General features: G+C 38.1%; 1 protein-coding gene across 2 annotated transcripts; it reads right to left on the bottom strand.

The window, feature by feature from the left end:
- Nucleotides 1–12,385: 12,385 nt before the first annotated feature.
- On the bottom strand, nucleotides 12,386–70,119 carry LOC149779401 (calpain-2 catalytic subunit-like). Of its 2 annotated transcripts, none has more exons than XM_089940066.1 (17): nucleotides 69,865–70,119; nucleotides 58,656–59,009; nucleotides 56,620–57,116; nucleotides 55,981–56,112; nucleotides 54,688–54,878; nucleotides 47,035–47,236; nucleotides 46,694–46,759; nucleotides 45,549–45,637; nucleotides 44,014–44,177; nucleotides 43,071–43,172; nucleotides 39,799–39,902; nucleotides 38,697–38,902; nucleotides 37,739–37,815; nucleotides 36,556–36,669; nucleotides 15,632–15,711; nucleotides 14,440–14,663; nucleotides 12,386–13,733 (listed from the first exon to the last, which is right to left on the bottom strand). In XM_089940066.1, the coding sequence occupies exons 2-17, from the start codon at nucleotides 58,984–58,986 to the stop codon at nucleotides 13,712–13,714; spliced, it is 2,601 nt and encodes an 866-aa protein (XP_089796192.1). In that variant the 5' UTR covers nucleotides 58,987–59,009; nucleotides 69,865–70,119; the 3' UTR covers nucleotides 12,386–13,711. The 2 variants fall into 2 exon arrangements, with proteins under 2 accessions (XP_089796192.1, XP_089796193.1); XM_089940067.1 differs by having other exon boundaries at nucleotides 15,632–15,708.
- Nucleotides 70,120–72,089: the final 1,970 nt, after the last annotated feature.

Here is a 72,089-nt window from a genome sequence, read left to right as displayed (position 1 = left end):
TTAAACGTAGACCATACGTGAGCTGCTCCATCATTACGAAATTCTTTTTTGGCGTTCCTGATAATATCAAACAGATCAGTCAGGGCTCGTCTCCGCGAGTCAGGGGTTAGTCTATCAAGATCGAATCTAGAAGCTTTCCAGGGCTTGATTGCAGATAATCTTTCAAGCTCCTCCATATTATATTTAAGATAAACATTTAAATAAGAAATATTATATATATATATATATATATATATATATATATATATATATATATATATATATATATATATATATATATATATATATATATATATATATATATATATATATATATAATGAATAAGTGCAAGTGGCTTAAAGTTGGATCTGTAACTGTTTGTAACAAATCCTGCAGAAAAGAATTCTGCGGGGAACATTCCCAAACCATCCGAAGGGGGAGTTTAGGACCAATACCGTGTCTGCGATGTGGTGTTGGGGTCAGGAGTAAAACACAGTTATGTGCAAGTTTCGTGGGAAAAAGATACCGTGAACTTAAAAGATATTATAACAAAACAAATAACGATGTTGCGCTAAAATGTGAGCGCGATTATATAACGAAGTTTTCAGACAAATTATAAATTAGACAAGAATTTGTCCCACATCCTATTATTAATAATTACGAAGCGAATCGTGAGGTAATAGTCAAAAATTGCAGGTTGAAAAAACCAGTTGGTGCTATTAATAATTCTGGTTATCTAAGATTCAACACTGGGAATAAAAACTATTATAATCACAGGATTGTATTTGATTGTTTCTTTGGGAAGATCGAAGACGGCTTTGTGATTGATCACATTGATGGACAAAAACTTAATAATAAATTATCTAACCTACAATCTATCAAGCAGAGTGAGAATTCTGCACGAGGAGGTACCGGTAAATTTAAGAGCGTTGGAAAGAAAGCTGTCAGATCTTTTAATAGAAGTACCCGTGAAGAGAAAATATTTCAGTCAATGAACGCGGCTGGCAAGTATTTCCGTATTAACTCGCGTTCGGTCCAACATGTTGCAGAAAATATAAACAAATCATCGTTTTCATACAAGTTGGATAGCTGGATTTTATTTCATTATGTAGATGGAGATAACTCTACAGCGACTTTGTAAAAGTCAATGATACAATTATCTCCCCCTTGTCAAGGTGGTTTCATCAGGGAGATTGCACAACACTCCTTGAAATTTATCCAGCGCGGCAGAGCGGTATACAATTATTATTTTTTTTTTACAGCCAATTGTATACACACTGCGTCACAGTCTATAACACTTCCGCGTTTGTCAGTACAGGTAAGTTTTATTTTTCATAAGCAATATGAATTCTGTGTTAAAATTTAGATCCAACTTAAATTCAGAATTTAAAATCCAGTTCAAAATTTAAATTCAGTGTTTAAAATCCAGTTCAGAACTTGTTAACTGTCTGTCAATAGTTACCTATTCGATAATTTTTAAACCCTGTATTATCAGATGAGACCGTGGTACAGTGGTAAAGCGTTTGACTCTCGTACCGACTTTATCAAATGCCAGCGGTTCGAATCTCGTCACGGACACACTATCGACGGTGCCCATTTGGGATTTTATAATAAAATGGGGGCTAAAAGCAGGGCCCTTGTGTACATATCTCCTTCACGTCGAATCGTGGTGGTGTGTTTTTCACCCCTGGGAATTTGATCTTGGGGGGTATGTACACAGAACGCTTTGGAGCCCCAAAAATAAACAGTAGCCTTGGATGCAGAAAGCTCTATGACACATGGGTCTCACAAAAACAAAACATTCAGAAAGAATGTGGCCAAAAGAACCGATCACGAGGATTGCCGAGAAGCCATCAGAAAGGTTCTGTAAGACGGAGATAAAAATAAATCTCCAAGATTTCATCTTGGGACAAAAGTCTGAAAGGACCTCGTGGAGACCCATAGGCCAGTGCAAGACCCATGATTGATAACCCCTCATCATGGTTGCTGTTTACTTTTTTCTTTTAAATATATAATATTTATATATATATGAATTACGAAAATATCAATGATGTGATTGTTGCTATTAAAAATTAGAAGAATTAATATATCCGATGAACTAAATCCTGAAACAATCATGGCTGATTTGAAACACTACATGAAGCTAAATGCGCAGGGCGTTATATTTTACCTGCTCAGTACAGATTTATAAAAAAATCCAGACGAATTTATATAAATAAATATTTATAAATCGCTGGCTACAGTAGAAGAAGCACAAATAAATGAATTTGTTTTGTTGTCTCGTGCAATTAAAAAAATTAGGTTGGAATTAGCCCAAGAATTTGAAACAAGGAAGATAATAAATACTCGTGTAAGAAAACTAAAAAGTTGTATGTCCCTTGACGAGGAAGTAAATACCTAGAATGAAATCAATTACATGTAAATGAAATTGAAAGTAAAAAAAAAATATCACCTTTTTTTACTTCCTTGATTTTATCAAGGTGACAAAGTCAAGGCGACTTGTATCAGTCCGAGTTAGATAATATTTACCTTAGTCGATCGGATTTAATGCAAGAGTGAGCATAATTGAGAATTTGATCTCGGTCGCATACAATTGAAATAATATGCTCGCGTCTGAGACTATCTAACTGTTGGTGTGTTAGTAAGAAATCTTCGTCTCCGTATTCGTCAATAATAAATTTAACGTTAATTTCTTCTTGGGTAAATGCGGCCTTAACTGCTTGCTCGAGCGCTTGTTTGTCATACACGAAAACATTTATGTGGTGATACATATAGATTTTATAAATCTAAGATCTGAATACGCGTATATACTCTAAAATTTGAGGTATACTGCAATGCGCAATCACAATATGATTTTTTTAAAAATACTTCCAGTTGCGTATCAGTCAGTATAAAATCGTCAGTGCCGTATTCGTCAACAATTATTTTTTCCGGGGTAACTTTTCCGGTTTCGACAGCTTCATCAAGAAGTTCTTTGTTATGTATGAAACATTTTACGCGGTGGTACATTATATGATACTCGCTTGATTAATTGTCAGTTAATTTTTCTGCAGATTTCAATAAATATATAATTTTTTGCTTTTTACTAAATTCGCATGATTTTTACTAGTAAACACCCTATCAAAATTAGCAAATCGGACGATTTCTATGATTTTTACTAGTAAACACCCTATCAAAATTGAGAAATTGGTCGATGTGTATAAATAAAATATTTTTACTGAACTGAAAGTCTTTGAAAATCGTTTTACGATTTCACAAGTAAATTAATATGTAGTTTTTCATTTCGCAAATCAAGAAAGCGGCCAGACTGGTCTGTTAGTTTGAAATTTATTCTGGTCAGCCACGGATTATGACATCGTGGATAGACTGGATTGATCGGCTCTTGCACGATTGGAAATCCAGGTGGTTCTTTCGGGGTGAATGAATAAAGAATAAATCCTTGCTGGACTTGATTTGATACTGTCGTGTCTGTGCCGTAGCTACCGTCGATTACATCACACACAAGACTGAACGCGACCACTTCAGTTATGTTTACGATGCCCGGAGATACATGTCGGCCTTCTCCGGTTGGGTTATTGTTATGTTTGAGGATAGTTCGCTCCGGTAGTGTTTATCTGTGCTGTGCGAGTATGTCATCAAAGAACTCATCAATGAGATTATTGACAGATTTTTTTAGCTCCGGAACATTATATCCGGGAAACTTGAAATTCGGCAGCATATCTTTTGTTATTTTATATTTATCTAAGAAACTTTGTTTAGGGCGATGTCTGTCACCGTCGGTGTGATCAATTGTTACCTGAATTACTCGCTGGTTAATATATTTCATGTCGGATACAAGCTGATTTAATATTTCAATGTGTTTAATGATTTCGCTGCGTAGCGATGTATCAAAAAGATGTTCTTGAAAAAGTTGCCGTAGTCGCTCTAGTGTGTGTTTATGTTTTTGATTAATGATTTCAAAATGTTCAATAATATTTTCTGTGGTAATAAAGACCCTTCCTTCTTCGTGACTTTGTTCATCAGTAAACGACCACTGAAAATTATTCCCAGGGAAGAAGTCCAACTGACTACCCAACTTTGCATTTTTTATATCGTGTAGACGATCTTTATACGACAGTCTAATATCGAAATATAATTGTTTATCAGTGACATAATCAGACTTTAACGGCGTTGGTGGTATTGGCGGTGCCGGTGGCGGAGTTTCAGGCCATCCTAACACTGTTCTGATCGAACTATTATATATATCCACGGCGTAGTCTTGGGTGCTTATTTCGATTGCAGAAGACAGCGTTGGCTCGTGAACAGTTATTGTTATCTTAGATTCTTTTCCTGTGATATTTTTTATTCGACGTTGTAATTCCTCATTGATTTCTTCGATTTGATAAGACCCGGTTGGTAACCCAATGACATTCCAGTGTGGTGTACCATCGGGCTTATTTTTATTTGCAAACACAAACGAATTATTCGCTGGCAATCCACCAAACGATTTTGATCTGATATTGGGCAAACTGTGATATACTCGTAATTGTGCTAACGCGATCTCGTTTACTGGAATCGCAGTTGGAAAATTAATACTGAATTCTGGTTCAGTCGAAATTATTGTTTTCATTGAAGTCTTCTCCGGATTTGTATTTGAGACTATATCAAGCAGAGCTTGATGAAGTAATTCCGATATTGTTATTTATCTTTTGTCGCTTCAAATGACCGGTGTAGTCTTCATACATCTTTGCCATTAGCGTAAATTAGGAATCTGATATTACTGTATCGTCGAGACTTGATGATATCAGCGACAATAATTTCGAGTAGGCGCTCGTGGCCGCATTGTTCAACTTTTCATATTCGTGCAATTTTGTTAGCGCGCATGAGGATATTTTTTCGCGATAATATTAGCAACGCCTGCAATTGTCGTTGATGTTGAAACTGTAATTGTGACCGCGATTGCAGTTGTCACTGGTGTTAGCGCTGATAATAGCACTCCCATAGATGCAACTATCGCGGATACTGAATACACTATTGTATCTAGGATAATTACACGCCGCTTGTATTTTTTTACTTTTATTGTGCATTCGTTAATGGTATTTTTTAACTCTGACTGCCATTCGCGTACTTGATCGTACCTATATTGCTGAGCATTTAATGACTCTGTCATTAGAGTTGTCGTTGATGCTGACGCCATTTTATTATTTTACGCAGTAACCAATTAAGGCGTTTCAGCTACAAATTCCAAACACCACCAGTAAGACGTTGCGGTTAATTTCTTGTCGGCGGATTCCAGTGTAAATGTTTCTTCGGTCCCCTTGTTTAATATGATAGTTACAACCCCGGAAAACTTGTCGGTGGAATGTCTCCAGGGATACGTTGTGAAAATTTCAAATTTAGCGGCACTGAACATAGACAGGCTATACACTCCAGTGACTGTTGCTGTATATTTGATAGTATTATTTTGTTTAGACCACGTTGCAAATCCAGATGATACTGTGTATACTATGTTGGTAATATGCCCGGCAGTTACTCCAGATGGGATTTTAATCAAACCGGTTTTGTTAACGATCTCAGGAATCCCACTTACGATATCTTGTTGTGTTTGTTTGATCGTGTCAATGTTGGTCTTGATATCAGAAAGTTTCATATCGATGACGGGAGGAGTTCCAAAGAACTTATCTGTGGTCTCATCGATTTTTCTTAAGTTTCTACGGAGATTTGTAAACGCGTTTACATGGACGTCATACTCGGCCCGCAACGTGGATAATTTACCGTCAACGGTGTCAACATAATTTTTTGTCGCGGCATCTTCCGGGGATGTTGGATCTCTTAAAACCACTATTTTGTTACCGTTCATGCTGAGTTCACCTGTCACTGTGTCGCCGGTCTTTTTTACGCGTTCCCCTGCAGCCTTTTGCGTATCATCTCTTAACGCCGCAATTGATAGCGAATCTCTGATTTTTCTGCTATCAGTGAATACAGGGATGTTACCCGGAGTGGCTCCAATACCCTACAAATTATTTCATGCCATTTGATATCGCAAATTTCTAGTTTTCCGTGTCGGTCCTGAAAAATAACAACCTCATCTGGGTCTATCCCGGTCAGACTTAAAAGATTATCGATTTCATCCTTGGTCGCATATTTTGATAAATCTATATCGGTGCGCTTCACTTTTCTGTTGAGAAGAGATCTTCCGTAAATATCAACCATTATTTGATAGGAAACTGTTTAAATTGACCCGCGGTATACACATTCACGACTTTGTGAGGTGGTTTGGTTGACGCTGATATCGCATCGAGGACATTTAATACTTCACGACCACATATCGGAGAATCGGTCAGTGTTTGTGTTGGTAGCGTTGAGTACCAAACTTTTGTCCCTGTCTTTGACAGGGGGGTGTCTTTTGTATATTTGAGGAATTCAACTGGTGGTGCTAACCCATACGAATCGAAATAGATAATTCCACGTGGATCGATCGCGTAAGCAACCCAGTGAGTTCCTGGACCGTTACTGTTATCAAGATTAATAATTCCGGTTTCTGGATTATTCGGTTGTTGTGGTAACTGATCTCTCATAAAAACGCCTCTGAAATGTTTTATATTTAATTGTTTAACAGCATCGAGTAAATCAAAATTTGACATTGGTGTGATGTCTAAAACCGTTTTGGGTACTGTGAAGGTGGAGTTTCTGGAAGTCTTGACCCGCGTGCTTTTTTTTGTTGTATCCTTTCCCTGTGTCCTTCTTCAGTGCCATTTCAGCAGCTGTTCCAACAGCTCCTAACGCGGCGGCCTTAGCGACAGCTGGGGCAGCAGCAGCTATCAGTGCTGGTATTGCGGCAAGAAGAGGAAATATTCCACCGGTTTTAACCATATCCTTGATAGCTTTTGGAGCAAAACTAAGTTGAACCCCAGTTTTTGCTTGTTTTGCTTTATTGAAATGATTAAGTTGTGTTTTAGTCAGCGATAACTTGTTTGGACCGCCAGTAATTTGATCATTTTTTAGTGTTATCGTTGCCCCACATGTACTCGCGTTTTTCGATTGTAATTTCTTAGCCTGACCAGAAGTCAGAGTGACATTAACGTGACTGTATGACATTTTATTTAATACGAGATTGATCTAATTGTCTACAAGTTTTTGAAAACATTACATGTTTTCTACTGGTGCATCAATGATTTTCATTCGACCACTAGTGCCTTCGAGTAACATCGCTTTGTCACTGAGGATGACCGCGACTGCTCTATAGGGGTCATACACAATTGGCGGACCATCTGCAATTTTAGGTAGGGTGCCGACACGAGCTCGGAAGTGGATATCAACAACAGACTGCTTGGATAAATCAAGATGCTCCAGCGAAAAGTAATAAATCGGGTACAAATTTGTAAAATCAAACAGTGATATTTGCGTTCCAGTATCTATATTTGTGTTACGCGACAAGAATGTCAGCCAACGATGATATGCGCGCGCCACATGATTATTTGTAAACCTTAATGATATATCTTCGGATGGTTCTTGTTGTCCGTTTATTCTCAACGAAACCTCAGTAACGTCAAGTTTGTCAAATATCATATGAGACCATTCCTGTTTACCCACCCGACGATAATCCTGCAGCGCAATAAAAATATGTCGTGGTGCAGAAACCCCTTGTCGTGATGCTATATGCCAAGTAAACACATCTCTGACGGAACTTTGAATGGCGTCTGTGGTTACTGTAAACCACGATAACAATGATTTACCGCCTTGATTCATAACAGAGAGCAATCGCGGTTCTTCTATGACCGATGGAGTTAATACCGGCATCCACAGTGAAAGTTTCGTTATATTTACCATACCAGCATCGACACCAGCTCCTCGCCAGATCGCATCATTGTCATCATTTTTTCTATGAAGCACAGCTGTGTGTTTAGCTCCAAAGATAACCTTTCTAACATCTCTGCAAAATCCGAAGATGTGAGAGTGGAATCGCGCACGAAAAATTTCTTCGTGTTCCTGACAACATTGCTTGACGTGTTGCAAATCCTAAGTTGTGAGTCGCGCTAGCACTTGTAACTACCGGCTCCATATCTGCGTCTTGAGCAGCGTTTGAGGTTTTTTCGGTATTCTCATAGTATACTGAATATGATCGGCGTTGTCGGTAATATCTTTGGCAAACATCATTGATGGCCCAGCTGATCTTATGTAATCGTCAGAATATCTTGCTAGACCAATTATTGTTGTGGCAACATGGACATCATTTTGGATCGATTCGATATTTTTTCCATCAATCATGTATATGGCGCTACTAAACAAGGCCATAATTCCGTTATTGACAAAACCAACTCGTATATTGGGATCGTATACAGTATTATCCGCCTTTACAAGTTCACCTTCTACTTCAATAAACGCCTCACAAGGCAGAAAATATCTACTTGTATCATGAACTTGAAGTTCGATACGCCCTCGTTGTTCCGGTTTAACTGCATCATAGGAATAAAATTGATAATCACGCACTGATTTATCTTTAGGGACCGGCGCGTCTATGTCAAATGATGAGTCGGATATGCGTTTGAACATTTTATACTATTGCGTATTTTTTCAAATGGTGATTATCTTTGTCGCACACGAAGTCCACTTCCTGCTATCAAATTTGCTGTGATATTTCTTTGTGTGTCAGATTCCTGATCTATCAATGCTGCTAGTTTCTGATTTGCAGCCCGATTTATCACCTTACTAACATCCGCGGGCATAATTTCGGTACTTGGTAATTTCACCGGTGAACCTCTTTGAGGTTTGCGCATTAGTCGCGCTAGTCTTTCTTTGATTGCCGAGAGTGCTTTACCAGCAGCACCAACAATTGCACCAGGAGCTTTTTCACCAACAACATTAATAGCTTTCATTGATAACTGTTTTGCAAGAGGACCCACTTTTGGCGCTAATCCCGCAAATAAACGCTGAACCACATCGTCGAGTCCGTCTCCGTAAGTTGCTCTATAAACTGGTAATCGTGAGTTTACTGCTCTGACCTGCACAGGTGTATAGTGTCTGTAGTACATAACCATATTATGTTATTTGTCATTATTTATCTAATTGCTGTAATAATCAACAAGCTCATCGACGAGTTCTTGGTATATGTTAGCATCCATAACACCACCTTGGAATAATCGCCGACAGATATCAGCGGTTTCATTAATTATCTCTGGTGAGTTATTTCCAGCGCGTTTTCTTCCGATGAGAACTTCTAACCGTGACACATCATTGAAGATATTCTCCGGACAGGGACTTCCAAAACCCCCGCCAGTTTTTTCGGCTTCCACATCCTTTCTAAATTCTACATACTCAGGAGTTTTGCTAAATTCTGATCGTGATCAGCCTTTGGAAGCAAGATATAATGCATTAACCCAAGATTTAGGATCTATGACATTAACATATTGAGGTTTTAGATATTCTTTTTTATAACCATGTGCAGCTATTTTGACTAATTCGTTCCGGTCAGTAAAAAGTTCACGAGCTTCTCTAGTGAAAAAATATTTTACAGGGTATGTTTCGATTTGTTCCTTTTGCAGCAGAGGCAGAGTCGGAGCCGAGGCCGGAGTTGAAGGTAAAGCCGGAGCCGGAGATGGATAATCTACGTCTACGTGTGGAACTATTATTGTTGGTTCCTTGGGTTTTCTTCCTCGTCGTTTTTTCTCTTCTTGTTGCAATGGCGGAGGAAGTGAAAGGGAGGGTTCTTCCTGATGTTTTTTCTTTGTTTTTTTTTTCATCCCTCTCTTTCTGTTTTTGTTCTCGTATTATTTTTTGCTGTTTCTGTTTTTCCTCCAGTTGCTGTTGTCGTTGTGTTTTTAAATAGTCTGCTTCCGCCTGCAGATACAGTGGATAATGAACATCTTTATCGTCTATGGTATCAATATTTTTATTTATTCTATACAACCAATTATTCCAAGCCCTACGGATTAAATTTTGCTTAGAATATTCAGGTTTTAAAAGTTCCTCTCTGCGACGATAACTATCGGCAGCAAATTTACCAAATGCGACCATATCAGGATAATATGTATTGTCATATTTTCTAATATCTTCTATAGCCGCTTCAGTAAATCTTCCTCCGAGATCTATATTTCTCGTATAAGGTTTTTTTTCCCCAGAGGTTTGTTTTTTTAATACTTGAATAAGACTTTCTCCTTCCTCTGGCCCCTTAATAGCAGTTAAAACTTTTTCAGTAATTGCAGCGACAGGTTTAAATAACTCTTTTGCTTCAGTTGCGTACTCAGCTTGTGCTTCCTGTTGTGATTGCACATCTTTTTTAAACTTCTCCTTTATAGGGATATATTTCTTAAGTGCTTCTTCTCGCTCTCTAGCTAGTCTAGCTGTGTAAGATTCTGACTGTACCATTATTTGGTATAGTAATTTTTAATTTGCGACAACAGACGCGCGAATGTTTTTTTTTTTTTTCGCACATCGATTTTCGAAAAAGGACGCAGCAAGCAGCAGGGAGGGCAACGACAACAAAGGGCAGCAATGACGGCGACAACTGAGTTTAAATAAAGCGTCATTTCGGCATTTGGAACCTTAGGATTCGCGGTTTCATAAAGGGCTTATTTCGGCATTTGGAACCTTCTAAAAGTTGTAGGATTCGCCCTCCCTGCTGCTTATCTAGTTTGTCCTAAATAACAATGGTAGCTATCTGAACTCAGATATGGCACCCTCAAAGAATACGTTGAAAGTCTCGTCACTAATATTCAACAGATGGACGAATCGACATCGGGTTTTACCAAAAATCTTTTAATCGAATTCAGTTTATCCTCAATGAGAATGTTGCCAATATTATATCCATTATGGTTGCCACAGTGACTGAGTTGAAAATATTGTCTTTCAATAATATCGGAGATGTCTTTAACATTCAGCAACCAAAAATAATTAAGTTATCTTGAATTATTGGAAATTCTTCTCAGCCAATAGAGAATCAGTTCTTTTGCGGGATGTTTGTTTGGGCTATATCCTATTAAATGGACACATTTGCGCACTGTGTCCTGTTATTATTTTCATATATCGTCTATTTGGAGAAAAACACACGCCATGACTGAACATAACATTTTGTCTAATGTATGACATTTTTCCCGTATTTTGTTATTGCACTTTTGTTCTTGTTCTCTTAAAGACTACTGTCACGCTTCCTTCGCATCATCGTAAGTTTAAATTCCTTCCCTTTCATATTCCTATATCGTCAAATGTCAAGAACTACTTGGTAACTTGACCAATCATTACACTGCTCGTTATTTCATTATCAAATAATTAACATTGGTTTACTTGTATTATGCTGTGCATAGTGTATATAAAAAAATAGAGTTTGTACCACGCAACATTGTACACGTTTTCTTAAAAGTAAAACTGAAATTTTAAAGATGATTTTTAAGGTTTGTGATGTATCGAGATTACATAAGTTATCAGCATTACAATGTGAATCACACATATCAATGTGTGCAAAAGTTTCCCATGTACTGAGTACTCAGTGAGAAAGTATGATTTTAAACAAAATATTTTCGGAAAAGAATTTGTTTCTTGAGTGTTTTTGTTCAATATACTCATTGGGCAAAATGGGAAAAAAAGAAAAAGGAATATTTGGTTTCTTATATTTCATTTATACCAAAAAACAGTCATATATAATTACATCTGTAAAAAATGAATTTCCTTAAGTCAACATTGATTTCCTTCTCTAAACAAGAAAATGTAACAGATGCTGAAGTGTTACCCTTAGTAACGTATGTGAACACAATCGTAATCACAGTATCGTACCGATAACAACATACAAAAATCCCACAACAAATTTAATTTGAAATTAAATATCTAATAAGTTAATATCACAGTCAGGGAATACTTAAATTTGTATTGGGGCGCTCTACATATATTATGAACTGTTGAGAGGGTGACAGGTGTAAGGTGAAGCTTTTTTCATTTGCAGTTTGCACAGTGGAGAGAATATTGGCAAACCTCTAAGCTACATTCATGTACTGCGGCTGGAATTTCTTTGTATATTGTACTTGTATAAATTGTACCTGCTCTAATCACACATCTAACCAAAATGACTGCTCCCAATGTGCTCCAAAACTCAGCCTGAATTAGTCTAAGTTACACAATTTTAAGCAGTTATTTAAATAAGTAAAATGAATTGTGCTCGACTAGACAAGTAAAGCTTCTGAAAGTGCACTGAATCAATTTCCAAATACATAAAATGTAAACAAAGTTATCGGCTCTTGTTTTTACAATTTACTTCCAAAATCTATAAAGAGAAAATGACCAAGTAGATCTAGCAGTTTTTTGAAAGGTGCACATCTGAAGTAATGTCAAGTTTTATACTCTATAACCCATATACACCCATCAATCATATAACAAAATGAAGGGAATTACAAGTTTGTTTTAAATAACAAATCTAAAATATACAAGGTCTCTTTTATAAAAAAAAACTAGTATAAACAGTGAGGAAACCTGGGAAAATATTTTTCTTTAAAACTTTAACCTATGCAAAGTACGAAACTGTAGAGCACCATCTGTATACATATTTGGTGATATTAGAGAAGAAGACAGTCCTAAAAACTGTAGGTGTTTATATATCAAAGAATTGTGACAAATTTAGTTTTTTCTGTACGTAGCAAGGCATAAAAATGCTAGTGAAATATGGAATTATTATCCTTATACATCTAGAAGAAATGAGTAAGGCCTAATGAAATTATTTTTACACGATCAATATACATCAAACTTTAACGAAATTAGATCACATTTGTGTTGCGATTAAAATGTCAACTGACAGAGCTTCCGGCAATATGAAGGGTATCAATTACCAATGAAGAACTTGATTCTTGATGCAATAACAGGGTTTCAACTTATTCCTTGTCATGAGATCACAGAACGACATTATAGTTTTGATAAAAAGTCTGCAACTATTTCAACACTTGAAGAAAACTATACCAGTATATAGTAAATTCATAGGAATAATCACATATAATGACGAGAATACAGATATACAGTGCAATCAAACAGTCTCGACACAAATTTTCTTAAGTATTTATAAATGTTTAAACTTTAAAACAAACGACCTACTCACAATGCTGTAACATGAAAATGTAAAGACAGAACTCACTCGCTTGTTTCTTACGTATAAATTTTATTAGATTTACTTGATATTTGACTACAACTATTTATATTTATCATATCCTGGTTTAAGCAAAACAAGATCAAGGTGTCAATACAGTAACGGGTGGCCGAAAGGTTATTGAAGTTAGGAATAAAATTATTTCATGCAGACCCAAGAAAAATAATAATTTCTTTTATCATTCATTAAAACATTCTTTCCTTGAAAATACCAGAATGAATTTTTAAGTATTTTATTTACGTACAAATGTGATTCAAAATATACATTTAAGTAACGAACATTTCTTTTCACTGATCCCTGAAGCTCATCAGGAAGTTTACACATGCAATTTTATATCCATGTTTATAAATATTAGAAATATCAGTTTGTTAACGTTTCGTAGGCAAGATCATGATATTAAATTTATACTTAACCAAAGCGTCACAAGAACGTAAAAATACATTCCACTTAAAGCATCTACCGGTTAGTATACCATTTTCTTCCTGTTATTTATAGGTATGCAGTCCTCAACAACAGTTATCTTCAAAGAATACACGAGAAACTCATTGCTGAAAAGACAGTGTGATTGTGACACATGCACTCGTCCATGGATATCATCAGAAGAAACCAGTAACATGTATGATGTACATTTTTTATTCACCAGTTTGTTTTGGCCTGAAAAAAGAATGAACAGATCAACAATTAACATAGAAGATTTTTCACATTACTTAGACCGTATAATATGTGGTTTAGCACAATCATATATATATATATATATATATATATATATATATATATATATATATATATATATATATATATATATATAAAAATGTTTCCCTCCAAGAAAATGTATGTCTTCTTTGTGACTGGCAAACATAACAGGGTTGCAATGTTTTCAGCCAATACACATATGATGATGAATGCTGCGTAATTTACTTTGAATACAGACTGGGAGGAAGGATAAATATAACAACCAACCTGGACATGAAAGCTGCTGCAAAACTGATGTTGACAAATGGATATGGCTGCAATAATACGCCACATCAAGCACTTGTAAAAACGCAGCCCTAACTTAAATCATTTGATCTAGGCAGTTCACAAATGGCATGCAGTATGACTGATCAGAGAAACACAAGATCACTGATAAGCTTCAATTGAGCATTTTTATATGTCATTTAGGATATAGTGCGAAATACAAATTGGCTAACTAACAATGCGTTTGATACGCTTTCATTTATTTGCGTGATAACGAAACAAGACCTATCAAGCCAATCAAGCTTAAGAAAACCGATGTCCATCCATCCATCCACCTAGTGGTTAACAGTTGGCTTTTTAATGTGAAATGGTGAACTTAGACCAGTCTTTAGGTTATACGTACTCAATATTTAGATGACAGCTTGCACGACAGACAAGAGCATATATATTCTGGTCTGTCGTTTCATCCATATGTATCAGCAGCACGTATCGGCCAGGCGGTAGACGCCAGATGCTGGTGATACTGTCTGCGTTCACAAAGGTTCCCTGGGAGCCTTCAGTATTGGCCGGACAGCTTTCGTAATTACCGTACAGATAATCTTGATTTACTGGAACAACACCCTCCAGCTGAAAAAGTCAAGGAAGGAATACTCTTTTGAAATTTAGAATTCAATATAAGACAAAAATCTGAGTTTTAGGTAAGAACACAAAGGTCTTTCACAAGGTGGCAATGGCGCAGTTTTTATTTCATACTGTTGATGTCCAAATTAATTAATAGTATGTGGTTCACAAGAACCTTATGACTAACGAGATTCAATTACCATAAGGGATATCGTTGATTGATTTATTTTCAGGAGCGTTGATTTTATAACTGCATCAAATATTAGATTTTCATATATAGTTGCATCCAAAGATATGTCTTTTATAATATGCATTTATGTGATATTTTATATTCATGGACTGAAGTAGCCACAAAATATTGGAAGGTGGATATTCCACAAATTAAAGTTAAGCCGCTGTACTGTCTTCCATTAGCTTTTGAAACATAATAAAATCTGAAAGTTTCATAAACCACTGACCCAAACAATATTGCACATCAGTATGGATAAATGACACTTCGTTTTTAATAGCATCTGGACATGACGTACCGTACACATACATCTAGTCTGGACATGACGTACCATACACATACATCTAGTCTGGACATGATGTACCGTACACATGCATCTAGTCTGGACATGACGTACCGTACACATACATCTGGTCTGGACATGAAGTACCGTACACATACATCTAGTCTGGCCATGACGTACCGTATACATACATCTAGTCTGGACATGAAGTACCGTACACATACATCTAGTCTAGCCATGACGTACCGTATACATACATCTAGTCTGGACATGACGTACCGTACACATACATCCAGATACATGATAGTCGTTTCGTTCGCAGATGAGTGTCACCAATGATTCATTATGCTTTGTGTCCAATAAAATGTAGTTGACTGAGTCAAATAAATAAAGAGATAATCTATACAGGCAAGTTGAAAATGAACGTCGTTTGTCATATTAGATTTATTTTCGTTAACTCACCGGATAAACTCTAAATCCTATTGGGTCCCGTTTCGACTTTGGTGCCTGCATCAGTGCAAATGAAACTGTCTCCTCTCCTACTGAAATGATTGGGTAAAGGGATGATATATGTCATTCTTTTACATTACTTGGATTAATTAATTATTGGTTTATACCAGGTCTGTAAAAAGACTAAATTTTGTTTGATATTCCTTTTGCTCTAGGAACATGTAAGACATGTTTTCACGTATCATTGTTTCTTTTCTTTCCTAGTGCACCATATGGCAAGACAAATTACTGCGTTGGCATTCACATGAAATAACCTACTTGTGTCGCTGTGCCGTAGCAATACAAACCGTTTTCTGATGATAAGTGTGAGTCCTTAGCAACAAATTTTCTTACTGGTTCTTTTTTAAATCGTGCTCATGTCACAAATGCCATAACAAAATGTGGATTTTGCCATGAAATGTTTCTACAACTGAAATATTTTCTACTGAGACAATCTCTTTTTCGCAAAAAGGTGTACTCTTATACTGGACTTAAGGTACCGAAAAATAACCGCATGCATTTTCTCTATGTTAATGAGACAATTAAGTTTGTCAAAAATTTAAATCCAATGCAAAATCTTAAGCACATGTGATGAAATGTAATGAAAACTATTAAATGCTCCAGTATTGGTCCTAGAACAAGAGAGTTCATCATTGCGAATTGGGTTCAAATGGTACATACCCCTAGCTGGAACAGTGAATCCATACTGTTTATATGGTACATACCCCTAGCTGGAACAGTGAATCCATACTGTTTATATGGTACATACCCCTAGCTAGAATAGTGAATCCATACTGTGGTTTATGTGGTACATAAGTAGTGAAAGGGGATACCCTACGGACAATGGGAATTAGCATTACAGAACCCCTTGGGACAATCTACGGACAATGGAAATTTAACATGGCGAAAAATCGTGGGACAATCTACGGACAAGGGGAATTTAACATGGCAATAAATCGTGGGACAATCTACGGACAAGGGGAATTTAACATGGGATTTTTTTTTTTAAAAAATTTTTTTAAAAAAAGGGGTAGGCAATTCAAAGACTATCTCTTTTCGAGAAATATGGCTGGCCCTAAAAAGGGCCTTTGGTTTATGTTAATATGCCCTTAACATAGAGGGCATTTGCGACATCTTCTTTTCCTCAAACTTCGTCTTACAGCAGGGCCATACATCAGAGTCCTCTTGAGGCAACCTTGTCTCTCTATATAGACTCTTCTTATCCACAGGCTGCTGTTGGTCCTGTGGACAACGGTCCACTTGGATCGGACATACATGAGCATGTCCGTCCTGAACATCATTGTTGACACAAGGGTTGAAGATTCAACGTCTGTCCACATGTTGAGGCTCCGAGAATAGGTGAATCAATGCAGTGAACGGCGCTTATTTATAGGGACAGGAAGGATTGAAACGGATTGAGTTCATTCACCAATCCGAACACGCGTTACAGAATTCAGTCAGCCCGCATCCAATCCGAAGAGAGCAGTCTGTGACGTCACGTAGTCAATATAGATTCGCTAGCGCTTGTGTGCAGTCAATCTATGCGATAGTGATTCAACATGACGGAAACTCAGAAAACGATCCAGTGGGGTGCACCAGCAGGGGAGACCGCCCAAGGGAACCCGGACTTACTTTCAGAAGAGGTGAATTGGGATTTTGTGGATTTTCTCTCCTCGCAAGAATTTGTTCCGGAACCTTCGTTACCTTCTTCATTACCGCAAGTGGAGAATTTTAGACAGAGACAGAAAGAAGAATTGGAGAAATTTATACAACGACAAAAGGAAGCGGAACAGGCTTTTCTCCTACAGCAACAGCAACAGCAAGAAGAAGAGGTAAGAAAAAAACAACAGCAAGAAGAAGTAGCAGCAAAGAAACAAGAGGGTGAAAATCAAACGGTCACGGTACTGTTGGACATTTTAGCGGAGTTAAGAAGTCTGAAACAAATGTATCAGACTTCTTTATCACGACCGAAGAGAATACGACCTTCCCGAGCCAAACATGTCAACCCTGTGACTAAGCCTACCGTACCACCCTTAGTGATTTCAACCCAATCATTATCATCATTACGCAGTCCAGAAGTAGGCCTTGGCCGTGGCAAAGGCTTAAGGCAGTTAAAATTGATTGCTTAAACTCACCCCTGCACCATAAAGAAAAAAGGCCCTTTTCAGGGCCACCCACATTTCTCGAAAAGAAATACAATTTCAATTTGCCAATAACTCACCCATTTTACCCTTATAGTACGTGTCTGTGTATGAGTGCGTGAGTGTAGCTTCTTATTTTAAAATCAAAACTCAAAGACTCTTACCTTATATCATTCATTTATTCTTTTCTCCATTTTTTTACAATCCAATTCACAATTCACAACACAACACTTTAATAAAAAGTTCATTGACTTCTTCTTTTCTCCTTGTTTAGTCTCTCTGTTTTTTGAATTTCTTCACCGTCACACTCTTTTCCTCTTCTTCTTCCTCCTCGCTTTCTTCCCTTCTTCTTTTTTTCTCCTGTTTCTTTTTCTTCACCTGTCTTCTTTCTTCCTCAGAAGAATCCCTCTCTTCCTCTGAAGAATCCCTCTCTTCTTCTGAAGAATTCCTCTTTTCTTCTGACTCCTCTTGTTTCTTTTTTGGGCAATCTGGAGACCAATGTCCTTTTTCTTTACAATAATAACAGGTATCTTGACTTTTGTCTTTTTTATCCCCTGTTTTTTTTCTTTTTTGACGGTCTGGACACTCTGAAGACCAATGCCCTTTCTTCTGACAGATATAGCAAGTATCTTGACTCTTATCTCTAAAGGAAGGAGAGTAGTCCGTAGGCTGGTCTGAAGAGAATTTTCTAATGACCCCTCGCAAAGCTCTGACGAAACGTTCCATCTGGTTAGTCTCTTCCATCGTTGTGCTCGGCTTGAGAGTGAAATGAATAGTGAAAGGACAAGACACACACCCTTTTATATACGCTGGTCTGCTATGACTATAAAGTAGTTTATGGTGTTTGAACTTGAGTCATTTGACTTTTTGCTTTCAAGATGAAACGATCCCATTCATTCGAGAAGAAAGAAGAAGAAGAAAGTAAGAGGCAGAAACGTGATCTATCGCCTCGTACCAGGGCTGAAATCTTGGCACAAATTCATGCCAGTGATTTTGAAGAGGACATGAGTGAACCAGAATCCGAACCCTCTAAACCAAGTTCACCACCCTTAGTCAACCCTGAAAATTACTATTCCATTCGAGAGACGGAAAAGCGCTCCTCTAGAAAATTTAGAACCACGGCTTACAAATACACGGTGAAGTTTAAAGATTTCAAGGCTGAAGTGCCGTTAGAGAAAGCAGAAGTGTTCATCACCGAGGTGTGGGATTCTTTGCTCACTGCACTCAAGCGACAATGTCAACCCAAAGAAGACGATCGCTTGAGACTTTCCATACAACACGACGGTTTGAAATCCCCTGTTTGGATCGAGTTTAGCACCCCTGCAGAATTGACTGCTTCCAAAGTCATGGACAAGATTCAACACGTACAACAATCTAATGATCAGTTTGACATCACCGATGGTAAAGCCACACTGGACATGACCCACGTCTCTCCTCCTCAAGGGACAGGACGCAAAAAGATGTTATTGGTGGACGACCTTCGCAACACCAAAACGAGTCTCGTCCGAATTAACAACCCTCATGACCAGATGTGTTTAGCCCGTGCCATCGTGGTGGGACGAACCTATGCCAACAAGAACGACACGGTAGAATGGAAAAGAACCTGGGACACTATTCAACGTTCCGACCGAGCCAAACAACGAAACGAAGCAGAACTCCTGTTACAACAAGCCGGACTGCCCAAAGACACACCCTGCGGCATTCCTGAGATGCAAAAATTGCAAGATGTCCTAGCTCCACGATACACCTTGAAAGTGCACCCTCAAGAAATGCGCGGGCCTCTATTGTTTCGAGGCCAAGATTTTAAGGACGGAAAATACATTCATGTTTATCATCACGATGACCATTTCGATACCATTACCAGTATCACCGGATTCCTGGGATACGGTTATTACTGTGAGAAATGTGACTATGGTTATAATAATCCAGAGCAACACAAACATTGTGGATGGAAATGCTCAGGATGTTTGGCCTCTCCACCCTGTCTGAGCGAAGAACCAGTGCCTTGTTCCACTTGTCTGCGCACGTTTGTCAGCCCTACCTGTTACCAACAACATTTGAAGACGCAAGGTTCACAGAAGAAATGCGCTTGTCAACTCCTGAGATTGTGCCCTACGTGTGGACAAGGCATACGTACCAATAATACCAAGGCACACGTATGTTCAGGAAAGAAAAAATGTCACATTTGTCACCACATCGTGGACTTGGAACACGAATGTTACGTGCAAAAATACCAACCCCCACCAGAGAAAGAGGACGGTCACAAGAAGAAAGGCAATTTCATCTTTTTCGATTTCGAATGCATGCAAGAGACTGGCATTCACATTCCTAATTTCTGCGTGGCTCATCGAGCGTGCGAGAAGTGCATTCAAGAACCTATCTTCAGTCATTGCCCTCACTGCAGCAAGATTCCCGGAGGGCGTGAAAAAATCTTTCGGGGACCAAACACGTTAGCCGATTTTGCCCAATGGGTCTTAGACCCCGTCGACAAGACGTGGAGCCAAGAGGACATCGAACGTTACGGAGATTGTCATCGTCATGCCACGGTGATGGCTCACAATTTCTCCGGATACGATGGACAGTTTCTTCTCAGATACTATACGGAACAAGGCACCGAGCGTCCTAAAGTGACTTTGAACGGAGCCAAAATCATTTTCATGCAAGTGGGACAAGTACAGTTTAAAGATTCGATGAGCTATTTGGCCATGCCTTTGAGTCGAATGCCTAAAACGTTTGGAATGACAGAAATGGCTAAAGGGTACTTTCCACACTTTTTCAATACGGAAGCCAATCAACACGCCGTTCTACCCCATTTACCTGAGGCTCACTATTACGACCCCGACAACATGCGTACCGAACAACGAGAAGCTTTCTACGCTTGGTACCAGATTCACGCCTCGGACCCTTTCGACTTTCAGGAAGAAATGCTAAAGTATTGTCGTTCCGACGTGGACATTTTACGGCGTTGCTGTGGAAAATTTCGAGAACTGTTCATGGAACACGGAGGGGTCGATCCTTTGAAAGAAGCTTGCACCATTGCCAAAGCGTGTTCCTTAGTGTATCGACAACGATTCATGCCTGAAAAGACCGTGGCTGTCATCAGTCCTCAAACGACCCACTTTGTCAAACGTCAATACTCGGTCAAAGCCCTACGTTGGTTACATTACTTGTGCGACAAGGAAGACAAGTGGATTCAGCATGCCCGCAACGGAGGGGGCGAAAAGACCATCGGAACGTATTCGGTCGATGGCTGGGACTTAGAAAACCCCAAGATCGTGTACGAGTTTAACGGTTGCTTATTTCACGGATGTCCCGTCTGTTACCCTGACCGTGGCACTAAAAATCAGTTTTTGCAACGAACCATGGAAGACTTGTACCAGGACACTTGTCAGCGACGCCTAAAGTTAGAACAGCAAGGATACCAAGTGGTGGAAATGTGGGAACACGAGTACGATCACCGTATGAAAACCGATCCCGAGTTTAAACGCCTCGTGGAAAGTTACCAGTTCATGGACCCGCTGAACCCGAGGGATAGTTTGTACGGAGGAAGGACCAATGCCACCTGTTTGCTGTACCAAGCCGACGAAGAGATAGGAGAAGAAATCAAATACTTGGACGTGTGTTCGCTGTATCCCTACGTGTGCAAATATTGTCGCTTTCCTGTAGGGCACCCGCAATTGTTAACGGAACACATCGACCTGAAAAACATTCGACAATACGAAGGCTTGATCAAGTGTAAAGTTTTGCCTCCCACGAACCTATACCATCCCGTCTTACCTCACCATTGTCAAGGCAAATTGATGTTTCCCTTGTGCCGTACTTGTGCCGAAACGTGCAACCAAGATCAACCTTGTCAGCACAGCCAGGAAGAACGGGCCTTGACGGGAACCTGGGTCAGCGTAGAATTGTTCAAAGCTTTGGACATGGGATACCAACTGTTAGAAGTGTACGAAATTTGCCACTTTCCCAAGACACAACAGTATTGCAAGGGTGATCCCAGTCAGAAAGGCATTTTCGCAGACTACGTGGATGCCTTTTTGAAACTGAAGCAAGAAGCCAGCGGCTATCCTTCCTGGTGTCACACTCCCGAAGACCAAATACAATTCAAAGAGAAATACTACGAACAAGAAGGCATCACTTTAGACCACATCGAGAAAAACGAAGGCAGGCGATCGTTTGCCAAAGTGATGTTAAATTGCTTGTGGGGTAAAATGGCACAACGACCGTGTTTACCCAAGACGGAATATTTGACAGAACCTTCCCGCTACTTCCAGATGATTCACGACAAAACCAAATACATGAAACACGTGGACGTCGTTCGAGAGAATTTGATCTTGGTCAATTACGAAGAAGATCTGGACTTTGTGCAAGACGACCCTTTTGGAAATGTCATCATTGCGGCTTACGTGACAGCCCATGCTCGCTTAAAATTGTACGAAGCTTTAGAACTGTTAGAAGAACGCGTCCTGTACTTTGACACGGACAGTTGCATTTACATCCATCACCCGATTCAACATCACCCTAACATCGAAGGAGACCGTTTAGGAGCCTGGACAGACGAGCATCCCGACGACAAGATTCTAAGTTTCGTCAGTGGCGGTCCCAAAAATTACGGCTACGAATACCGGGACAAACAAGGAGAAGTGCACACGACGTGCAAAGTGAAAGGACTGACTCTGAATTATCGTACCAGTCGAGTGGTCAACTTTGGGGTATTGAAAGAAGCCTTGCAATCGGGAGAGGATGGAAACTTTAAAGTGACCACTCACCAACCGAACAAGATTGTACGTTTACCCACTCACCACATCGTCAGTCGACCCCTGGAAAAAGTCTATCAAATCGTGTACCAGAAGCGAGTTCGACTTCCCAATCATTTCACCTTACCGTACGGTCACGTCGGTATTGGTCTGTATATAAAAAAGGAACCCTAGGCAAGATCGATAGTTCATTGTGACTACCAAGACCGAGCGAACAAGATGAATACTTTGAAAGAGACATCGTTCCAGTTTGGAGATTGTAAAAAAGCTGTATCTTTCTCTAGTGTGACTAATACTGAATGGATAAGACCCAGACATTGCGACGGAAAATGTCCGGAAGGAAACTGCGATTGTCCATGTGGTTACCATTGTAATTGCGTAACGGAGTTTGCAGACGAGTGCGATTGTGAGCCTTGCGATGGGACCGATGCTGTACCTTGTGACCTGAGCGATGCCGTAAAGCATCATGGGAACTTTAGTACCCCTACCCCTGTCATGGAAAGTGATGCTGTGCGTGTCAAACCTGTGGGATGCGAAAGCGATGCTGCTCGTCCTCTTGGACATTTTACTGGGTTTCGTTTTAAAGGGGAATGTCGACCTTCACGTTTACCTCCCTACGGATGTCATCCAGCCCTGAGCAAACTCCTGCCCATTTCACTCAACCCTCATGGAAACGAACCTGTGAAAAACGATTATTCGTTTCCTGTGCGTTTGTCGGAATACTGCGACTTTGAAAATCGTCTTCAATCGTTCAAAGGAAAATGGCCAAAGTATCTGGGAGGACCGACCCCCGAAGAATTAGCCAGAGCCGGATTTTTCTACTTGGGCGAAGGAGATAAAGTCAAGTGCTTCAGTTGCGGTGTGTCACTTCACCACTGGGAACCGCAAGATTCGGCCTACGTAGAACATGCTCGATGGTCACCGAATTGTCATTACTTACCTTTAGTGGGACCGAGACATTGAAGTAACTTCTTACCATAATAATCTGTTCATGGATACTTTACAAGAGAACATTCGTGCTTTGCCTGTGGAGTTGAGAGAACGCATTTATCGAGAACTGGTCAAAATACAAGTGAAACGTAAAGAACAATTGCATCCGATACGTCACCGGTGTTTGAACCACTGGTACCTGAAGGCTATACAAGGACTGATTCAATTGAAAGTGTTCCATTGGACAGACATTGATCAACGATCCTCTAGTTTTAAAAAGGATTGGTTTGGTATGGACGATTGTAGTTACATCATTGTAAACGTACTGCATCGAATTCCAGAGGAAGAGTTAACGAATTACCAACATCTTGAACACAATGTCAACTTGGTGAAAGAGGAAACTTCTGAACGAATTGTAATGTGTAGATTAGTGACTCAACGATTTAAATTCGACACTGAAGTGAAACCATGTTTGTGCAAAGAGTACATTTCTTGTGTCAGACCAAAGAGGATTTAGTATGACCTATTCATGGATACTTTACAAGAGAACATTCGTGCTTTGCCTGTGGAGTTGAGAGAACGCATTTACCGAGAGCTGGTCAAAATACAAGTGAAACGTAAACTCAAAGTGATTCATCCGTTTTTAAATTATGCTCTGTTCCAAAGTACAAGAAGACTGATTATGAGTGGATATTACATTAGGCACATAGTTAAACGAGGCTATTGGCTACCACCCAACGATTCCAAAAACAGTGTATATACTTATGGATACTTTACAAGAGTACATTTTGGGCTTGCCTGTGGAGTTGAGAGAACGCATTTACCGAGAGCTGGTGAAAATACAAGTGAAACGTAAAGAACAATTGCATCCGTTACGTCACCAGATCTTTAACCACTGGTACCTGAAGGGTATAAGAGAACTGATTCGTCAGAAATTGTTTCAGTGGTCAGACCTTGTTCAATACTTCCAGGCCCCCGATGATTCACGTGTTGATCATTTTGGTTACTTCGAGATTCACCTAGAGCAACCCATTGAGGAAGACGAGGTAAAGGATTACCAACATATTTTACGTGGAATCTACTTAGCGGAAGAGGAAACTTCTAATCGAACTCTGACGTTTCGGTTACAGTATGCAAGATTTACATTCCCAACTGGAGAACGAAGATCACTGGCTAGAAAGTACGTGTATTCTTTTCGAAACAAAGAGACTATAAAAACAGGCTGCTATGCCACGACTTATGTCGTATGTCATCCAACAGATTCCGTGGAAGGAACTCAATGACCATATTCAAACCGTGGATCATTACCATCGATTATTACAAGAACTGTATCCATTCAATTTGGGACGACAAGTGGTGTGTGTCTTAGTGACTTGTTTTCTGGGATTTCGTTTACCAGCCGATTCTTTGTGGACTCTTTACGATCAGTACTTACCACTTCCATGGCCTTAAATGGTCACGAAAAACTCCTTTTGCTCAAAGCCTTGCGTTTTCATCTGGATACTTCTCGACCTCAACAGGAAAAAAAGATTCGTCAACTTTTAGCGACCCAAGACGTGTATGACGATGTGTGTGTAGCTTGTGACTTACACCCTCATTGGACAGATGTTCGTGACTGGAAAAAGGGGGGTTTTGAGGCTTGGACCCAAGAAGTGGCCCAGTATGCACAAGAGTTGTTCAAGGAAAAAAGTTACTTTTCAACCTGTGTTAGTGACGGTGCCAGAAGAACCCGTCACCGAGAACAACCACTCGCTTCAGGACAGGACTGTCATGGACATTCCTGAAAGGTCATTCCGGGAGGACACTTGTGTGACAATACCTCATGTAGAGACTGTAAGAACATTACACACTGTCCCTAGGACATCTTGGTTACCCAAAACATGTTGTACAGACACTTGTTTATATTCCACTTTGATCGCTTTGCTGTGTTTTATATTCCTGTACATCACTATTTGGGTTGTATGTATTTTTGTCTTTCGTGTTCATATTTGAAACATTCAATAAACGTGTTCTGAAAAAAGTATATAAACTCTTGTCTTGTTTGTTTTTCGTGTCACAAGTGACATTTCTCACACCATGGCTACCTCTGCTGTCTCTGCTCCCTCTTCCTCTACTGTCAAAGTCATCGACGAACACTTAGATCGTGCCAGTTGGGAGGCTTTGTATCTTCGCCATCCCTTTAACATGCTCATTGCTGGACCTAGCGGTTCAGGCAAAACCGAATTCGTCAAACGTTTGATCGAACATAAACATCATTTGATCGATCGGCCCCCTCAACGGATCGTGTGGTGTTACAAAGAGTGGCAATCGGCGTACAACCTCTTGCGTGAAAGTCAAGGCGATTCCATCGTGTTTGTGGAAGGCATTCCTAAAGAAGACGATGGCATCGTCTCTGACTCCCGTCTAACCCATTTGGTCATTTTCGACGACATGTTAGGAGAAGACGAAGAAGAAATTAAATTGTGGTTTACGCGCAAAGGGCATCACCGTAATGCCAGTGTCATTTACATCACCCAAAATTTGTTTCAACAAAGTAAAGCCCATCGCACCATCAGTCTCAATGCGCATTACGTGGTCTTGTTAAAAGCCCTCGAGATAAATCGCAAGTGCAAGTCTTAGCCAAACAGTTAGGAACGCCTTGGCTGACTCAGGCGTACGACGATGCCACTCAAACTCCACACGCCTATTTGCTCGTCGATTTGAAACCTACGACCCCCGAGGATTTGCGATTTCGTACCCACTTGTTTCACCACTGGTGCCAAGACGGAGGGCCTGTCCTGTACACGTCTCCGTCCTCGACTTCATTTCACTCCCCATGAAAAAAATCTATAAAAACCTCAGACCCTTTTTCGTCTGTCTCACACAGTGTGAACATGACGTCCCTTCAGTCGCATCTTCCCGTCAAATTGATTCGTGCCTTGTATGGCATCAGTCGAGAAAAAGATCCACAAACACGAGCTCGTGTCTTAGAAGCTAGTCTCAAAGAAGTCTTACGATGGTTCACGGTGACGGCACGTCAATTACTCCAAGGAATCATTCAGATTCCTCATCAAACCCAACGCTTTTTCGATCGAAACAAAGTCGCTTTGGTCCAACTGGCCGATCCCCGCATCGACACTCAAACCAAAAAACAAATCATTTTGAAACCTGGAGGGAGCGGTACTCTAGGAGGGGTCATCATTCGCTCACTCTTAAGATGGGATCCTAATGCCCCCAAAGTTATCCCTAAGACAAAAGTTCAACGAAGCCCCAAGAAGAAAAAGAAAAAGACCAGGTCCCCAAGAAGAACTTCTCCAGTGGCAGGACCCTCCTCTTACCAGACACCACCACCATCACCCCGGAAAAAGAAAAGAAGCCCCCAGAAAAAGAAACAGAGAAAAAGTCCCCAGAAAAAGAAAAGTCCACAGAAGAAGAAAACTAGTCGCAAGAGAGGCACTTCGGCCAGGACGCAACCTTACACTCGCAAGGCACGACCTGCCACAGCGTCTCCGGCAGCCTCACGTTTGTCCACTTCTCCGTTGATGTCACCAGGAACTGAAGAGTACTTGGAGACGTTGATCACACCAAGAACTTCTCCGTTGATGACCCCCAAAAGAACTTCCCCAGTGGCAGGACCTTCCAATTTAGCGGCAGTGGCTGCTGCTCACAAAGTACCTTCTCCCAAAATCAAAGTTCAAGAAAGATCGGGCATGTTACAAAGTTTACTGGATTTGTCCAAGCAAGAACTGGCTCGATTTAGTCCGTTACGTACCCCTGCACGACGTGTCATGCCTGTCCTCAAACTGATAAAACGTAAAGACAATCAGTGGCGACGCGTTCCAGTATAAAAAAGGCCTGTGACCGAGTAGGGTATCAGTGTTTTTAAGTGCTCCTAAAGACTCAAAGATGTCACCCTCCAGAAAACCCCAAGGAAAGAAAAGAAAAGGACTACCACCACGTTTAGCCAAACATGGGGACCTGTTATCTGTCCTGTCCAAAGCTTCTCCACCCCTACGAAAAAAGCTCATTTAATCAGCCTCCAAAGAGGTCATCGATACCGTGTGCGAATGTTGTTTGAACGTCTTAAAAGGTACGATCCCTTTGTCCAAACACCAGAAACAATGCTTAGGCAAACATCGTCACGTTCTTCGCCAAATGGTTCAAAAGAAAATCCCCCTTCGTCAAAAGAAGAAGATGTTGGTCCAACGTGGAGGCATTTTACCTCTCTTGTTAGGCCCCATACTGAAAGGAGTGTTGGGAACCATGTTGGGAGGACTGATGGGAGCAAGATAAAAAGGCCTTCGGAAGTCCCAAGATCTCAGAATTCACCCCTGACAACCCCATGGAAGGACGAAAACTACCTTTAGTGCCTTACAAACGATGGATGGAATACCATCGGTGGCAAGAACAACGCACCCCGCATTTACCTCCCAATCCCAATTTGAGCGAGATGTCCCAGTTACAACACGAATTGCAATCCTTGCTGGATCGCCAAGATTTGTCCGAAACAGAAAAATCGCAAAAGTACGGTCAACTCTTGCAACGATTGCAACTCTTTCACCAGAAAGCTTTAGACGAAACAGCTCTACCCACTCTAAAAGATTTTAAGACCTTGATGAAAAGTCCAGCACCATCACCAGTACCAGTACCAGTACCACCAGTACCCGTGACCAAGACAGAAAAAGGAAAAGAAGAAGAAGAAGAAGAAGGGTTTCAAACTCCACCAGAAAAAGTACGCAAGTTAACAACACCACCTACCTCCAGAGTTGGATGGATTAAAAAGATGATGGCCACCCCTTCTTCCTCACAAGAGAAAAAGAAAGTGAAGACAGAAGTGAAGACAGAAGTGAAACAAGAACCGATATCCCCTGCTCAGACATCCTCCTCTTCGACACCTATTGCTGGCCGCACACGCAAAGCCTTGCAATCCAAGAAAATACCCCAAGAGAAAAAGAGTAGCCTCTTCCAAGAGTGGGTGCCTTATTAAGACACCAATCAACACAAAAAAATGGAAAAAGTCTTAGCTAGCATTTACTACGATCCCTCCCATCCTGCAGGTTACGCAGGAGTTCAAAAATTGTATCGTGCTGCCAAAACGCGACTGAAAAGTCTCCGTTTACCTCAAGTGCAACGATGGTTACAAGAACAAGCTACCTACACTTTACACAAACCCATTCGACGCAAGTTTGCCAGAAGTCGCACCCGAGTGGAAGGCATCGATCATCAATGGCAAGCCGATTTAGCCGATGTCTCTCATTTGGCCAGCTACAATCGTGGTTACAAATATTTGTTTTGTGTCATCGACGTCTTTTCCAAATTTGCCTGGGTCGTACCCTTGACTTCCAAATCCAGCAGCGAGTTAGTGCGAGCCCTGCAACGGGTGTTGAAACAAAGCGGTCGTCGCCCTCTTCGATGGCAAACGGACAAAGGCACCGAATTTCTGAACCAAGCTTTCCAAAAAGAATTAAAGAAACGTGACATTCATTTTTTTACCACCGAGAATCCCGAAACCAAAGCCAGCATCGTGGAACGTTTTCAACGCACTTTGAAAGAACGCATGTGGAAATATTTTACGCATCACCACACTCTGAAGTACATCGACATCTTACCGCACCTGGTGCAAGCGTACAACCAATCTTACCATCGAAGCATCGGACGTGCCCCGCAAGACGTGACTCCCGACAACGAAGTGCTGGTGTTCGAGCGCCTGTTCGGTACGTCCCCGACGAGGGCTGTCCCCAAGAAAAGTGGAGAGTTGACCGTAGGAGATTGGGTGCGCATTGGCAAAACCAAACGCACTTTCGACAAAGGTTACTTACCTAACTGGACGACCGAATTGTTTCGCGTCACTGGACGAGTACATGGCCGTCATCCTGCCGTCTATAAATTGGAAGACATGAACGGAGAAGTACTCAAAGGAACGTTTTATTTGCCCGAGTTACAACGTGTCACCAAAAAAGAAGACGACGTGTACGACATCGAAAGCATTCTCGAACGCAGAACCCGTAAAGTGGGCAAACGACGTGTCAAAGAAGTCAAAGTACGTTGGAAAGGATATCCACCCAGTTTCGATTCTTGGATCGACGCTTCGCAAGTCATCGACTATAAAAAGAAGAAGTGACCATCATGCCCTTTCACACATCAGACGCAGCTACGTCGACCACTCCTTCTTCCCCTAGTTCTTCTGTGCAAGATTTACAAAAACAACCCTTGTGGGTGTGGTGTGGAGAACGTGTGCCTAAAACGCAAATCGTCTTTTTCTGCCAAATCTTCGTGGTGTATTGTGTCATCGGGGCAGCCATTGCCAATTTGAGTTTGCAACAAGGAGACAAACAATTGTGGACCATTTTATTGAGCAGTTGCATCGGTTACCTGCTTCCCAATCCCTCCCTGAAATTCTCCTCGAACGGGAACGTTGTGTCCAGTGCCAGTGCCAGTCACCACTCCAACAACAACAACCAAAACCCCATTTTGGGCGGAGACACGCCTCTGACATCCACTAACCCATCGGACAGCCACAGAACTCTGGAATTATGAGTCACCAAAACCAATTTTACTTAACTTTACCCAGTGACAGTTCCATGGAGGTGTTTCCCAACAACACGTTGTGCTGTTACACGGCCAAATTACCTCAAGCCATCGCGTTAGATCACGAAGCCCATTGGGAAGTGGCTTTAGTAGAAATGATTCACCCGACCCAAGTCCACAATGTCATTGCCCAGCAAAATTGGTTTAAGGTGGAAGTTTATGACGAGCAATTGCAACAGGAGTTGGATAAGAGAACCATATATGACATTAAAGACTATGATGACAAAACTAAAACGTGGACCTACCACTTGTCCATTCTCCCAGGCTATTATTTCAGTGGTCATCATTTGGTCAGCGCCATAGCCTCCAGGTTTAATGGCGTGTTTGGGAAAACTTTTGACATTGTCAAGAACAAAAGTGTCACCATGGAGTACCACAAAGTAGCTCGTCGCTTCTTGATGAAATTTGAGCGAAGTAAAATCTTGGGCATTCAATTTTGTCCTGAATTGTTTGACATGTTGGGCGGTAACATGGAGCTGAGGAAGAAATTAGAACAAAAAACACTACCCGAATTACCCATCATTCACGACAACGCGACTTTTGGCCAGTATTTTAATAGCCCGGTAGAACTGAACCAAGGACTGAATTTGATCTTTGTGTACTCCGATGTAGTGGAGTACAACGTGGTGGGACACACCTCCGTACCGTTACTGCGTGTCATTCATTTCAAAGTGGATTCTGCCACAAACGCTGACGAGGAAGGTGGAAACACTTACCACGTCCACCGCGAATTTGTCCATCCTCACTATTTACCCGTCAGCAAGTCGTATTTGGACACGGTCAACATTACTATAAAAGGAGATTTGGGACAAAATATTCCATTCACCAAAGGAAAAGTCACGGTGAAACTCCATTTTCGAAAACGGTTCTCTCACGACTCGTAAGTCATGTATCCAGTGTACCAAGGGGTGGCTCGACAGCGAGGACACGGTTTAGGAGACATGTTAAAATCGGCCTTTCGTTCGGTGGCCCCAGTGTTGAAACCGATGGTGACACGCGGATTGCACGCCTTGAAAGATGCGGCACTGACACAAGGCAAAGAATTTCTCCAAAATGTCATCATCGACAAACAAAACCCTAAAGAAGCCTTCATGAGGGCAGGTAAAAATGTCTTGCTGCAAACGGGCAAAGACATTTTGGGCCGACGAGACACACCTATAAATGCCCTGCACGCTACCGAGTCAAGCATTCAGCAAGGACAAGGCAGAAAGAGACGACGAAGAAGAAAACACCCTTTTACCAGACTTCAAGCGAGAAAGGCCAAGAAAAGAAGAACCGTTCGAGACTTAGACGTTTTCGATTATTGAAACACAAAACAAAATGATGCACCGAGAGTCTTGCGCCTGTTCCAAGACGGAACTGGATCTGTTTGCCATGCCCCCCACCATGATGACCATGCAAGAATCCCAATGGGTGGAATTTAATCCCATCTCCACACTGACCGATTCCGCTCCCATCGAGTTTGAAATCAAGGGGCAGCCCGAAGATTACATCGATCTGAATAGCAGTTACTTGTACTTGAAAGTCCAAGTTCTAGAAAAAGATGATAGTGGAGTAGATGACGCTGACGAAATAGCTCCCGTCAACAATTTCATGCATTCCTTGTTCAGCTCAGTGGATTTGTACTTGAATAACAAACTAGTCAGCAGCAGCATGGATACATACCCTTACCGTTCCTACTTGGAAAATCTCTTGACGTACGGAATAGATGCCAAGGATAGTCATCTCAATGCCTGCGTGCTGTGGGTAGCTGACGAAGCGAACAAGTTCGACAAAACAGATGGAAGCAATTCCGGCTTTGAGGCAAGAGAAAGCAAAATCTTAGAGAAGAAAAGTTTAGAACTGATGGATCGTTTGCATTTGGACATGTGGTTGCAAGAGAAATATTTGCTGAACGGGGTGAATGTCCGCTTGAGACTGAATCGCAGCAGTGCCGCTTTCCATTTGATAGCTGCTGATCCTACTAAGGCTCCTAAAAGCATAATCCAGGAGGCCAAACTCTACGTACGACGCGTGGAAGTGTTACCCAAAGTGGGTAACGACATCAGTCAAACGTTGAGCAGAACGACCGCCAAGTATCCCATACGACGCGTGGAAGTGAAAACGTTCACCATTCCCGCTAACCTTCAATCCATAACCGAAGATCATCTGTTTCAAGGACAGTTACCCAAGCGTTTAATCCTTGGTATGGTCACGAATTCAGCCTTCAACGGAGCCTTCAAAGAAAATCCTTTCAACTTTCAACACTTTTTAGTGAAGAAAATCGAAGTCAGTCGTGATGGCAAGACCTTGTGTACCCGACCTTTCGAACCTGACTTTAGTGACAAGAACAAAAATTACTTGAGATCGTACTTGTCCCTGTACGAAGCCACCGGTCAGTTAGGAACCAACACCAGTCACGGCATTGAGTATGACGATTATGCAGGAGGCTATGCTTTGTGGGCTTTCGATTTCACTCCAGATCAAGGCAGCGACGAGGGACATTTCCACCCTATAAAATCTGGCCAGATTCGTGTGGAACTTCAGTTTGTAAATCCTCTACCAGCGACAGTGAACGTCATCCTGTATGCAGAATTCGATAATACCATAGAAATCAACAGTTTGAGAGAAGTCATTCTAGATTACTAGAAGTCATGGAAGACTGTTATCCCTCTTTACCTAGTGGAGAAACTTTGGAGATGGAATGTAAGGAGACCGTGGAAGGAGAAGAATCTCAAGACAAAGACGAAGAAGATATCATGATGAAGTCGAGATGGCCAGAACAAGAAGCCCATTTAGTCTGCTGTTTTGCCAAACACTTGGACGACAAAATGACGGAATTGATCAAGAAAAATTGTTATGGATGTCAAAACGATCATCCCAGTCAAATTCAACACGATAAATGCCTGATGTTAAGTCAAGAAGAAAAATTGGACGAGTATCTGGACGAAGCTTGGAGTCTCATCTCGAACAAAGACGTGTTGCACCAGTGGTATAAAGACTTGCGTGAACATTCTTGTCCACCATTAACCACTCAAGAGATCCATCGTATCGAAGCTCTCCTGAATCAGAGTGAGGAAACAGAACGAATAACCGTTTATTCGTCAGACATTTTCAAGCAAAAAGTCAGGATCGAATTGACGACTTATTATTACCTGTGAAGAAGAAAACAAACACAAAACAATGGATACCTGGGAACTTTATTACCTTTTGAACCACAGTTCGTATACGTCTTCTTGGAATCCCGTCGTCTGTGCTAAAGATGAACTCCCTCATCGCAAACCTAAAGACCATCAAGCTTACGTGATCAACACGGACGACAGTCATCTCCCAGGAACCCACTGGGTAGCCGTCTACTTTCCTCAAGAAGGATGTGTGGAATATTTCGATTCGTATGGATTGCCCCCTTTGGAAGACGATATCATCGACTTTATGAGAAGAAATGCTCAAACCACCCGATTCAATAACGTGAAATTACAAGGCACAGATTCCTTGGTGTGTGGACAGTACTGTGTGTATTTTCTGCATCATCGCAGCCTGGGCTATTCCTTAGAACATTTAGTGACTCATTTCGATCCTCGTTCTTCTGCTAGAAACGATGTGAAAGTAGATCGATGGTTTTGTGACCATTATGCTTATCTTTTGTCTCAAGCTAGGAAACGTAGTGTCCATCAATGGCCTAATGATTTCCAACAGTGGAAATCACAATTTCATTCACAACGTTGTCAGCCTTGTTTAAAGTAGATTGTATTTGAAGAAAAAAATGTTTGTGATTTGAAAAAAAATTGTTTGATGTTATAGTGTTGGATTATTGTTAAAAATGTTGTTGTTTAGTGTTAAGTGATTTTTGAATAAAAAATGTTGTGTTTAGAAAAAAATGCCTTTGTCTTTTGTTTAGCTATAAGAATGTTGGATTGATGCTCTTTCATTTCTTACTATCCCTCTCATGAACGTTGCGGCTCGAAAACCGTGTGGGGATGTTTTCCTTCACGTCCGCGCTTTAACTTTAAGAACCGGGTTGTTCCCAGTCTAGCCATCCATTGTCGACTCATCCTCCTAAGAAGATGTGCTCCAAACTAGCTAAGCTCAACGAAGCCTACGTGAATTTGCATAGGGTCAGACACAGTCTGATACCGAAGCCAGAAGAAATAGAGAATGTGAGAATGTTAAAAATCACTGAAGACCTGATAGAAGAGCTCTTCAGAGAAGAAATGAACAAGGAGAAAGAAGAATGGACAGAGAAGTACAGACTTCAGAGACAGCAGCAACAGCAGCAACAACAACAGCAGCAACAACCTGAAGCTGACAGAGGCTTTGTCGATTGTCGTATCGACACCAAAGAATTCTTCTTCTCTTTCCGAAGAAGCAGACCTATTGCCAGAAAGTCTATCCTCAGAGGACATCGCATTCTTAGAAACTAAAAAAAAGAATGCCATAGCAAAACAAAAAACAGCCCTTTTCAGGGCTACCCAATACTCTAGAAAAGAAATGACTATTAATTTGCCAATTTGTGTAGGTAGAGTAGTGTGAAAATAAACACTAACTCTTTATTAAGATATTGTGAGGGTATGTGTTTGTGTGATTGTGTTTGTAAGTGATAAAGTAGGTTGGTGTGGATAGTAGATTAAAATGATGTTTGTTTTTTTTTTGGGCTGCTTGAGGTGTATATTTGGGGTTAGATTGGATTGCTTTGCGTATGTGGATAGTCTATTGAAGTGATTCATAAAAAATTTTATAATAGTGATGGGTAGCATAAAAAAGTGAGCGAGTGTTTCTTTTAGGTCCGCGCGTTGTTGTTGTTTTTTTTTGGTCATGATCTAGGTAAGATGAATTTTATGTTTTTAGGGGGATGTTTTCCTTCACGTCCGCGCTTTCAGTATAAATTGAAACTCGCTGGGCAGTCAAGCTACCCTTGTTGATTGATCAACACAAGAATGAATAGCAGAATAGTGAAACTGTTAGAACTCCAGATGCACCTGGAATATGCCAGGCGCATAGTAAACGAACTATCAGCGGAGGCTATCGTAGAAGAAGCAAGAATAAAGAAGGAAGAAGAGGAGAGAAGACAGAGGGAAGAGGAGGAAAAGAAAAGAGAAGAGATGATGTCGTTTAATATTCCTGAAACAGAGGATTGGGGTGCTGAAGCGAATCATCCTCCCTCTGCGCTCCCCAGAAGAAAGGTGAAAGAAGACTGGGGAAGAAGATGCGTGTGCGGCGCCAGGCCAGGAAGGTGCAACCATTAGATAGGTGCATCTGGAGTTTAAAAAAAACAGCCCTTTTCAGGGCTACCCAATAGTCTAGAAAAGAAATAACTATTAATTTGCCAATGTGAGTAGGTAGAGTAGTGTGAAAATAAACACTAACTCTTTATTAATAGTGGAAGTGTATGTGTTTGTGTGTTTGTAAGAGATAAGGTATGTTTGTGTGAATAGTAGATTATGGGTTTTTTAGCAAATGTGGAGAGTATAGTTAGGGTTATATTATATGAAATGAGAAAGTAGGGGGATGTTTTCCTTCACGTCCGCGCGATGTTTGGTCATCATCTAGGTAAGATCCATTTTATGTTTTAGGGGGATGTTTTCCTTCACGTTCGCGCTTTTCGTATAAGAACCCACAGTATTAGTTGTTCAAACCATTCTGCAAAGAATACAAAGAAGATGGCGTCAAACCAAATGGACAAATTACAAACCTTGCAAGACGTTTTAGACAACTTAGGAATAATGGAACAGATGCTATTAAGACTGGTTGAAGACCATTATTCCTATAGTCCACATCGTGTAAAGATGGAAATTAATAACTTAAGAAAAGCAAAGGACAAGATTAGTTGCATTATGAAAGAGATCAAGGAGGAGAAGGAGGATGAAGAGGAAAGAATAAGAATACGCAAATGGAACGAAAAAATTGAAAAAGAAGAAGAAAATGAAAAGAAGAAGAAAGAAGAGGAGGAAGAGAAGAAGAAAGAAGAGGAGGAGAAGAAAAAAAAGAAAGAGAAGAAGAGTGTAGGAGATAAAATAAGAACTTGGTGGAGGAAAAGAAGAAATTAGAAGAAGAAGAAGAAAACCCAAAGGCCCTTTTCAGGGCCAGCCATATTTCTCGAAAAGAGATAGTCTTTGAATTGCCTACCCCTTTTTTAAATTTTTAAATTTAAAAAAAATCCCATGTTAAATTCCCCTTGTCCCTAAACAAGCCCAAACTCTATTCCCCATGTTAAATTCCCCTTGTCCGTAGAGTGTCCCACGATTTATTGCCATGTTAAATTCCCCTTGTCCGTAGATTGTCCCACGATTTTTCGCCATGTTAAATTTCCATTGTCCGTAGATTGTCCCAAGGGGTTCTGTAATGCTAATTCCCATTGTCCGTAGGGTATCCCCTTTCACTACTTACATACCCCTAGCTGGAAGAGTGAATCCATACTGTTTATATGGTACATACCCCTAGCGGGAATAGTGAATCCATGCTGTGGTTTATATGGTACATACCCCTAGCTGGAATAGTGAATCCATACTGTTTATGTGGTACATACCCCTAGCTGGAATAGTGAATCCATACTGTGGATTGAGATAATGTGTTAGATTTGATATCTGTCCACCGGCATTTATTTTGTGTACCCATTTGCCGAAATAGCACTCGCAGTAACCTGAAAAATGAACAAAATTTGAAAATACAATAATAATGTAATAAATAAAACACAAGTCCATAAAATCGAACTTGTATTCTTTCATCGATTAAGTATTACATTGTTAAAAAACGTTGTCATGGTGAAGATATTAATTAACTAAGCATCTTAGTGCCTATAAATTTTGTAAGGAACATTAGCATAAAAAGTTCATGGTCGAGTGATAACAACATTATACACATAAGATTATTTGTTTCATTGAACCTGTCAATAAATAAATAGTCGATAGAAAAATTATGTTCTTTAAAAGTATCTGCAACTTCACGTGCAACATGCCGGATATTGGCAGATTTATGTATGTGACCTAATATGGATAAATGAGAGTGGCTTTAAAATGTCCGTGTAGGAAACAATTCTGCAACTGAATCAATGCACTCATCGAATACTCTTCAACTGATATCAAAACCGACATGCAAAACGTTTGCGGTTGAAATTCTGCCACAACCTAAATTTTAAGTGATTTCATTATGTTAAGGATGGTCGCGAATTCAAGGAAGATGAGCCATGTTCCAGAAGCCACTTGTTTCCGATTGGTGAGCGAAAGTGCCTGCATTGATGAAGGCTATTAATGAATATACTCGGTGCACAGTGGAAGATATTTCTCTTATGTCAAACATTAAGGCAGCTGCTAGTACCGTTTTTATTAGTCTTTGGTATCAATCGCCCAGGGTTCGAAGCCGCGACCTCCCGCATCCTTAGCGGACGCTCTAACCACTTAAGCCACAGGAGAGGTGCGTTTATGTGGAGTAAACGCGGCATATGTTACGATTTTTATCACAAACACTACACATAATTCTTCCGGTTTCTTGTCTAATGCCTCTGGTCTCAACGACATTTGCATAAAACTGCATGCATTTAATATTTAGGGTCCTATTTGCCAGCATGATGCCAGGACTTATCTTTAGTTGAATTACTGAGCTAGCTTTTTCAGAATACATATACACCAGATATAAATCCTTCCCTGATTCCAGATCATGTTTATCATTATTTTAAAAGTATGCTATATATCTGGTATGTACAACAAACTTACGTATTTCACTGCCCAGATTTCGTTCAGCATCATTCTCAATGTCACAAGCCATGACAATAGTTCGACTTGGCGTATCCCTGTTAGATGAAGAAAATATCCTATGATTTTCGTAGCATATATTTTATGCCATCTACTAAACAAAAGCCAAAGTAAAGAAGGTCCCTATGTTGGTGAATGTTTTAAAGCAGAAATTCAAATTTTACATTTTTTTGCTAAGATTCTCTTGTGCTATAGAAAAACATACTGAAGATATAATTAGTATTTTTTTCTTCAATGTTTATATGGAATTATAAGCAATACAATTTTCATATTCGATGGGATCATCACAATATGTTATTAATACAATACTCTGTTGAAGCCCTATTGTACAAAAGAATCACGATAAAGGGATTCAGAAAGGAAGATCTCACGTACCTATAATAAGGACTTAATACATAGACCAAACAACATGCATGAATTCACTTAATATTCAAGAAGAGCAATTCGAGAACATATTAAGAAATTCCTAAATAACCTAATTTATTACAAATGACTTACTCAAAAAATCTTTTAACTTCCTAAATACTGTTTCAATTAGGAGACAACTGACCATTTCTTTTTTAAAATGTCTTTCAGTATTCAAAGGGATAAAGAATCTCGATGAAATGTTTTTGTAACTTTGTGTTAAGAAAGAGGCAAAAACTGGCTTCTGACGCAATGTTGTTAAGTGCATGTCAAGACAGAATGAAAATATGATACCAATAAAAACATTTTATGTTACGTGACAGTTGAAAACAAAAGGAGCTGAGTTTCACTAATAAACCTTTTCATTAACAAAGTGTGACATAGAAAGATATTTGGGAAATAAATATCTTACAATACTACAAACAAAAAATGCAGTGTTTGAAGCTGATGCTTAAAAAAGTGGTTTAAAATATTCTGAATAAAAAAGAGTTTTCTTCAAAAGACATGTATTTACTTGATATCCGAAAGAGGACATGAAGAGAAGATTCTGATGAGAAACTCCTTCTGTTCTCCGGCATTCATCGTGGACGGAACAGCCATGTATCTGCCGGGTTCCACGCGGAACCGATTGGTCATCTGAATTTCCATTTTATAGATGTTGTTTGCCTCTCCCAGTTCTTCTACTACCAGAATGGAACCATTCTCATTCTCTCCTAAAACCTGAAAAAGTAAACGTTAACTCAAATTGGGGTTTAGCGATACTCATTAGAAAAACATTCTTGCAACTTCATTTAATCTGAAAAACAATATTATCAAGGTTCAAACCTCTTTGTGGCTTTTATTTATATCTGTTTTTAATCAAGTGAATGACTTTATCAATAAAAAGAATAATAAATTATGTCTGTCTCTTATTTGCATGTATATTAGTATCATGCACTTTCTTTAGCAGACCCAAAGAGTTTGTATTTCTACGATTATAAAACGTCTAAAGATTGTTTTTATGGTTTATTGAATGATTGTTAGTTTTGCCTGAACAACAGAATATGCCTTAGATAGATTCGAAATCCGTTCTAATGTGCTTAAGTTACTTTACTGTTTCTCTCCCTGACTTTGTTATGACTTTTATTGCTAGTTTTCAATTTTATTTTTAAGCTGAACTAGGCATCACCAAAGATTAAAATTTGTTGAATTAGATGGAGGAATTTTAATGTTAGGATTGAAATTTTTTTGGCATGAATATTTCAGCTAGAGTCAAAATGCTGAACAAAAGTAAGCAAAAGATAAAATCTATGGTATATCCTGGTTACAAGCAAAAGGCTAGTATTTGCTGGTGCAACTTACACTTATAACAGAGAGTATTCACTCTTTTCGTGCTGACTTAATTAAGTATGTATGCGGCGTCTTGTTTTCTTCACAATGCTAGAGTCATGTTATGCAAACTATGTATAAATAAAACCAGATCCATGACAGCTCTATAAATATTATATATGAATACATTATATTTTCAACAGACCAAATGCATGTAATCTATATCAGTAAGTCACGCCTGATGTCATTATTTGTCTATCTAATGAGGCCATCATAGTAAGGTTGAACAGTATTATTTTTTGTCTTACCCTGTAAAGGTCTATCCTGGTGGAAAACTTTTCATCCACATTCCTGTGCGCGATCTTCTGGATTATTTGAAGAACGACTGGTGCTTTTCCAGTTTCATCTATGCCTAATAGCGGAAGAGATTAGCTTATATATACACATTTCTAGAAATCTCCATCTATAACGTTTAGTGTACTGTATTCACTACAAGTTAATGTAGTTCAGTACATGAACAGAAAAATAAATTGCTTTTGCAACATTCAGTACTGGTGATGATAACGGTTTTTAAAGTTTTAGCAGACTGTTATGCAATAACTCTCAAACTTTTCTTGTATTAATCTTGATAACAAATTTAATTTTGTATGTGTTACTGTAATCTTAATATGTAGCTTCCACTGCTGGAGCAAAATAAATTTTCTAAAATGATATATAAGTGCAGCATGTTTGCAAGAATGGAATCGAAAACCATATAGGTATTTTTTGCCTATTAAATGCATTAATCATTCTTCGCGATATGTTTTTCACAGTACTTTGTACTAATCTTAGATTTTCCAGTTAAATAAGTCAGACATAAAATAACAGGAATATGTAGGTATTATCACTGAAACATACATGGCATAGATTATTGCTGTATATTTTTTCAAGGATTAAAATGTATGGATGCTTATGACACGTTTGCAAAAGGTCTCAATCGATGCTGAACTATGAAAGTTCATTAAATACTTGGACACTGTTAAGGAATAAATTCACAATTCGACAAGTAGATTTAATGGACTCTGCAAAGTCAACAGGCAACAAGTAAATTAGTTCTGTCTAAAAGACTTTAAATCGGTGTTGTTATTCTCGTTAACACACTAAAGTAAAACAGTTCGTATTGTTACTAACACAACCAAGAGAGAGAGAGAGAGAGAGAGAGAGAGAGAGAGAGATGTCTTCAAAGAAATAAGAATTGTGATAAAAAACAACACAAACGTCTAAAATTCATCGCTTTCATATAAAAAATTATAGAGATCCTCAGTTTTCCTCTAATGTTTCAACACACTTTAACACCAATAATCACTCTCTACTTGATTTTTCTTTCATGCCAATAGATATTGTGCATGGTGACATGAATAGACTCATAAAAGAAACTTATTGGATTCATAAGTTAGATACTCTGTGTCCTAATGGACTTAATGCTAATGCACTATATAAAACTGTATAATTTAAATTGATATATTGTATATCCTTTATAACAATATAATTATATGTATGACTGTTTGTCTCTAGTTTATTTTATTATTTTACTAATTCAAAGAAATGAGTCATTCTAACATTACATGAGAAGCCTTCATGGTGCAAAGTTTGCATCATTTAAGTTAAAACGAGCATTATTTGTCCATCCTAAATTGATAAGTTCAGGTTGTTAATATTCTTTCAGCTTTGTTTTTGATAAATATCAATAATGTTATATGGACCAGAAATAATTCCTCATCATCCTCGTTATGCATCTAACAAGGCTTCGACGCAAAATCATGCTTTCCAGAAATATCATCCATTCTCAAATTATAAGGTGGAAAATGTATTACCAATAAAAACTGCAGGCCATATAAAATTTGGGAAATTTTATGGTATTCCTACATAGCCCACCCTCTCCCAATAATTTATTTCAAAATCATAGACATGGTTTCATGAGAAAATTATGGAACCCATGCAGTTTTGGCGATTACTGGATTTGCTTTCTTTCCCCACAAAAGTGGGTTTCATAATATTACGAAGCATTTCTTTTTAACCAGCTACTGCTTAAGGACTAGAACCATACCTTCAATAGAACGTATTGATTAAGGACTAGAACCATACCTTCAATAGAACGTATTGATTTTGACTTTCAAATATTTAAAATTAATTACCAGACTGTCTTGTACATGGCAAATCTTTTGGGGAGATGGATTACATATTTCTTGCAGTTGTTAATTTAGCTTAGACACTTGAAAGGCTAGACACCAATTCAGTTCGTGTAATTGGGTATCTGCTGCAAATGATCAGTACCGAAAACGTAGAAAGAAAACGATGCTGTATTAAGCTGGATTTAAAGACTGTATACTAAAGAAAGGAAGAAGTTCTTATAAATCACTCAGGGTTTATAGATAATAAAATATATGGAAACTTTCAAGATGAGTAAAAAGCAGCGAAGAAATATGCCTATCGAACAATCTGAGGCTATATACCTAAGACATGAAATAAACAATGCGTACAATATTAATAATTTATATTATGGAAAGGGATTTTACACTTTAATATTTTATATATCTGCCAACTCCCATCGTGTAAAAAACTGTTCGATTGGTTCAATTACTTATGTTAACTGACTGGGCAAACTATTTTTCGAGCTAGATGTGAAGTTCAGTCGGACATATTGTAAATCCTGGATTCCGATTTTAGCTTTTCAAGTTTCATTCGTCTTTCCCAAAATAGAAATTACTGCGTTGATCTGCTTTGATTAAACTGTAAACAGCTGTTAATTGATCTGGATTTTAATCCAAATCTAATTTCAGCTATAATGATATTTGAATGGGTGGAAAGATCGATGAGTATGTGATTTAATCATACTGACTAGCAGAAAATAAAATTTGAATTAACTCTAATTCCTTATCTACATGTTAACTCTAATTTCTTATCTACATGTTCTTTGACTGGATACCTTATGAATTCAAATAAACAGCCATTCATTATGCATATATAAAAGAGTTAATAACAAGTTTCGTAAAAAGAGGAAAAAAAATTCATCTCTGAAGAATAGGGCGTTTTGGTACAAAATTAAATTGTAAAAAGAGACTGACAAATAAGCTTGCAAAGAATCGGGAAAGAGCCAGCCCAATCTGAAAGAACTAACAGAAAAATGTTAAGAAAAACAAAGAAATGTAGTAAGCAAACGGACAAAGAGAAGACATATAAAGAACTACACATATATTAAGCAATATAAGAATATAAGCAAAGTAAAGTAAAAATAAAAAGCTAGCTCTGATAAACAATACCGCATAGTCTTGTAGCATACTTGCAAAGATGTACATACATTTCAAACAACAAAATGTTGCCTCTCTAAAAACCTTCGCGTTGCTTTCAACACGTCGACATATATATATATATATATATATATATATATATATATATATATATATATATATATATATATATATATATAGAGAGAGAGAGAGAGAGAGAGAGAGAGAGAGAGAGAGAGAGAGAGGGGTGGTATTTAAAGTAGTTTTTCATGTTTTTAGGCACTTTGGCGATAGAATAATGAAAAACAGCTTACCATCTTCTGGGACGGTAAAAAGATACTTCGGATTTTTAATTTTATTGCGGAATCCAGCGGCTGTTTCTCCGCACCAGTCTCCGTATATGCAAGTACTGTAATCTGCAAAGAATGGCAAATATTGAAATTTAGACGTATTATAGGCAGCTGCAAAAGTGTATCATACATTGGCACTTTCAAGAAAACTCACACGTAATTGACGTATTTACAACAATCTACAATGGATAAAGAAAACAATAAATATACACTTTGAATGCATATGATAAAAATATATCGACTTTAAAAGGACTATCGGACCAGTGTATTATTAGACTTTATGCCTTATGTTATCGGAGATGTCAAAATAATCCTTATAACAACTGTCTAAATACTTCCAACGAAGGATGCATCATAAAATAAAAAGGATAAAGATAACGAAAGATAACTGCTGGCGAGCGAGACTTATTCACCCAGTATATGGTTGGTCTTTTAATACAGTAGCTCTAACTAACTGACCATCTATTAAAATACATTCTCTAATTTTAGTTTTAAATGTTGATTAGTGGAATTTAAAATGACAAAACATTAATATGGTATTATTGTTAATTCTTCTTTCCCAAATGTGCAAACACTTCATCATTTCACATTGCTGAAGTTCCAAATAAACACATTCTGAAACATAATTAGCACATGATGTGAATGTGCCAGTGTCGCAATCTTGTACTAGTGCTTGCAGTGGTTGTTCGAAGCATTTAGACAACTGCTCTAAATAAGGTACAGTCTGCATCTAAAAACAGTTCCAAATACAGTGTCATACGCATCTATAAAAGTTCCAAATACAGTGTCATACGCATATATAAAAGTTCCAAATAATTAGATGTAAGCATTAAAATTACTCAAGGTAGTTATAAAAAACCCAACTTAACAGAACATAAAAATAAACAAATAAAAAGGGAAACCGCACTTAAAATATCTTCAGATCCGTCCTTGTCGAAATCAGGAGTTATGGAACAAATCGTCAGCCCTGAGAAATATTTGATGAAGTCATCAAGTTGCATCCAAAATTCGCCATCATTAATATTGGCGTGCTTCACGCTATTTGGTGCCACTGCGTCCCATTCTGGCGCCCTGAAGACAAAATTTAAAAAAAAATCAAACTCAGGCATTTCAGAATGGTGGCATGAATGAATACACATACATGGCGAGAGGAATGTTTATTAGACTTGTACCAAGCTAAACACCATGCGCCTATGTATCGGCTGGAAAAAATCGTGAAGCTAGGAGAATCCGTCACTGCAGTAAATTTCAATATTATAAACGGCAAAATCTCTCTTCCAAAATTAGACACCTTCCCCAAAACAAATAAATTATGTCATTCATACCACTACGAAACAAGTTTGTTTTTCTCATGAAAGCAGACATCTTCGCAATGTAGACAACTTGTGCGAAGTACAATTGTTATGTATATCTGCATTTTCTGTACCTTCTGGTATATGATTTTTATTTAACTTTAGTAATTTTTATTCATGATCGTAAACTGTATAGAATATTTTTGGTTATAAATTGTATGCGTAATTTGGCTCTTTTGAAAACACAAATTACGTAGAATCTATAAAGAGATGTTTACGTAAGTGTTAACAGTCAGTAATAATAATCGTAATAATAAGACTTAAAATGGCGCCTTGGGCGTATTTTCTCAGTGATTGATGGGCTATGGAAGCTTCAAGAAGAATTCTTTGGATTCCATTCGTTGCGCGAGGTCATGTAAATAGATGTAATTTGTCGTAAATCAATAGTGTATGTTATCACATAGGGTCTATTGCAAACTACATTCGCAATATACAGTGTATACAAGAAAAAATTAAGCATTCAGTTTTATTCAGTGTTCTGGAGTCATTCACGCTTGTTATGTTCCTGGTGAAAGTCTGCAGACGTATTTTATGTTGTACTTAAATATTTTTCGAGAGGAAGAACATTTCTTTGGACTGTTCTGTGGTGATAGAAAGTGCTCATTATTTGGACAATGATGTTATTCTAGAACTGTTATAAATTATTCGAAAGAATTTTGGACAACGCAATCTTGACAACGTCATGATTATTGTAGGACCAGTACATTTCCGGTATTGAAAATTATAAGGGACTTTTAATTCGTTTAGGACTTTCATAAACCTTTATAAGGACTAATTTGGACTCGCTTCATCATACTGTAAGTTCCTCTCGCATTTTTCTTTAATTAATTTAATAATTAAATTGTTTGTTAAGTTTTACAAAACTTGTGGGTTTTGCTTCTTTTCTTTTACTTAAATTTGTGACCATAGAGTCGTAACAACAATGTCAAAATTCGATTTTTTTAACCGTGTGTTTATAATGCAGTCAAATCATCTGTTAAAATGATATATTTTAGCTATGTAATTGTCCTTTTCGCAGTCACTGTAAATTTTGCGTTCGTTGTCTTTATCATCCTATTGCTCATGCGTATGCGTGTCTGTGTGTACTTACCCATCACTCCATCTTCCTTTCCACTCCGTGTGTCCCCATGGGTTTCGTATCCTTACCAGCTGGACTTTTCCATCACCTTTCCGTTTAACCTAAATAAGTCACATATAACTTTAAGTCTCGGTAATTAAAGGTAAATATTTTAAATAGTGTATACGTAAGTCTTACAAATGTAAGAGAACATTTCTGAAATAGAAATCCCCAGCTAACAATAATATTTAAAGCTTTGTTTGACTTTGTTTATTTTATCTATAATTCCTATCTAATGTAAATTCCGTCAGTATGAACTGATGAACTACAATTCTAAAATGTTTACATCGTATTCAAAAGCACAGAGTTCCTTGTCCATAACACTGAGATGAAACAATCTTTTCCAGCCAAAAGGATAAAATAAAACACAAAAAAGCGTAAAATTGAATATGTATGAATCATGTATGGCCCGGTAGATAATACCTTGGTTTATCTGTATGAAAATAATTCTATTTTTTTTACAATGACATCGCAAACATTGCGAAGATGCATATTTCCATGATAATGCAGTTGCAGTATTGATTTTAACAAAAATTAAAGTTTCCTAAACACCTTTATCAGATAATATTTCGGTTCAGTGAAGTGCGTAGCTTGCTGGACTGAAACGCAATTGATTTAAATCAAATAACACAAGTGTTTGCAAGACTGATACACCATTGACTTAAACAAGCAAGACTAGGGTTTGCAAGACTGATACACCATTGACTTAAACAAGCAAGACTAGACTTTGCAAGAATGATATACCATTGACTTAAACAAGCAAGACTAGGGTTTGCAAGACTGATACACCATTGACTTAAACAAGCAAGACTAGACTTTGCAAGACTGATACACCATTGGCTTAAACAAGCAAAACTAGGGTTTGCAAGACTGATACACCATTGAAAGACTAGGGCCAGCCAAGTACATGGTTTTACTTTATTTCGTGGTCTATATAATTATATGATTCACCTGCATAACAGGGCTCGCTGGACAGTATATTTAAACAATACATATAAATGGAGTCTACATTGAAATTTGGATTTTCATTGTTACATTGAATATGTATCTTACATTAAAAACAACATATTTTATTTTACATGTATTTATTCTCGTGGTTACATGTTTAGTACACGAACCTCTTCCGCTCCCGTAAGTGAATAGGCGTGACCTCCAACAAGGCCCTTATGGTTGTCATACTCTTCCTGAAAAAGAAGATTGTGAAAAAAGTTTTGGCTCCAACTATACATAATCTAATCTCTTTGTCTCTGTCTCTGTCTGTCTGTCTGTATGTCTCTCTCTCTCTCTCTCTCTCTCTCTCTCTCTCTCTCTCTCTGTAAAAATGGAGTATTTATAGCAATGACTGACCCTCAGACTATACCATTTTTTATATTTGCGACGAAGCCTCGCGAAAAGTTACATTCTTATTTGCAATGTTACTACTGAGCGGAAATAATCTTTACCTAGAGACATTACTTACTGGGACTTCACATGAAAGAAGCGATCCTGTTCGAAGTGCATTTTGTACCCTTTGGAACATGGCCAGAGCTTTTTTCTTCGATCCCTGACTGTCCGCTTCTAACTCCTTGTCAAAGTCTATGTATTCAGAAACGCCTCCCGTCAAGGCCAAGTAAGCATCTCCGGGTTGTCCGCCATAGATGGCGTTGTAGTTTCCATGGAACCTGAATCAGATGATAGTTATTTATAAAGCAATCGTTTGGGTTATTGACATACATAATTTACCGAGGTATTTATCAGGTCCGGAAATCATAAAACGTTTGAGATTGTGTTAAAGCTAGAAATTTTTTGTCAACAAATTATTAAAGAGCTTAACTTTAGAGGCACAAATCGCATGTTTAATGATTGACTCAAACATATATATCACACTCCCTTTGACAATTTCATTCAAGACCTTTTACGATAATTATAGGTTACTGCATTTGTATGGGAAAATATGAACGAGTTTTGGCAAGGAACATCTGAGTGCAGTATATCCTTCCGACAAAACGAGTTCATATTTTCTCATACAAATGCAGTAACCTTTTTATTATATGCTCATTTTTTTAATTCTACCTAAGGTTTAATTATACAAACAAAATACACTACAAGAAACAACGTAAATGAATGAATGCCGTATTCCAAACTAAATACACAAGCGCAGATTTGACTTTACAAAATGACATCATTATTAATGCGCACATAGCTCCGCCCAGATAAATTTGAACTTAGTCGCGCGGTCGACATAACTTTCGAAAGAAAATGGCGTGTCTAGTTAAAATTGAAATTTGCAGTCATATTGTGAATGAATGCGCATTGCAACTACTTTTCCATTGATCTGGAGTGAATATATTTTGGTATTTTGTTTCGATTCGACGAAAGTTTGTGATTTTGGACTGGATTCATCTGTGCAAATTATACATGAAATACATCGGATTGAAGTGGCGCGGAGAAGCGTGTTTACGTCTGCAAATGTGTTTCTGTTTCTGTCATTGAATCTTTGAAATCATAGCGTGGGAAAAATATGAAGTCTTTCAATTGCAATTTTCAAAAAGACGCTATGGAATTTAATGTTTATTTCATTTTGAGTGCAGTAAGGAGGATGCAATTGCACTTATCATCGAAATTACAGCACACTATCGAAATGTGTAATCCAGATTGAAAACCTATGACATGGCTCATGTAATTCGGATTTGCAGAATTAAGAAAAAACATTTTGAGGAAATTCAGGATGTAAAACTGTAAGTATATTTTATTTTGACATTCTTATCACTAGATAAAGAAGACAGTATATACCTTGTCAGTTGTATGTTATTTGTAAGGACATAATCGTGCGTCTTTTATATAATGTAGCTAGCCTAAATCCATAACATTGTATCAACGTGGAATGTGCCAAAACAGCTGGGTGTTTTTGCAGTCCACGAAACATGTTTTAGTTCATTCAGAAACAAATTTAAATAACCACAACGTAAAGAGCCTCTTATGCGAGTGTAAATGATTTGTTTACAAATCAAAAATGCTGGTGTCTGCGTCATTGTTTGTTTACAATAGAAAGTAGTTCCTTTATTCACGTGAATGCTATATGTGTATTTTCGCTCGCGTTCAGTATCGGGGAATATTGCACGATTCTGACAATGTAAAGTTAACGGGGAAAAAAAAATGAGCATATAATAATAATAAGTACATTCGATGGATGGAGATGTGGGTGTTTATGAATTTGATCATAACGTTATACGGAAATGACATCACACCTCATTTGTATGCAGAGGTCAGCAAAACTGAAAAAGTCACATAGTACAAATGACCTCATTTATCCGATGACAGGGACAACCACAAAGTATTGATAAAAGAAAATAATCGATACTTTGCCGCTGATAGCTGACTGTATCTAACTACATATGTTTGAAAACTCTATTTTGAGCACATTTCTTCACTAATTATAGCTGCTAACATTAGTAATGAAATTTGCAATAAATATGTTGTGAGACGACGCCCAAACGCCATAAAATATTTGGTGTATTTGCACAGACATCATAAAATCCATGTCTGACTTCAGAAGGAACAGACAATATATTTGAAGCAAATTATTGCTATGTTTATTGTTTGATCACACATTTTCTTTTTAGCAATGCTTATCTGGACGATTCGGACAATTCATCACAACCACAACCAGAAAGGGGTCATGATATCTTGGATAAAAATAGTTATTGTTGTCTACGTTGTTTTCATTACTTCGAGCGTACTGGGTACACCAACTTATGTTGTAGTCAAGTTTCTCTTATAAGTGTGAAATGCAGTCCAATATTTTCGGACATACTGTTCTATTTAAAACCACCCAGAATATCTCTCTATCAACTCCGTCTTTTATATCATTACTTACCATTTAATTTTCTGTTGATGGGGGAGATAGTTGCGGTAAAGAAAAATATGCTAGTTGGAAAGAAAACTGCATTCCCCATTAACTGGTCTATCCTTGAGATACCCATGTATAACAAATTAGCGTCTTCTAAACAGATTAAAGAATGTTAAAGTCACTAATCTCTCATTTATCATCATTAAAGGATCAAATCATTAACAGTTAATAGTTTATTTCGTTCAATTCTAGATTCATGATTAATACTTGGACCTATTATTTTTTATTGATCAATGATTTACCTATTCGATCAACCTTCAAGACATTGAAGCAGATATATTCACGGACTTGAAGCATTTGAATGATTGGCATCAGTCTAATCATATGAGAATCGACATGGAGAAATTTTTTAAAAAAATGAATTAATTTGGATTATCCGAGCAACAAAAAGCTTTTAGGACTCTATGTGGATGAAACTTTATCTATTCATAAACAAGATTGTATTATCTAGAATTTCATCCAGCCTTGACCTTTTAGGTAGAATTAAGACCTACATTCTTGTAAGAACAAGTGAATTATTCTATATTTGTTATATCTTACAGCGGATTGACTGTAGTTGTACTGTTTGGAAATGCACGCAACAAAGAAGCGATTAAGTTTCCAAATTGCAAAAGAATGTAGCGTGTTCGATTATAGATGCCAGGTTCAGTGGACCATCAATGCAGTTGTTTAAAGAATTAAAATGGCTCACATTCGAAAACAGAATCATCCACCACAAACTGACTCAACTGACTCCACTTCATATAATGTAAGACCACTTGAAGCAACAATCTCTCAAGAGCAAAATCTGACCGTTTTTAAGGAAAGTCTCCAGTTTTCAGCTGTGTTATTATGCAGTTCGTTACAGGCTCATTTGAAGGTTAGAGCAATATGGGAAGAGTTAAGAATGGATGCAAAAAGTACTTTCTTGAATAGCTATATATTTGAAGGCATTCCAGTTATGTAGATGTATTTCCTGTCTCCTCTGTGTGTGTGTCTATGCCTGTGTGTGTCTGTGTGTGTGTGTATGAGGTAGAGAGAAAGAGTAAGTATGGTGTGTGTGTCTCTGTGTGTGTATGTGTGTGTGTGAGAGAGAGAGAGAGAAATAGACGAAAACAAGTGCAAAAAAGTACTTTCTTGAACAGCTATATATTGGAAGGCAATATTGGAAGGCATTCCAGTTATGTAGATGTGTGTGTGTGTGTGTGTGTGTGTGTGTGTGTGAAAGATAGAGAGAAAGAGTAGGTATGGTGTGTGTGTCTGTGTGTGTTTGTGTGTGAGAGAGAGAGTGAGAGAGAGAATGAGAGAGAGAAAGAGAAATAGAAGCAATCAAATGCATAAAGTAGTTTCTTAACAAGCTATATATTTGAAGTTATTCCAGTTATGTAGATGTATTTCCTGTCTCCTCTGTGTGTGTGTGTGTGTGTGTGTGTGTGTGTGTAAGAGATAGAGAGAAAGAGTAAGATGTGTGTGTGTTTGTGCGTGTGAGAGAGAGAGAGAGAGAAATGGAAGAAATCAAGTGCGAAAAGTACTTTCTTGAACAGCTATATATTTGGAATTATTCCAGTTATGTAGATGTATTTCTTGTCTCCTCTGTGTGTGTGTGTGTGTGTGTGTGTGTAAGAGATAGAGAGAAAGAGTAAGTGTGGTGTGTGTGTGTGTGTGAGAGAGAGAGAGAGAGAGAGAGGGTTTTTTTTCGTCTTCATCAATATACGTCATGAAAGTAGTACATTTGATTTTCTTCTTCTCATGAATCGCTGCCCAAAAATTCATTAATTATAATTTGTTCACGGTATGTATGTATGTATGTAGGTATGTATGTATGTAGGTAGGTAGGTACATACGTATGTATGTATGTATGTATGTGTAAGGATGAAAACTTTTATAGAAAAGTTTCTAAACACAGAAATTAATCTTTAGTATAAATTTGACAGTACATTTTTTAGTAGAGCATTTTATTGGCGTCAGCGCAGAGGTAAACATTAAGTTTGATGTATTGTCATATGTACAGAAATAATAAGTGCATGTTTATGATTAATTTTGTAAGAATGTCTTAGAATATTTCGTTATATAACTGATTTCAGGTTTAGAAGTAACATAAATCATGTATCCTAAAGATTTTATAAACTTCTTCTGAATACGAATTGTGAGAAGTTCGTTTATTGTCTTAAATGATTTGCATAAAGCATAATGGGAACTGATATTTGGCTGGAAATCTGTCTCAATGAATCACTAATTAGCAAACTGACATGGTTAGGACAAGGATGTGAAGTCCATTACTTTGTGTGTACTTAAGTGTGATTTCTCTTCAACTGAGTAATGAGTGTCGGCTGATAGCGGCAATCAACAACTGACTTTTGATGATAGTAATAGGTGGGTCTGAGGAAGGGAGTAGAATTTTCATTTAATACTTCGGTTGTTGTTATTATATGAACGTAAATTGGAACAGACTTTTAACTGAAACTTTGTGCATGAAGGAAATGGCTGAAAATTCTGAATCAATAGGATCGACTACAATGGTTAGGAAGCGGCAGCCACGAATTGTACAAGATCTGGCTGGAAAGGGATATCGCCCATGCTCGAAACGCAAGAGACAAGACACAGGCTTGCCAGGTTCCACAGCTGGTAAGCAAATTTCAAGTGTAAGCAACATTTCTCTTGACCATTAGACTCTTAGCATTGACAATAAATTAGAATCAATTTTTGTTTATTTACAATAATACAAAATGTCGATGAAATATCGACAACAAATTACGGACGCTCGAAAATCGTTGATTAGTGAGCTAAAACTTCTGAAAAATGAGTATCCACAATCAAAATTTACCTTCAGTTTCCGGCGAAGTTAACCTTGGATGGCAAAACAGTAAAATATGTTTTTTTCCAGATTGTCATCATATTATTAAACGCAACAGACTGAGCAACAATAGCATGTTCCGCAGTCCATTGCTAACTATCAAGGTCCAGACAGAGCCTCACAGGTCGTATAGATAAATTCTGAAACAAGTGATTTTAGAGATGATGATGACGATGATGCTGACAGACATCATGGTGTTGTCCCTGGAACAGTTTTAAGCAAAAATATCTAAACCCGATACATCGAAAAAATTTATGATATAGATAAACCACCCCAAGGTAACGCTGTACATATGAACGAAACCCCAGTAAATTCTCTTCCAAATAATATGTAAATAAATGTATGCAATTCTGTGACACTATTTGATATGTAATATCGGACACATTCCGACATCATGGCCGATATGACATTGGGCATGATAAAGACCTTTCAGACCTTTTAGCTAATTTGATATCCATCGACAAAAATCCATAACCCGGTTCACATATGGAATCTGTTCTCGGTTCTATCATGGATCACCACAAGTAAAATTGATCCTCTAACCGACACTTTGCTAAAGTTTCTATCATACAAGACATGTTTCCTGACAGCTTTAGCTTACACGTGCAGGGTAAGCGAGCTACATGCTCTTTCAGTCGACCCGAACTATATTCAGTTCAGATCGGATTGTTCGATAGTCCTCCTGACTCAAGCAGGCTTTGTAGCCAAAACCCGGTTATCGTCCGTCGGTAACCAGTCTTCATTCGTTCTCCCTCTTCCACAGACAAGTCGAGAGCAGCAGCCATGCAAGATCCTGTCCGTGCTCTCAAGCACTAGTTGAGACACACAGACATGTCGTGGCACGCTTAAACGAATATTCCTCCCGGTGAAGACCGAAAAACAAGACAATACCCCTCAAGCCATTGCTTCGTCACAGAAGTGGATTGTACGCTCAGCGTACTCTCTCAAGATCAGAGTCGCCTCGTGAAGATTACAGCTCATGAGATTAGAGCCATGTCTGCGAGCCTCGAGTTCGAAAGTAACGTTTCGATCCGAGATCTTGTAGATGCTGTTGGATGGCATGCAGAGTCAACCTTCTCGAGTTTTTACCTTAGAGTTTTAACGTCGCAGAGGTATATTTGAATCGAGTAGGGCCGGTGGCAGCAGCACAGACGTCCACCAGACCCAATTAGATCAATCAACACAGTCTGTTAGTTTGCTGGATTCACCTGTGAAACTTTTGTAGGTAAGAATATATTAACTTCATCTTCTCAAACATAGATAAGAGTCCCAGGTCAAGGGATCCCAGTCTGTGTTGGTTGCGTCATTAGGATAATGGGTCATCTTTCAGATGGGGAATCCAGCTATTCTTCCCCAGAGGGATACCCGAGGTAGAGGTCGGATGCTCGGCATCCACCTCCTACCACTTATTCTCCTTGAGTAGTGTGATTGGAGGACGTCTTCGAAGGAGAAAGCATCCTTGTTAGTATCTCGCTCAGCTAAAACTGGCGACACCTGGTGGTATCACGGGGAGGTAATGGGCAAGAGTAACAGCCCTTAGTCTATTTAAAATAAGATAAAAGTTCCTCCTTCTAGCTCTTCCGCAAATGTCACATCTGTATTGCACATTCCCCATGCACATCGAATCACCATTTTGTCAGCAGTATTTTCACAACACGTTTGTTTGAAAGGATCATGGTCTGCTTGTCTATTTGAGTCACAAGTCGGATCTATGAACTGAAATGTGAATTTTGAATAAAATTTATGTGTAAAATTTCTAATGTGTTTTTACATTCGCCTGTGATGATAATATGTTAATTTGTAAGTAAGTACATAATGAAAAAAGAACATTACTTCCATACCGATATATTCGTAGTATTCTGAAAAATACTGCTAACTAAGCAAACAATGGAAACTCGTCTAATAGTATTCGCAAACTCTCCCGTTTGCAATTGTCCCTACTGATTTAAACAAAAACCAACCAACCAACCAACCAAACAAACAAAAACAGTTAAGAATACCCAAAAAATGCACAGAACTTATAATATGTGTAACCTAATTGTCGCAGGTGGTCCCAAAAACTGTCAAATTGTTAGCCTTTCGAATCAATGAGAAGTTTCTTTAGTGACATGACCGCCATATCTGCATGGGATAGTCTATATTTTCAAGCAGCATATGGAGTTCAACGTCTTTATTAATCGCAGTAATTCCGCAAATTTAGGAGCTACATCTCTTGAACATATTTATACAAGAGTTCCTCCGTTTTATTTGTTCATTTTTGTTATGAATATTACATTCCAAATATTAGATTCAGACAATACAGTGTTTACTGCAACGGACAATTCGAGAAACTAGAAGAAAACAATGAATAGTCTGTCTGCTTGTTTACTTCTCGAGATTCCATCTAATACCTTGCAAAAGCTTTCTCCACGAGAGATGGCCACATCTCATTAGTATCGTCTCGTGATTTGGCACCCCATGGAGTATCGCCATTAATAACGGGGAGATAATCGTCGATATGCACGTTCTCCCACTCCCCAAATCTCCAAAATCGACAGTGGAATACTCCATCTTCCGGGATCCAACCGTCCGCAGGAACAACCTGTGACATTAAAAAAATATACAAATGCAATCGAACGGATAGAAAACGTTCAAAACACGTAATACTATAATGAATCTATTGGTTAATATGATGGTTTCGTGACCCCAAGTCGACAACAAATGACTTGTCCAAAAGGAAATATCGCCTATTTTGAAATACTTTCCCAAACAGGAATTAAGAGGCGAGGGCTGCTTGATGAAACTGATGAGGATACTATGGCAGGAAAAGGTTACAGATACTAAGCTTCTCACATGAGCAGGCGATCCAAGCACACACCCTCTGCTCATAAAATCACACCTGAAATGGGCAAGCCACGCAACCAGGATGTCAGATGAGTGACTACCACAGAAGATCTTCTATGGCAAGCTACAGAAGAAAAGGCGATCTCTAACTTTCCCCAAGTTATCTTTGAAAATGTCACCATTGACCCCACAGTCTTTGGAAGCGCAGAAGAGAGAGAAGCGTTAATCTCTGAACTGAATTGCGGCACGTCCTCTGTTGTTCAATCAACCCCAAGCAGCATATTCTTTCGAGGGGGACACAGACAATTCCGAAAATAAATTATCATGAGAAACCAATCCAGCTAATAACAGTATGGTCATCTTCGAACTCGAAGAACGAATAACACACACACACACACACACACACACACACTATGTGTGTCTGCTGTGTACTTAATTTCACATGCTATTGAACCTAAATCTGAGAATCTGTTAGCGTATATACTAAATTAAACTATGAAACTTTTAAATCAAGCAACGCTACTTTTTAAACCCTTTTCAGCATTTACAATCAAAACCGAGAAACATTTTGGAATTTATCATAAACTCATAAAGAGGAAAGGATTTTCTCGTTTAGAAAACGCAAGTTAGAAATTGGAAGAAAAAGGATACCTGAAAATGTTTACTGGGAATTAAAGGTTTTAAATTGCCAATCTGTTGACATTAGTAGAAGCAAAATTATAAATATTTATTACCAAAAAGTTAGCGATCAATCCTTCTTTGTGTCAAATAGCAGACACTCATTTTCGGAATATACCCTTTTTCTTTCGAAAAGAACTAATCACTCATTTATGATTTTCATATGAAACTAAATTACATACTTTTTCAAACCGTTCCGGTTTATCAGAGAGAACGGCTACCATAGAAAGAAACCAGCAAGTGCCAGCTGAACCCTGTCCGATATCACATCTTGTAGCACCTTGTGAGATGAGAACTGGAGCACGTGCGAATTCCTGCCAAATTAAAACCAGCGAAGCATGACAGGAGCTAAACAACTATAATATATGATGACATGATTTTCAAAATGTTCCTAGATAATTTAAGTTCATATTATTACCGTTATCAAATAAAAACGAATCAGAAACACACATGATTGTGATAAATAATGAAACTATGGGAATTTTAGGCACGACTTTTGGTGGAAAATGATGACATTAATAATCTTGTCAAATAAAACATGCGACAGTAATATAGAATTTTCTCTACTACTTGTGACATTTATATGTACACAATCAAACTAACCAAAGTAACATAAATGTGAGGCAAATATATGCATGCGACGTCACCACATTAAAATGCCTAATAGAAATGTACAGTGTTAGGTGGATTATATCAGTACGCTAAAGCACGTTTATAAATTTGCGGGTATCGCTACAGATATAATTTATGTAATAACATTTTAACCATAATGTCAATAACATTTTCACTCAGGATAGCATAAATGTAGATGTGAAATATACCATCGGTCGTTTCCATTCGATTCCTTCAGTATTGTCTTTAATTGCGTCATCCAAAGTAAATTCCAGATCTACGAATGGGCCAGCACTCGTATTCGGGTAATGCTCGTATACACGATCAGGTTCTTCTCCATTTTGTCTAAAGTCAACAAAACATTCACGAACTCCCTCGACAGATACCTCGTAACCATCGAAGTTTTCTTTACGGTTGTCCTGACCTGGATGCATAACATGTTTTGGCTCTGGCTCCCTTTCGGGATCCCGTTTTGGTTCGGGTGTGGGCACCAGTTTGTGTTTCTTTTCGGGTTCTGGTCTTGGTGCTGGATCGGGTTGAAGTTCCTGTTCTGGTTCTGGTTCAGGCTCATTCTCCGGTTCCAGTTCTTGTTCTGGTTCCGATTCAGGCTCAGGTTCTGGTTCTTGTTCTGGTTCAGGCTCATTCTCCGGTTCCAGTTCTTGTTCTGGTTCCGATTCAGGCTCAGGTTCTGGTTCTTGTTCCGGTTCTTGTCGAAGAGAGAACGACTCTTATCATAAATGTAAGAAAATGTTTAATTTGTTCTTTACAGTGAATCGAACCCGTATCTCCGCAGTATGAAACTTAGTCTTACTTATAAGCATTCGTGCGTAGCAGACACACACGCTTGGCGATCCAGTAATTAGCTTTCATCTTAAAACAGATTCACTCTGGATTCCTCTAACATAAATCAAGGCATAGAGAAGTTAATATAGACAGTTAGAAACATACACAAGAAAGTGATATTCATGGTTCCTACAGGATGATGGGTAATACTATAAAGTTATATTATATATCGAGTTAGAATATTATCATACAGGTTACATATGGAACACATAGATGAACACACCATTTATCGATCGATCGATCTATCTATCTATCTATCTATCTATCTATCCGGGGAGACAGACAGAGAGATGGATAATTTTATGTTCATATTCACACTTTGCTACCATTGATTTGAGCCGATAAATCAGTCTCTCACCCGTGATAGCACTGGCCTGCCGTTTAAGGACTGATATCAATATTTATTAAAACCTGCAATAATTGGCGGCCAATTTTGTCTGCATACATGGGTGTAAATTACATACACTTACCGGTATTTCTCGTGGCTGTAGAGCTCCTGATGGCCGAGGAGCTTTTTGGTTACATGTACATTATATTTCCGGAGCAAATTCGATGTTTGGCGACTTGTAAATCCACGTGGAATAACACAACCGTCTGTCATGTGGCCATTTTGAATTTCGCTCTAGATATGGCTGTTACCAAATACAGGTAAGTGTCTAAAGTGTACGCAGGTGTATTCTGGAAAGACCTGCATGCAGCATAATTTGCACATTTTAATGTACAGGTGACATCAGACCCAAATATAGTCCATCAGTATCAACACAGATCTGGGTGGTGGGTGTTGATTTATCGGACTTCCAATGATTGTACAAAAAATATATATATATATTTCTAGAAATAAACTACTTTGTAAATAAAGATTTCTTACTTTTTGACTGAAAAGGACCAAAAATATCAGGTGATCAAAACTGTAAGCAAGACCAATCGTTTCATAGCAAGATTATAACGAACTGTGTGGGGCCCCGAGTGGCCGAGTGGTCTAAAGCGCTCTCCACTGCCATCTCACCTCTGTCTGCGTGGGTTCGAGTCTAGGATTCGGCCAATGTGGGTATGTGAGAAAGCTTGCCAGTAGCTTCTCGTGGGTCGGTGGTTCTTCCCGGGGTTTTCCCGGGTTCTTCCTCCACCATTAATACTGGCCGCCATGCATAGCCTATCGTGTGCTGAAAAATGGCGTTAAACCCACAACAACAACAACAACAACAACAACAACTAACGAACTGTGGACTTCTATCAGGTTACTTAGTGCAAACATTTAACTTTCAAAACAACAACACTTCATATACACCTCTTGAGTAATTTGTTAGAGCTGAGGTAACATCGAAAAACAAGCCATGGATCCCCACCCCACCCTCATCTGACAAAAACTGGCTAATAATATTGCATAAGTTTAGTTGGTCTATACCTGGTTCTGGTTTTGGTTCTGGTTTAGGTTCGCGATCTAAATACTCTGGTGGAGGCGGTGTGGGTTCTCTTTGTTCCTGACGTGATATTTCATTCTGATGTCCCTGCTTCAGATGTCCTTCTTTATGGTGATTTTGCTGATTATATCCGGGTTGATGATAGCCCTGTTGGTTATTACCTTGTTCATTGTTACCATATTGGCCATAACCCTGATGATTATAATCAATACTGCTGTGTACATGACTTCCGTAATTGTTTTCGCTCCTCCTGTCTTCGTCCTGCCCGGCATTTGTGCTGTGCGGTTTAGCTTCGGTCGACGTTCCACAACCCATGATTTCTACACAAAATCAAATACCTGAAAGTATACAGGAAAACTACGAAACTATTTTATTGACTAAAAAGTGTAGCACTGTGAAAAGGACTTTCTGAGAGTTCCTTCTTTCGATTGCATTCTGTAATAGTTTGTAAGCAAAACAGACCAAATGTACTGCTTGCAACTTGTCACATACAAGACACTTGTAACTATACGTTACGAGTGAAACGTGTTTTTGTTAGATATCCTACGTAATAGTTAGACACATTCGTAAAGTTTGAGCCATAACTAACTACATAGCCCTTTCCAAACCCCACCCTAATCTCATCTCCATTATAATTTCATCGTGTCCAATGAGTCAGTTTTGTTAAGACTTTTTTTTATATTCCAAAACCAGTGTGTGGATGCCATAATTAAACCAATGATCTACATTTAATTGTGTGTATGAAAAATAAAACCCATCTTCTTCTAAACGAAATGCAATAAATTATGTTTTTATAAAGTTTCAGATCATAGAACATCTTTGTTTACATTTTCAGAGTGTTGATTCAAAACACGGAGTCTTTCCTGGCAAATCCAGCAATAATATACTTGATTTTTCGCATTTATTCTAATGTATCGTTACATCCAGCGATAATATACCTGATATTTAGGATTATTGTAATTTATGGTCAAATTCAGAGATAATAAAGTTGATATTTCGCATTTGTTCTAATTTAACTGCGAATCCTGTTACACTTTATTTTATATTTACCATTTGTCCTAAATCATCTTAGAAATGTCCGGTGATGATGTTCCCAACTGAACTCATTGACTTTTTAACAAAGTGCCTTTTATTTGCATACCTGACCTTAAGACCCTGTGACCTAATGACAGTGTCTGTCCGTCCGTTATAGTACTTCTAGTTCTTTGATCTAAAAATAATGCATATTTGCTATTAAATACTACTGCAGTTACTACAAACAGAAACAGATTTAAAGACCTTCATCTAAAAAACATGTAAATATAATTCCATGTCAATAAGAAATTATTTTTAAAGGATTTATAATGAAAGCGGTAAATATAATTTTGACCATAATTAAATGAAGGTTTATGGCATAAAAGGCTTTCAAGTTTGTACAATTTACGCCGATCGGCTGCCTCGTGTAGCAGCCGTTACTAAACAATACACGTTTTAATAATTTCTCCAAAATTTCTGATCAGAACATGGCCAATTTTCACGGGGGGGGGGACTTGCACAAACGACTTTGAGGTTTGTACAAATGATGTGGAATGTCCTCAGATATGGTCGGTGTTACTAAAAATAGAGGAACATAGACAATTTTATGTCAAACAACCGCTCAATGCAGTTTAACAAACTTTGGCAGAAAGCGTCCTGCCGCAAATGCCTTTCAATATTGGGCAAATGATTCTTGTGTGCCATCATAAATATAACAACATATGTAATAAATGACGTTGTAAGAAATTTCAGCATAAACGTTTCTATTTGCCCAGATTTTTTGGCAAACAGCTTTTGCATTTGGCGGCCAGGTGTGCGATCTCACGCCCACGTGTGCCACTTGTGTAGTGAAAGTTTAGCCTTGCATTTTAAGGATCTGACCCTTGCATTTGTTCTTGGTGCCTCCTTTGGGAATAATTGCTACTTTGCTTTTATCTTTGTCTCATAATGCATATTTACATCAGGTCGGAGAAGAATATCCTTCTGTGAGCTTTTGGCACGGATTTTACCTTTACTATTTGTGTTACTGAGCTTTTGCGCAGCACTAAATAGCCAGGATTGTGCCGATTTTTCTGTTAAACCCTGTACATCTCTCTCTCTCTCTCTCTCTCTCTCTCTCTCTGAGACAGAAATAATCTATTCCAATCATGATCTAAAAGCACCCCTCCCAAGCACTTAACATAGTGGCATTCTATGATTTTGTTGTCTGAATACAGTATGTGAATATGACCCGCCGTTATCAAGCTTATTCGAACCATGTAACTTATACGATTTTGTTCATTGGCCTGTGAAAACTTGTTGGTACAGTGAATGACTTTCTATCTTGTTCATTGGCCTGTGAAAACTTGTTGGTACAGTGAATGACTTTCTATCTTGTTCATTGGCCTGTGAAAACTTGTTGGTACAGTGAATGACTTTCTATCTTGTTCATTGGCCTGTGAAGACTTGTTAGTACAGTGAATGACTTTCTATCTTGTTCATTGGCCTGTGAAGACTTGTTAGTAAAGTGAATGACTTTCTATCTTGTTCATTGGCCTGTGAAGACTTGTTGGTACAGTGAATGACTTTCTATCTTGTTCATTGGCCTGTGAAGACTTGTTAGTACAGTGAATGACTTTAGACATACTACTACCCTGCCTGCCAATAGTGCGATCTATAGAAAGGATTGGATGGATTCTGTACATTTAATATCGTAATGGATAATTGGTATCAGGATACGTGTAAACACTATGTATACATCGATATACCGATAATCGAGTAGTTTGTTTCACAAATGGTTAACTTGAACTGAACAGCACATTTAGTTGGACTTCCAGTTACCAATCAATGTATAGTGCTCTACAAAGACTGCATACCCTACATATATTCTGTATAAATGCACTTGATTCGTATTCTGATCGGGGGCAACAAATCAATTAATTATCTTTCATATGCATATAAATGTGCCCGGTATTGCTCCTTGAAACGCGAACGAAGCATACATATTATTTTTTGTCCGGACTAAATATTCCCTAGTTGAATAATAAAATGTATTAACACTTACATGCCCATTTTAGTTTCTATCTGACCAACAGCCTACCCACCTACGTGTACCTTCCTACCTACCTACCCATTAACCTACATACACGAATGTACTGAATAATGCATTACCAATACCTAATTACGAGCACTGTCCTAGGTACATACTGTCCAACCAATTTAACCTAAAGTAGCATGACATTCAATCACACAAATATTCAAAGAATATACGAACACCCAATCAGTTAAAATGTTCACAAGTGATTCACATTGATATTTGCCGGACTTCGAAGTAAACAATTTTGTGTTCATCGCTTTGTGCGACAGATAGATTGCAAGAAATTAGACTGATTCCAATTCAGTGAATTTAGTAACACACACACACACACACACACAAACACACATCTCATATTTCAGTATTTTCTCTTACGTATGTAGCAGTTCTGGACTGAGTTTGAATTTGATGTTACGAGGACAACATGTTTTCTAATGTCTTTGTGTGATCCTTTTGGGTAAATACGTGTTTCTTCGAAAGCATCGAATCTGAAATGAGTTGTCTTCCATTAAAGCATGGCTGGTTTGCAAATATTGATAATAGTTTAAAAAAGACAAATACCCTAAACAAATATATCATATAATACCCTAACTGAGGAAGTCTGTACGGGGCGTTAATTTAAATAACTTGCGAATGGTTTTAAATAAATCAACATCATAAACAATTTATAGGTTAAAACAATAAACACTAAGTGACGATAAAATCTGATCATAAACAACACAACTATTATCAGTTGGCAGTAAAATATCTTTACAACAGGAAAAGGCCCAATATTTATATTTATTTACTTTCCTACGAAGGAAAATACGCCTCTTTGCAGGTCCGGTAATCAGCCAGGAGAAGTTATATTCCTTATTATTATTATTGTTGTTATTATTATTGAATGCTTCGTCCTTTAAACAGATTTTCTTATTTGTTTACGTATTATAGCTATTTACTGCTCTAGTTTTCATGCAGAAATATTGTAAAGAGATAGAATTCTCGAGGTCGAGATCAGCAATGTGAGTTTTTGCATCACAGCATCCCTCTTTTCCTAGCCCACGTCATGCTAATCTTATGCATTTCCTAGTCATTTTCTCTATTTCATTACTCTCTTGTGTTTTTGGAAATGTCCTCTCTTTTACCCTTTATTACGTATTCCAAGCTTGAAACGCTGTGTAAACCATCAAGGTCCCACGCCTTTTCCAAACTATATATATATATATATATATATATATATATATATATATATATATATATATATATATATATATATATATATATATATATATAAGCGTGCATTTCTAATGAAATTAATGAATTGGGTTGAATATTTTCTATCAGTTTCGAACCTAAGCCGAGCAAAATATTAAAACTTTTCTACGAGTTTCATTAATTTCGTTTGAAATGAGCACACATATAATATAATATTTACCGCATGACGAAAGCTCTGATGTTTTTAGCCCATACCTTTATTCTTGTTTAATAGTAGATGACAGATTTTAAGATGGAGAGATAATGTCTCGGATTGTAAGGACATTTCCATTGGAGTGCCACAGGGATCAATTCTAGGCCATTTCTTTTACATAGGATATATAACTGATTATCTAAAGTGTTCGAGTCATTTTTCAGTGGCTATGTATGCTGATGATACATCACACCATGTTGGCAATAAAGATATTAGCGTTGTTGATGGAAAACTAATTAAAGATGTACCGTGTTTTATCAAATGGATGTATGACAATAAACTATGCTTAAATCTACAGAAAACTCAGTTAGTTCGTATATGTTCATTGTACTTCGAAGTAAATGGTTCATAAACTTACATTGTTAATTGTGCCAAACTTGTAGGTATCCGTATTGATAATACATTATGCTTGTCCAACCACTTTGAAACACTCTTTATGCAATTAATCAAGAAAATATGAATTTTAAAATCATTTAAACGTTTTATGTCATATCCGTTTATCCGAGAAGTTTACAATACAGCTGTTTTATTCCACGCCCTGTCTACTGCTGTACTGTGTGGGGAAAACACCGTAATACCTATAATATGCACAAACCATAAAGCTTACAGAAAAGAGCAGCCTGGGTAATTTCATATGTCAAAAAATGTTTAACATCTTCATCAGCTGCTTCCTACACTTTTAGATGGATACCAAACAAAGAATATATTACTGTTTGAAAAGGTGATCGTATGTTCAAGGTCATAATTAATTTAGCACCAGAGAATCTTTACGTCTTTTTAGTTTGTAAGGTACATTAGCACAAGGCGCTCAATGAATAACAAATGTGATTTATGTGTACCAAACGTTCAGACATGATACTTGAAGAAATCTTTTTCTATACCGGTACAGTATTTGTTCACAGAATAGTTGCAGCAACTAATGCTTCATCATCGCAAGCCACGGGTGATAATCCGCTACGCTCTTTTATCACCCGTTACCGCCTGTGCTGATATTTCCTCATTTTTCGCAAGTACGCATGGGGAAAAAAATGTCTTATCAACAATCTCCTACACATCAATGAAAGAGTTAGTTTCATCGAGCGATAAGTGACTGAACTTGGAAGAGAAACACTGAATGGCTCATCAAACAGCATAAAAGATCATATTGGATCACAATGGGGAGAACAATTTACACGCGTTGGCAGTGCTTAGTTAAGGATTTACGCGTATGCATGAGAAACGAGGAAATCACCGCAGAGGCGGCCACGAGTGATAAACGAGAGTAGCAGATTTTCCACCGTGGCTTGCGACGATGCTAATGTTTCAACCTTTAAGAAATATTATCTCTGCAAATATTGTTAATGACTAGTTGTGAGTGTATGACTGCATACTATTTGAAAGTGGTAGCTTTGATAAGTCTGCGTAACCCAGTATGTTAATATCGCATGATTTGTATTACCTTACACGATATGTATTACCTTACACGATATGTATTACCTTACACGATATGTATTTACTTTCATGCAGTAGATGCTGATATAGTAGATTTTCACTACTTACGCGTCTTTGTGTTTCCATATTTGTTTTAATTGTTTCAATTGTAGACCCAGAATGTAAACAAAGCTGTTAAATAGTTATGTCACGCCGGATAATGAATATTCTTACTCTTATTGCTATTAATATTAATGGTATATTGAAAGGACTCTGAAACACATTCGGATGCCTTGGTCGCTACGACGTTTCCTTGTATCACGGTTTGACTTCAGTTGTGACGTCATAAGGTGTTATTACTCGCGTTAGATTACAGAGGGTCTCATGTGGGTAATGATATTCTATCTTTTGTGAGCCTTGGCGAAACATTAGCTTGTCGGAGATATTTTACCGTGTAGAAATGCTATGGTTGGATAATTTTCTGTCAGTTGGAAGACCTGCATATTTCCATATTCTTTTCTAAACATAGGTGAGTTTATTTACTCCCATAAGTTAAATTTAAACCACGCTTGTCACAACATAGGGTGGACCCCCCCCCCCCCCAGCCCTCTATCCATTGACCGATACCTTAAGCTTTATTTGTAACGAGTCCCTGGGGGGGGGGGTAAATTGGCCATATTCCGGATGAGTTCTCTGCGGAACAACGACCTCTGTATGGCAGCATTTTCACATAAAACATACAAATGTCCAATCCACACACCAGTTTCCAAGAAGGCGTAGAAGTGTTATCATAGGTAAGGCAGCGTCCTCAATTTGCGTACAGTGCGTCCAATGCGTACACTGAGTCCAATGCGAAATAGAGCAGATTCGCTAGCACAAAAATTTGAAAATGTCGACCAACGTGAACTCTGGAAGCAAGTTAAACAAAATATTACGAAACTTCCAATAAACTACCGATCTGCATTGATGGGAACCATGATCAGGATAATATACGCAACATGTGGAAAAATAATTTTGAAGATTTACTCAATAGTGTTATAATTAATCGAATAAAAAGCTTGTGGTCTCAGCCTTGAATACCCCTTCTGCTCGTATTGAGGTAATCACATTATCTGAGATCCAAAGTGCAACAACAATACAAAAAGGTGGCAAATATCCAAGGTCAGATTTTTTATTTGTGGAGCATTTGAAATTTTCAGATACTAGACTTAATGTGCTATTGATGACTTTATTTAATTGTATGTTTGTGAATAACTTTTGTACCAGATGATTTCACAAATGTTACAATTATATCGCTACTAAAAAGCAAAATTGGTAACCTGGCGGACAAAAATAACTACGACTATTATTTAAAAATTATTTGAATGCATTATACTGCGAAGATGTGAAGTCACAATCTCTTATAATCAGTTTAGTTTTAAAAAGCAGCATTCAACAGATTTATGCCTATATACCTTTAAGGAAACTGTCAGCTATTATGTAGAACATGGCAGCCCAGTGTTGGTATGCTTTTTAGATGCTAGTAAGGCATTTGATAGGGTCAATCATTGGACACCCTTTAAAAAGTTGATTGATATTACAATACTTGTCTATATAGTTCATATTTTAGTCAATTGGTATGACAAACAGTTGTTTATATATATATATATATATATATATATATATATATATATATATATATATATATATATATATATACGAGTTAAATCGTAAGCTGGGTCAGTGTTACGTGGGGTTACGTCTGCCACCAAATGTGTTGTATCTTAACAATTTTAGTTTTGCTGATGATATATCATTGATAAGTCCTTCTATCGCAGGTTTAAGGAAATTATTAAAGATATGCGAACAATACACATTTGAGAATGATATCATCTATAATACAAAAAAATCAGTATGCGTGGTCTTTCAGCCAACTTCTTTCAAATTACCATCTCCTCCCCCTGTACATCTTAACGGCAATGCTCTTACATATGTCAACAGTTATACCTATTTGGGTCATATTTTGAAATCCAATCGGTCAGATAATGAAGATATGATGAGACATTACCGATTTTTGCTTATACGAAAATTTAAGAATTGTTCATTGAATATTAAAATTAGATTATTCAATTCTTATTGCTGCACTATGTATTGTGCTCCTCTGTGGACAAACTTTAGTGAATTTATGAAAAGAAAACTAGTTGTTGGCTATAATAAGAGTCTCCGTTTTCTATTAGGTCTTTCAATAAGGAACAGTGCCTCCAACATGTTTGTAAATTATAATGTATTCAGTTATGATGAAGTAATGAGAAAGTATGTTTTCCCAATGATGACAAAACAAAACAAAAACAAAACGGCATATTGGCCATATTATTCCTCTTTATAGAAAAAAAAGTTTCCGTTGATAGTTCTATAATTTGTAAATTGACTTTCCTTAAAATCAATAAACGATTTATCGTTAACCGTTTTGCAATATTTAAGTACAAAGATTAACTGCCCTGCGTTAATGAATGTAAACATCAACGAAAACAATGTAGAGAAAATCAGTGAAAACACTAGCTATCTGTGTGTGTGTGTGTGTGTGTGTGTGTGTGTGTGAGAGAGAGAGAGAGAGAGAGAGAGGGTGGGGGTGGGTTGGGGTGAATTGATATAACCAATCTAAAGACAAAAATAAAACTTTTACAGTGACACAAAACATTCAATCAACCGGTTTCTATACACCAAAGAGAAGCATAGGCAAGGGAAGTCTAATACGATTAAAACGAGTCAAACTCTGAAGTGGAGACTAATATTGTTCGAGGGTTTAGAATGTCATCAAATAAACCAATAAATAAGGGGATGAGAATCAAATGCACGAAAAAAAAGGCAAAAGTAATCAGAAATTATGGGATTGGGGCTAATTAAAGCAAGGGAACAAACAAACAAACCCCTCTGAGACAAAAAATCCTATCATATATCCATCTAAAAAGAATCACACACACACACACACACACACACACGAGAGAGATAAGTAATTAGTTATGTTTCAACTACATAGATGTGGAGACAAGTCACAATTAAATAAATTAGCAAAACGAAAAGAATGAGGAAATTGTCAAACACTGTACTGATCATTTCTTGCCATTAGAAATACCTAACAAATCGATAATAAATAAATATTCGCGTTCGTTTCTGAGCCACAGCATGGTCTGAAGCAACAATTGCCACGCGGCAAGTACTTGCAATATTGGCAAAGTCAAGTTTTATTATTTCTAAATAGAAAATCTAAACAAATAAAAAGACAAACTCTTGTTGACAGTGTTTGCCCCCACCCCACCCCACCCGCGGCGACAATGAGGTTAGAAATTATAATTATAAACTGATGAATGAAATGAATAAGTTCTGAGCATTTTTTATATCCTCGTTACTTTTTACTTTTAAAAGCAGTCGGGGAATAACACACACACACACACACACACACACACGCTCACACAGAGGGAGAGTACTCACCATATATGGGCCAGAGACCAATGCACGAAGAGATAAATAATGATTTAAAAACATAAACCATCAAAAGACACGAACAAAACAGGAATGACTTGATGGAATAACAAATCGGACTGCCAAAAAGAGTCAAGATGAAATCCATCAATGAGAGAGAGAGAGAGAGAGAGAGAGAGAGAGAGAGAGAGAGAGATTACCAGGATACAATCTCGATTTTAAAAAACGTGGCTAGTCTTGTTTTTGGTTTGTTAAAGAAACATGGTTATCAAGTTTTTACTCCTATGCTTTGTTTTTGTTTATTGACCTTGACTTTATCAGGTTTATTGACCTTAACTTCATTCTCAACACACGCTCAGCATTGCTCTGTGAATCACAACAAAGCTTCAGATGACTTTTCCGCCAACTTTTCGATCGAGAAGGAGAACTGCTAAATATTAAACGGGGATTGGGTCATTTGAAATGCATACACTTTAACTCTTATATATATATATATATATATATATATATATATATATATATATATATATATATATATATATATATATATATATATAACTTTTTTAAATAGCAGTTGGAACTCGAGAGAATGTCGCAAATTCATCACAAACCATAAATAAGACTTGTGTAATGTAACGCAAAGATTACACGTTGATAGTGCCTTAATAATCGGATCAAAATGACTTTGCCAGATGTTTTTTTATTCTGAACCTTACGGTATAGATATATATGCTGCAATGCTACTATGGAATGTTTGGGTCTCTCTCTCTCTCTCTCTCTCTCTCAACCTACTATATCTAATTTTATTTTTAATTTTTATTTATGTTGACATAAGTATCGTCATCTACAGAAATGTTTATACTGCCGTACAGGAGCTGCATACACTGACCTCGCAGAAGTTGTAAACAGCATTAGGGCGCGATTTACTTTACCCATGATTCCATGCGAATGATCCCCCCTCCCCACAAAACTACAGAAGGAAATTAAATGTTTTCGGTTCATATAAAATCGTAAAAAAAGAATGACTCTATCCCATGCTAGTTGAGTAAAGAGACTCGTAGATAATCGCAGTGATATTTCCCATATTAGCAGATTTTTGGTACACAAACAGCCGGCTAGATGTACGATGAACAAATTCTTACAAAATGGTAGATATTGAAAATAACATTCGTCAAAGTTTTTATTAAAAAATTAACAAAATCAACAATATACCCGTACCTTAAAGTTTTAAATGATTTCTGCAATTTTGTAATAATAAAAGTGAACAAATTGTTCAGTTTCAAGAACCAGAACGTGTCCATTATTCGGCACCTAAGGTGTTTTTTTTTCTTCTTCTCTTTTTGTGTGCATGCGTAGGAAAAAGCCAAAGATATTCGGACTGCACTGCTTATTTTTTTTATTTTACCTCATGTCGAAGGAACCGACCATTTCAATGGAGGTGGTATTGCATTATTAGCCTGAAAAAATATTCTTACTCTGACTAATTGCAATTATAACAATAAAGAAAGAAACAATAACACATTTTCATCCTATGACAAACAAAATTCCTTAGGTCAACGAACAAAAATATCCCCATGGAAGAAAATTACAGTTTCTTCACCCCACCCACATGCAATTAAATGGTCGGTTCCAAACAACGTCCCAGAGCAGAGTATGAGAACTGAACCTTTTGTAGACAAGCACAATAAATAGCCACTTACATGCTGAGGCACTCAAGCATTGCTACAAAGTATTATTGTTGTTGTTCTATACTAAACACAGATAAGTATTTTATACTACTAACACATACCTGCTACGGCGTCGTATCACTCTATTGGTTAGGATACGTGTGTATATACCAGAATCGTGGAGAATTTAAGTCCTTTCCGGAAACTTTTGTCAAAATCCAGCATTCACTCATGAATCTGATATTCCATGTCATTTAACTTATATTTTGTTGTCGTGATACGATACTTTATTCCCCGAAAGGTGTTCTGGTATCAAGATAGTAGCTAAATCGCAAATCGACCGACTCTGCACTCACATAAGGCACTGGTCGTTATTGATATAGCTATCTGGGTAATAGTGGTTTTCTCCTAGTCGCGCCCAGCAACCTGTCAACAAATACACACGTTCTAGTATATGCTCCAATACATTTCTGGTGTATGATGTTTGTATGGTTAGGATTATTTATAGTATCGAGAATGATCTTATCGTGTGTGTGTGTGTGTGCATCTTTCGAGTTGGCTGATATATTCCCTCTAATAATGAACCAAATACGTTATGTATTATTTAACAAACTAATGAAAGACTCTTAAGCAATTGGGTGTATTCTCTAACAGACAAGCGAATTATCGATTTTAATGTTAATCGAACCAATTAACAAATGCAAGGGAAAGTAACTACGACCAAACTGGGAGTGTTTACCCTTTGTTTTAAATGACGCCCGGGACGACGATGAAGGCTCTAAGACCTCTAGCACCCGAGACAGTCGCCTCTCCCCCCCCCCTCCCGCCGCTTAGTACGTTACAGATGTTAGCTAATTTCGATTTAATGTTGCGCCAAAACTAAGACGTTTCCATTCTGTTTTCTTTTCATTGCTTGCAGTGTGTGTGTTGCATGCATTGATCATACGTCATGGCAATAGTAATACTTATTGTTGATGTTTAGGAGTCGATTATAATATCAAACAAATTTTCCTTTTTATTCGACACAGAAAAGAAATTCAAATGGATAACTGATATGTACATGAGCTCAATTCTAGTGAACTCAATTCAAACCAAAATAGATACCGGTATGCCAAATATGGGTCATGGAAATGTACAACCAAATGGGACAAAGTTGAGCGTGTACTTTCGTACAAAGATGGAGGTGATTGGAGAATCCGAAGGCTTGTGGCGTTCCACCCTCCAGGCTGTCAAACACTGGACTTCGGAAATGCTCAAAATTGTCTTCGGCAATCAGAGATACTGGTCGCGCTTAAGGCCCAGGGAATTCAGATAGAGGGAATTGACGGACTACAAAATGCAGGGTTAAATAAATACATAGTGTATCCAGAAACCACAATCTTGTACGTGCAACATACTTAAGTTAAGGGAATCAAGGTAGAAGTAAGCCAGATAGCACCTATAATCATTGAGGCCGAGGCAAGAGCCATAGATGTATTCGTCTCGGGCCTCCCTCTATAAATAGAAAACAAAGAGATAGTTGATAAAATTGAGATGAAATTAAACACTAAAGTAAAGAACAATAAGATGGCTACAATCTGGGGATTCCGGGATGTTAAATATGGGGTAAGAATAATGACAGCCCCAAAAGATGACGCAAAATATACCAAAGTATTTTTATGTGTGTTGAGATTCTTCCTCAAAAAATGTTACAGTGGTACAGAGGTTGTGAGCACGACATGGTCTGCCCGCGTTGTCGGCAAACTGGGCACAGTCCCAAAGACTGCAAAAACCTACCGGCAGCATCTACAGTACCTACGTACTCAAACAAAGTAGCAAACAATGTAGAAAATCTGAATGTGAATGAACAAGCAGACATATAAACAGATATAGGAAATATGATTGAGAAAAATAAGACAAGACAGTGCACCAAATGACAGACCTGAAACAAATACTGAGGAGATTAAACAAAACAACACTGGACACCACTCACATTACACAAATTCCAAATATTGATGTAACGGCCATTATGGGGGACGACAACTCCCAAGCAGGTCCGGAGTGGGAAAACTTCCTAAGCACGAATAAAACAGGAAAAATGGCCACACCATACAAGGGGATTACATAATACTACAAAATAGATTTACTCTCTTGGAAGAAGAGGAAAGCTCACTGGAGGGAGAGCTCCCCGAAATAGAACACAACCCGGTGAACTTTACTGGCATCAAACCTTTAACGTCCACACCGGTGCCCAAACTGAGGCTTAAAAAAAAATAAACACCGGAGAATTATATCGTCAATGTCAAGTTCATCACATGGCAGCGACAACACCTTGCCAGAAGTCAAAACGTCACAAATGGCAACAAAT

This window comes from Sinohyriopsis cumingii, chromosome 17, assembly GCF_028554795.1.
Source record: "Sinohyriopsis cumingii isolate HCF-2022 chromosome 17, ASM2855479v2, whole genome shotgun sequence".
In the NCBI taxonomy this organism is placed as follows: domain Eukaryota; kingdom Metazoa; phylum Mollusca; class Bivalvia; order Unionida; family Unionidae; genus Sinohyriopsis; species Sinohyriopsis cumingii.
Note: the sequence above shows the minus strand (reverse complement) of the source record. Positions and strands in the feature narration are given on the sequence as shown.

Excerpts from the sequence above, each read along its gene's own strand:
- LOC149779401 (XM_089940066.1), bottom strand. The coding sequence starts at position 58,986 with ATGGGTTGTGGAACGTCGACCGAAGCTAAACCGCACAGCACAAATGCC. Across the intron at positions 45,638-46,693 it reads CACTTACGGGAGCGGAAGAG|GTTAAACGGAAAGGTGATGG; the intron begins GTTCGTGTACTA and ends TGACTTATTTAG. Across the intron at positions 39,903-43,070 it reads TTTTACCGTCCCAGAAGATG|GCATAGATGAAACTGGAAAA; the intron begins GTAAGCTGTTTT and ends TTCCGCTATTAG.